The sequence below is a fragment of the Poecilia reticulata genome, linkage group LG13, assembly GCF_000633615.1.
Source record: "Poecilia reticulata strain Guanapo linkage group LG13, Guppy_female_1.0+MT, whole genome shotgun sequence".
Classification (NCBI taxonomy): Eukaryota; Metazoa; Chordata; class Actinopteri; order Cyprinodontiformes; family Poeciliidae; genus Poecilia; species Poecilia reticulata.
The window spans coordinates 17,587,326-17,642,446 of record NC_024343.1 but is presented as its reverse complement, the minus strand read 5'-3'; the positions used below and the strand labels follow the sequence as shown (position 1 = coordinate 17,642,446).

Below are 55,121 nucleotides of genomic sequence, written 5' to 3'. Positions count from 1 at the left end.
TATATACACTGCACATATAAATACAAGTCCATATAAGGACCAAAACGTTCAAGTTAAAAATACTTGCAAGCCAAAACATATAATAAAGCTACACCAACAAAAGCCTCAACAACACCCTATATGCCATGATTTAACTGAACAAATAAAGTACTCAGATTTTTTGTAGGAAGGATAAGTCATTGCAGACAGGATAAGTAGGATAAGTCATCTGCTTTTGAATCAGTCACTGGATAGACACTATAGTTATTGTGCCGACAGACCTAGTATATTTAGTTGTAGCCTGGAGCTGCAGAAAAACAGCCTGACTCAGTCATTCTGATGCAACTCGACTTTCAGTGAGAAGTCACTGAAAGCGACCTTTGTATTTGGCAGAAAACCCCCCAATTCTTATCTAGTTTGTAAATCAACCTGAGATTTTTATCTGTGTTCTACGTGAGGAGGTTCAGTGCTTAAAACTGAACCTTCTGGTTTAGTTTTAATCAAAATATTACTTATCACATTTTTATGCTGGATTGTTTATGTTCATGAGGAACTAAGTGGTTTAGCTTATCTTTTTAAAACTTTGAGTGATTGAGCAACATCCAGATTGTTACATTGGTGATCATCTTGAGGCCTTGAGAAAATGATAAAAACCTGTTTCGGCAGTGAAATATGAAAGTATTTTGTTGCCCTGTCACCAAAGTCGGCATTCAATCTCTTCTCACTTTCCATGCTGTCATACCAGCATTTCAGGCTCTAAACAAAGAGATTGAGTAGATCAGTAACAGTTAAAATGAAATATGAAAAGTTAGCTTGTTCTTCTTGTGTACACAATCTTTCCATTTGTAATAATTTTACCTTTCAGTTAAAAAGCATGGATGTTGCAGTGTCTTAAGTTTACACAACTTGACAATTACATGGCATTGTGTCACACTGCAGGGGCGACTGCGGCTCTGTGGGCAGAGTTGTCATCTTGTGACCGGAAGGTTGTAGGTTGGATTTCAGTTTCCTCCTGCCACATGTCGATGTGCCCCTGAGGGCACTTAAGCCCAAGTTGTCTACCCATCTGAGCATCAGTGTATAAATGTTTGAGTTTGAATAAAGTGTGAGTGTAAAGTGTTTTGAGTGGCCAGAATGATTGGAAAAGTGCAATGTTAAGTTCAGTCCATTTTCTGTAAACTTTAGCATAAACTGCAAGTTCTTAACCCTTCTATTATGTTGCGGGTCAAATTGACCCGTTTTAAAGTTTAAAAATATTTTTAAAATAGTTGCAAGTATTTTTATTGCATCAAACTTTTTCTATTTGTCTTAATAGGTGAACTCTACATAGAAATTGAAAATGTATTCATTTTACACATTTGCAGCCCCCCCTGCGTCTACTTGTTACATCGATACTGTTCGGGTCAATTTGACCCGGCAGTCAAGTTAAAGTGCAAAGAAAGATTAAAAATGTCCAATGCCTGATCCAGGATTGCCACCCTTTTTCTCCACCATTACTTCCCTGCGAGTCGTGATCCCAGCATTGCGGAGTCTTTTAACATGTCGACAGAGTTGGAAATTTTCAGGACACAATCACTTTTGAAAATATATTGCAATTACAGTGTATTTTGACTAAGGATGGTACTGTAACAACTTAAAAAAAAAAAAAAAAAAAAGAAGAGTACTACACCACAGACCTACCAAAATATTTGCAGACATTTCTAGGCTCATTATGTGGATGAATTGCACAAAACATCATTAGAAGAAACCCCTTTTTCTTGATTGTTTAATTTTTTTATTAATATATACGGTAACCTCAAAACTATGCCATAAAAACATTTTTGCAAACATAAGTTTGCAAAAACTTTGAGTGTGTCTCAGGCAGAACATTTCTAAAATGTCCTACTTACAATGCACCGCCTATTTCCCAAAGCTCTGCCTTGGAGGTTTAGTCCCCAAACGGCTCCACCAGACTAGCGGCAGCAGTAGTTGTAGACCTGGTGAAACTTTGAGTCTGATGAGCTTACAATGCAAAATACGATGCTCATGAGAGAAACTCTAAACAGCTTCAGAATGATTGTTGCGATGATGTGCTGAAGAGGATGAAAGTGGATGAGGTTCTTAAAAAGACAAAGGCCAATTTCAAGACGTCAGATAAATCCATAATGCAAAGTCAAATTTGCAGCATTTAAATATCAACTGGAGATAAAATACATTATGGAGCTCATTTAAAAGAAGGATGAAAAGGTATGAAAACTTATGAAAGGCACAAAAGATTAGATCGAGACTATCTTCAGATGTGAATGTGCTGATTGTCCTGTGTGTTTCTTGTGTCAACCCCGAGATGAAGTGTGGGGTTTTCCCATACTTGGAAGCTGGACAGTCCATGACCCTGCTTTGTGCTTTGTCAAAGCCAAATATTATTTACAAAACGAAACAAAAAAAGAGGGCTCAAGAGATTCACTAGTGTTGCATCTCTGATAAGCATAATTAAGAAAACACTTTAATAGTTTCTTTGGACACATTATTATCAACAGGTCAAATGTTTCCCCACTTTTTCCTTTTGTGAAGGCTTAGCAGGCTCTTAACCCAAACCCTTTGATATCTCCATTATCTCATGAACTCCGGTGTAACGAAGAGGTTTTTGACTACCTTCCCGGGCTACTGTCAAGGTTGAAGGATATTGGCTTCACAGCATATGGATTTCAACCACACTAAAATAGAACAGAGTTGTACCGGATACGTCTTGAAGCGCACGTATCTGAGTGATTCAACATGTTGAGGTTGGACTTCTTCCCAGGGAACTTGTGTTTGGCTGCTGAGTCACACCAGCATGGAAAGAAGGAGTCCCTCCCTTGGCAGGGTTAGCGGTGAGAAATACTTGGAATAACTTCAGCTGGAGGCACATGCAGGCCATGTTTTCTCTTTTGAAATGCAGCTGTTGAACGAGGGTGTGTGTGAAACACTTGGGATTAGAGGCATTTTTGTCAGAAAAATGTCTTAAAAAAATATTTTTTTTTTCAGCAGTGGTCATGGCTTACTGCTGTGCTGTTTCATTCCACTGGAAATAATGGATGAGTTGGTATTATGTCTGCCATGTGTAACCCTTTACGACAGATGGATTCAGGTTCATTGCATTTATTCTTAAGAAAAGAGAAAAATCAAGTTGGTGGTTATCGTCAGTCGGGCAGCTTCTGCCCAAACAGTTACAGACAGAAACAGAAAAAAGGGGACGAGCTGTCAGTTACCGGTTGCTATGGTAACCACCCACCGTCAAGAGCAACACAACAGAACTCAAATCACCAATAAATGTCTGAAAAAACATACAAAAAAATAAATTCAAAGGAAAAAAAAAAACTTTCCAAACTTCAGATTTGTTTGTGTTTGTAGTTCACCACGAGCCAGAGATGCTCAAAATTATACTAATTGGACTCGACAGACAAACTAAAACTGCACATGACCACAAACACGTCAGCTGGAGAAGCACGGTGGTGGCAGCATGTAACCATGACGATTCTTTTCTTCAACAGGGGCAGGTAGAAGCCCAAAATAATTGATGGGAAACTGGATGGAGCAACACACAAGGGGGATCTTGTAAGAAAATTAAGGATGCAAAATAAGTGAGACTGACTGACTCTATACAGTCAGAGTTACAGTGAAATGACTTAAATCAAAGCATGCTTCTGTGTTAGAATGACTTGGTCAAAGTTCAGTCAAGAAGAATGTGGGGAAAAACTTAAAAAAATATATGCTTGCATATGTTCTTCATCTCATCTGATTGAGCTGAAGTTATTTTGTAAATATCACCAGGCATAAATTACAGTCTCTGAAAGCTGGAGAATGGAACTTTTCTTAAAAAAAAAAAAAAAGGTTTTTTTTTCAAAAATAAGCTAAATTGTCATTATGTTGTGAAAGTGTAAAATGGAACAGATAATCTGTGGAAAAAATTGAGCACCTCTGCCTTTCCTCAGTGCTCCTGCTGACATCTGCAGCTCACAACTTGGTCAAAACTACCAGAGCCAGGAGGATGGTCTCAGCGCTGTAAATCAAAATTGTGTATATGCTCCTCACACCTTGCCCCTCTTTGCTACTCTATTGCTAATTCATCACAATGGAGCTTGCCATGAATGCTAAGGCTAGTTAGCATGGCCACAGGAAACTGTTTTTCCTGTAACTTTTCTGAATCTCCAAATTGTGTCTTAGTCTGGGTCAGTTAACACCACTATGACCTGCCAAACCCAGGGAGACCAGGAGGAATGCAGGACTGAAATTACAGCTTCTGCCACGTGGTCCCACAAATGCACCTCACTGAAATCAAGTAGGGAAGAGACGACAGTTGTTGGAACGAGTAGTTGAAGCGATGATGTTTATCAGAAAGACTGAGCTGCAGAGGACAGCAATCTGAGGCAGCATGAAAGACCACAACATTGACCACTTTCTAGAACTTATCATTCTCCAGTATGAGTGCATAAAAACAAGAAAAAAAGATGCATGAGTCACAGGCTAACGGTCATGATACTGGTGTAACATTTTAGTCCGAATTAACTGTGAAAATTTGGGTTTCAGCAGTGCAATAGGTAATTCAGCCTACCGTACAAATAGATACAGCCCAAGGCATTACATAACCACAACCAGCGCTTTGTAATAGCAAAGAGAAATGTTACAAATGCAAGTCAGCAAAGGCTGACTGTAGTGGTCATCAACCAGCAGTTTCTTTTTTTAGATGCTGACAGATCTTAGCAGCTGTGTCATCAATGCTACAGATGGCGCAGCAGAGGCTTTCTCATATTCCTGTCATTCAAAACCCCAAACCAGATACAAGTTTTAAGGTAAAAAAAAAAAAAAAATCACAACCAATGTCCCTAAATGTTATTTATTGTTCTAATCAAAATGTATGCCCATAATATGGTGGTGAACCTATACTGTCAGATACAACCAAAGGGGCTAAATCCAGCAGGTCCCTCTTCTCTCTCATGAACAATATTTGCTGTTGTCTTTCATGAATCATATCAAAGGATGACAGCGTGGGAGCAAAGAAGCCACAGCAGATATTTCTCTTCTGTCAGAAAGAAAAGGTGTCTGGCAAGAGATGTGGCCTTGAAGAGGATCCTTGAGTCGTTTATTCATCGATGTACTCATGATACTTTCACCTTTCAAGATCGGGTCAATTTAGAAACATCAGTGCATGTCAAAGCTAGAAGATTCTTAAGGGCGTTGGTAAGTTACGACACAGTGTTGGCATCTCAACACTGTGTCGCTTTTCCTGCGGATTTGTGAGGTCACGGCCTCACTGACAAAATATCTATAGTCACGTAGACTATACATTTTATCTGCACAGAGGACGGTAATGGCTTCTCAAAATTACATAAATAACATGGCACTGTCTTCTGTTTTCCAGTAAGCTCTATGATGATTTCTGCAGTACTTGGCACCTACCACCACTGCTAGAGGCATCAAAAGCTGCTTTAAGGACCGTGGTGTTAATGTGCGCGACTGACCATCAAATCTCAGAGTACATATGGAGTTCCTTCTAGAGGAAGAAGCGAAACAGCAGACCCAACGAAGCAGATGACCTGAATCTTGCCGTCAATCAACCTGGTTTTCTCTTACACGTCAGCGGTGCCACAGGCTGATTGCCTCCATGTCAGCCGCAGGAACACAGTTACTCATTCAAACGGAGGCTCAACAAGCGCATAGAAATAAACTTACTTTTTAGAAATCCACCATTTCTAAATTTCTGTTTAAAATTGCTGCTGCAGGATCCCACTGGAAGTAAGATTTTGTCTGTTTTTTTCTCTCTTTAATCACATTTTCATTTTTCAACTATAACATTAGAATTACACACAGCAAATTTTCATTACAGATATATTCACAGTGACAATGCAAATGTAATTTATATGTTTGTGTAATGGTCGTAATCTGTTTGGTTAAGATGAAATACAAAGAGGACAGGGGCAACAGGAAATAAGGTCATTTTGAGTGTCCCAAACTATGTCCCTGGTGGTTGGCCTGGAGACAAGATGTCATATGTCAGGGGTATTTGTGGTTAGGGAGCTTCAAATGTACTTAAGGAAGCCACAAGTCTTAAAACATAATCAACCAAAATGAGCATACTTTTTCCATTACACAGATGTGAAATGCTAATTTGCTAAGGAAACTCCAGACATTACACCCACACAGTGCCTTCATCTCAGGAATGTCTTTTTTGTCATAATTGTTTCAGATGGTATCAAGCACGTTGTTTGGATATGCTGTAAAATTAGCATCCTCTCCATTTCCATAACTGGAAGACAACACAATCCAGGGGAAGGAAACAAGTCCGACATACAAAAATAAATCTATACCGATGTTGCTAAACGTCATTCACTGATCTAATCAAAACGTGTGCCCATAATTTTGTCATGGGAAAAACAGCTGTCCACGGACAAATATAATTAGCCCTGCCTGAATTTGTCCCCTCTGCAGCAGAGCGGTTCACTTCCACTCTACCAGAAAACCCCCCTCAATAAATTAAGACTCCACTTTCACTCAGCTGGTTTTCAGTGAAACCATAACATCTTTGTTGCAATCTAGCTGCACGTTTACAGGCCTCCAATGATCGGTGTCTGACACTAGCCCATTTTGAAACGAGTTCACAGGTGTGAAGTACCCCGCAGGTGTGCAAGTTCACATGCGCAGGATGCACGGCTGCAGGGTATGTTGTGCACCTGCATGGGCATGTAACAACAAAAACAATCGCACTGTGTTGTGCTGTTTAGCTTAAGTTTAACACAAAGTCTGATGTGTTACATGAGCACTTGCATTATAGGAGACAGATTACTGTTTGCTAAATGAAATGAAACTAGTGAGGCAGAAGCTAAGAGTCAAAAGCCCATGCGTGTTTGGACGATACGCTAAAATCACAACCCTGAAAAGAGCCCTGGTGTGATAACAACTGATTCAGTGTGTCCTGGTGGCACTTTTCCCCCAATCAACATCTGAAAATCAGCAGTTTCATGTTAACATGGCCTAAATCATTTTTTAAGAAACTGCTTGTTTTATTCACCAAGACCATCTTTGTCATCTGTGATCGAGACAAAAGCAAAATAAATGGATCTGATTTAAAAGTGAACAAAGTCTTTAAGCACAGCTTGACATCTTCACTAAACAGCAGACGTCTTGTGCAGCTCCTTTGATATTCTCTTCCTTTTGTGGGTGGATTAGATGGATGATTTTTGAAGCCTCAGAAAGATAAAAATGCGTAGAATTTTTTTCCCTACTGTGCGGTTCCTTTTCCTGAGTTTTAGAAACATTGCCCAGATACTTGGCAGCTTCCTGTAGTTTCACCCACTCCATCCTCTCTGAAGGATCCTGTGAGAAATCCTGAAGGCCTCTTTGTATTTGCTTTTCCAAGCTGTAGCCCTCGTGTCGGAAGTTGAACATCTGCTGAGTGTTTAATTTTAGTCAGTTGCGTAGTTGGCTGGAAAAGGTCTTTTCCTTCCGTTTCTTTCTGGCTTCACCACATGCTTGAAGTTTTACATAAAAATGATCATAAGTCATTATTTTTAATGTTGCTTCCCTTCCCAAGGGAAATTAGATTTTGAATTATTTGTCACATTTAGGAGTTCCATCCATTTTCTTTACACCTTTGTGTAAGCCTGGTGCTGGTGCCTATCTCCAGCTAACATTCCGGGCGAGAGGCAGGGTCACGCTGGACAGGTAACCAGTCTGTCACAGGGCAACACAGAGACACACAGGACAAACAACCATGCACACACACACTCATACCTAGGGACAATTTCAACCATGCACACACACACTCACACCTAGGGACAATTTGGAGAGGCTAATTAACCTGACAGTCATGTTTGACAGTCTGTGGGAGGAAACCAGAGTACCCAGAGAAAACCCACGCATGCACAGGGAGAACATGCAAACTCCATGCAGAAAGACCGGGACCGAGAATCGAACCCAGAACCTTCTTGCTGCAAGGCAACAGCTCTACCTACTGCGCCACTGTGCAGCCCACATTTAGGAGTTATGTTTGTTAATTTTTCTCGTAAGCATTAAACACTCATCTCTAAACACTATTGTGGTGGTTGAACAATATAAATAAAACAAAACAGATGTCCAGGATATTATTTTAGTTATTCCCGACAAGAGGGCAGGAAGGCTCCCATAGAGTACATGTGGGAAACGTTGATTCCCACGCGGTTCATGTGACGTGCAATCCCCAAAAAGGCTTTGACATGACACCACGTCAGTCCAGTGGGCTTGTCAGCAACCGACCAATCGGCGATCGCAATTTGTCCCGAAGCAAACACCCCTTCCAGGGAGGAACTGTATTTTTGACAGTGTTGAGGTTTATCATAACCAGATCATTTAGACGGAGAAATAGAGTTTGTTCCAATTACTAAAACCCAAAAGGAGTTTAGAAAATTGTAAAAGATGGGAAAATGCCTGCAGCTGACCTCATGAACAGCTCCATCTGACAGTGGTAGACAGAATAACATATTCTCACGAAAGTTTTTGTCATCATTAATGATTAAATCAAAGATAAATCTGTGGAAACAATTAAAGTGTGCTGTGGCTACACATTTTTTGCCTGGCACCCCGTGTTTATTTGTTGTAGATTTGCTCTACTTTTGCATGGGGAGCAAATCTTGCTTTGGCGTCACGTCATTCACCTGGGGCAACGCAATGTTTCACGCACAAGTCAAAATGTAATGAACTTGGTTTCAAAGTTTGCACAAATATACCTTTTATCTGTCCTGAGAATGTGAGGCAGTTGTGCAAACTTTTGCAGCCAGTTACTTAACTCAACAAATCCATCCTTATTCATGATTTTGTCTACACTTAAACAGAATCACATTTAGCCTCATACCTCACCTAACACAGAAGAGGGGATGGGGCAGCTGCACTCTGTTTCATGCATATTGTGATGTGTGAGAGAACAGCATGAAGCCACACGTGTGAGTGTGGCTTAATACGTTCAAGTTTTTGTGTGTGCTGCTTTTTTTATTTGTTTCTGTGCAAAGTTTTTGTGTGAAAGCCAGGTACTCTTTCGTGTATGACGGCACTGAAGATTTTCTACTCAGTTGACATGGCAGATGTCAAAACAACCCCATGGATGGTTTAACTCCTATAATGCTTGTCTAACAGATAGTTTGTAACCTAATATCACATTTATTTAGTTTATTTAGTTGATTTAACGCGGAAGGGGTCATAGGGTGTTACGTGATCGGCTGCACAGACAGGGATGAAAACCAAACTTGTCATTTTATCATAAATCTTTTGATGAAAGACGGACGCTCATTTACTACATAAGTGAATGAACTCAACCCCTCCGGGTTAGCCCAGCGCACCCAGCTGAGTCTACGAGTGCAGCACGGGTTTTCAGGAAGGATGCCTCTCAAGTAAATGCGGTCACTTTATCACAGATCTTAAGGTTTTATAATCAGTGTTATCACTGCAGAGCCGTTCCGGAGCAATCCTAATTTCCATGCAACAAGCTGCACATGCGGGAAATGAGAGATCCCATGATATGATGTGGTGTCATATGTAGTTCTCAACTTCCAAAATTATTTTCCCCTCTATTGTTCTCCCACTTTGTCTGCCTTAACATGTGCTCCTGGTATAACTTGAGTGAGAAATTTGACTCATTAGGTTTCAGGATTAAATGCGCATGTTTTGTGTGTTTGCATGATCACTACTGAGACATCCTGACAGCGTACATGTATATATGCCAATATTTCCATACAGCTGGTATTTCAAGCAATTATAGTCTGCCTGGGTGAATTATTTAAAAAATATGTTTTGCTGTACTCATCTCATGCATTTTCCTGTTTGAGCGCTCAATCTCAAACAGATCTTTGAATCTTTGAAGACTGACCACACACTTACTGTGGTATTTTGGGCGATAACACTGTGGAAGAATTGTGGTAAACGCTGTCTTTGACTGTGGGTGTATATTTACCGACATACAGTTTAAATTAGTGAGACACTCTCTGTTCCTGTTCCAGACATTTTCTGAAATGTTTCCTCAGGCTGTAATGTTCAAAGGATCCAACATTTCAGTCAAAAGTAGTAATTCAAATAACCCAGGACTCTGAGGACAAGAGGCTGAGGAAGGGTTAGAACCAGGGAGGCAGAAGCAGACAAACTTATCTGGGGGTCAGACAGGAATCAGGTGTCAGGGCACAGAAACAGGTCAGGCACGTGAGGGCAATCTCAGGTAGACAAATCCAGGGAAGAGGCAGAAAGCGAGGGGCAGAAACAGGATTGTGTCCAGAAAACAGTAGCCAGTGACGTGAGCAAGGCAGGGAAATCCAAGAGAGAGAGAGAGAAAAAAAAACGTGGTCATGATGGTGGGCAGGCAAAGGAGGAATCACTGGATATCTACTCACAGTAAAGGCTTTAAAAAACCTGGCACCGTCTGCCTGCCTGCCTGAGAGCTGAATATAATTACTGGTATTTGAGTATTGGATTGAGTATTGAATTACTGGTGGATGACATGATCCTGATTGTACTGCAGCGCAGCAGCATGCAGGTAGACCTGATGAACTTGAGAGAGCTGAGGAGGAAAACAGAGCAGGCAGACGGGTCAGAATCATATCATAAGCTTTGTATTTATTGTCTGTTCTAACCCATTTCATGAATCAATGCGATAATGTAAGTGATTATTTTCTCACACTATCCACTTAAATCTAATCTGTTTTTTGCAGCATGCAGTATGAATTGTTATTGCTGGAAACTTCCTTTACTAAAGTTCCCAACATCAACATTGATGGGTATGCCAGGACAGCTGTCGCTGACAGCTGAGAGGAAATGGAATATTATTATATCACTAGTGGGTGTGAAGAAGTTTTTCTAGATGAAGTGGAGGATGAACACCAGAGGGAGGTAGAGGGATTTGAGGTGGATGGTTCATGTGGACGGTTGGAGAAGAACAGCGACTGTGTTGCTGTGATGGAGGCAGCGACAAGGGTTGGACGAACAGGTTGCACAGGGGAGGAGAGATCTGAGGAGCAAGAAGGTTACCGCTCATGGGAAGTAGATACAGGATCTAATATTTCAGTCACTGGTTGTAGTTTTGAATCCTGAGAAGGAAACTTTGAATCAGCTCCAGGTGTGTTACGCCTAAATAAATGTTTAGTTAGTCGGCTCAAGGTCAAAACAAATACAGGAGAAAATGAAAGGTGAAGAAAATTAATATTAACAAAAAATACAATGTATTGTAAAAGACAGTGTCATTGGCATTATGTTGTATGAGAAGTGCATGAGGAGGGGAGGCCTGACAGCAGAGCACCACAAGCGCCAAGAGGCAGAGAGGACGCAGAAAACGACCCTGCAGGTGGAGACAGAAAGGTTTAAATATTCTGTGCTCCAAATTAAAAGATCAGCAACACCTGTAAAGGGGAGGAGCACAGAGGCAGACAACAAAAACACCTGCAACCCAGCTCATCAGAGTCCGAGACAAGACCAAGACTTTTAGGGTCCGATACCAAGTCAAGACCAAGACCAGCGCCCCGCGCAACATACATTATAAAATGTGAAATATGATCAAAATTGCTTCTCAAATTAATCTGAAATATTCACATTCCCATAAAAACACCTAAATATTAAATACTTGGAGCTGAAATAAATTTAACCAATATTAAAAGCAGAACAAACTCTTTGTTCTGCTTTGCTTCCACCTCTGTGCCACAATCCTTGGTGATCTCGTGCCATCCCTAAAAAGATAATGCCCTGGGCAGTTGCCCATATTGCTCATGTAAGAAACCACCACTGTCTGCACCATTAAACATAGCAATTGTGGCAATGACCTGACAGTAAATAAGCCAGGCAGCACAAAGTGCTGTAATGTCTGCTGATAGAGATTTTTTGGCGTTATCATTTTGTTGTTACTTTAGTTCATATTCAGTCTAATGTTAGTCAGTTTAAAGTGTTCTCTTCTTTAGTGTGTGTGGACTGACCTGGAGGTCACAACTGCCTGTTCATCTTCATGTGAAACAGTTTGACCGAGATTTGAACCGGGCTCAGACCGCAGATCAGATATCGCATCTGGAACTGGGTTGCTAGTTGTTTAGGTAAATTGTTTTACGACCTTTGCCGTGTTTGGGTACAATGTTTTCCTCTGCTGTCTATCTTGCCTATCCTCCCTCTTTGAAGTTTGATAATATAAGACAAGCTGTACCCAAAGATCTTCAGAATGCTCTGTGAACGGCTCGGAGGAGCAGTTGACAGAGTTTTTCTCCTTTTGCAAAAGCTTGGTCATAAAATTCATATACGTTGTCTGTGGTTCTTTTATGTAGGTTCTAGGAAAATACCTATCATCTGCCATGATGGCAGACATTACAGCACTGTGCTGCTACTTTGAACAAAAACAATCATTCTCTGCGTTCTCTTTTGTTCTTGTGATTTATTTGCTAATTAAATAAATATCAATGTGTAATTAAATAAAAATAATGATAGATATTGCAGTGTACGCAGAGCATTACAAGAACAAAGAACAGCTCTCAGTGAGGCTACAGTTTTCATCTTAGTAAAGAGCCATTCAGAAGAAACATATCACTATTTTGCAGACTTGCTAACATCACGTCAACGGAGCTTACCTTTCTTAGAGCTTCTTTTCTAACTGACTAAAAAAGTTAGATGTAGTCCCCACGGTCTGTGAAAGCGAAGCGCTGCTGAATTAGCTGTCGCCATTGGATTTCTTATGATTTATGCAGCACTATTCTATTACTGACAATTAGACAGACATCTTCTGTCACTGAGAGAAAACCACTGCGCATGTCTCAGAGCGCCGCGTGCAAGTGAAAAGTGTGGAGGGAGAGAGGAGAAGCAACAGAAACACGTAATTGCTTGGATTTTAATCGGTGTGTTTTGCATCCAGTGACAACAAACATGTTAACAAATAAACTGGACAGTATGCTGTACGTTTAGTAATATTTCCACAAATCCCGAGTCCTCAGCGCCCGAGACCAAGACAAGACCGAGATAGGGATGCCACTCGTCCCTTAAAATACGGAATCGTCCCGTATTCGAATGTTAAATGTGGAGGCCTGTATTGAACCGATATGAGACGCGCTTTGTTCCGTATTTCTATAAATGTCCGATAGACACGCCTATCACACACACATAAACACTAATTATAACAATAATGACCAAAATAAAACACAGGAAATGTTAAGGTCAGCTAAATTGTGGTGGCGGGAGCGAAAGGACCCCAGAACGCTACGGACCGACCAGGGTTGTCTAGAGACGGATACTACGCAGCCGCGGTGATGCTGCTATCAAGCCGCGTCTTTTTAAAAGGTCTCCAAGATTTCTCTTTCTTGAGATAAAAAATCCCCAACCTCATCCACGGTTATAAAAATAGACAAGCGACGATTTAATGCACAATTAAAACTCCAAAAAAACAACCACCTGCAGTGTGTTCCCTCTAACAGCCTAGCCAAACTCAACCCTAGTCGTCGTGAGGCTTAACGTTTTTTTTTGTTTGTAAACCAGTGGCACGATAAAGGCGACCAGCAAACCACGGGATGCTCCAGAGCCGATGAAGGGAAAAGGAAAACTCCACCTGCCGCACCTCCAGGAAAACAACAAAAAAATCTATTTTTCATCTGTTGACCCTGAACAGTGGATAATTTGACGAGCCAAAAACGGTTTCATAAAAGAATGTTGAAAGGTGATAAATATGGTGAAAACAAAACCAACTACAACACAATCATAAAAAAATATGTATAAGAATTAATTAATACAGATCTTTTAAATGATTACCACAAGCAAGGATTTCCTTGCAAAGGAATATTTCCTTGCAAAGGATTTCCAGCAAATCCTTTGCTGGAAATATTCTACGTAAGGTAAATATTACCAGGTAAATATTCTACGTAAATTTTGCCTTAAGCCTAAGTGGAAATAATGTTAACTTAAATAAAATGGTGACTTCTCTTTATTCGCTTTTATGCTGACTGGCCTGGCAGAAGATCATTTAAAAAACATCAAGCACATCAAAGTTGTTTTTTGGTTTAATTGCAAGAGAGTTTGTCTAAGTATTTTGGATTTGCTTTGTTTTGTTTTTTTCCAGTAGTATATTAGGCAGTATGTCTGGTATTTGATCACTTGACACTTCTCCGGTGCAACACACCCACATTTGAAGCTTGGAATGCATGACTTACTGGAAAGGACACGACTCAAAAACATTTAAAGTGCGTGTAAATAAAAGAAATTCAATGGGGTATGGAAGTGCTGCAGTAAAATTCTAATGTGTGATTTAGGAATGAAGCAAAATTGATGCACAGGTTTTAAAATGTGTTGCAAATTTAAAAAAACTGAAAAGTGCAGCTTACATTTTTTGTTTTGCAAGATTTTGGAATCATGCTGTCATTACTGAAGCAAGCTTCTGGCCAAAGAGAGAGAAACTATCGGGAGACAATAGCATTTCCAAAACCTTGTCGATACACCGCCGATATCAAAAAGTCCCCATAATTTTATAATTGCCGTGTTTTCATTAAATAAGAAGCATAAATCATGAATAAGTTTGTTCACATGACATTAAAAAAAAACATTTCCGCACCATCATCCTTCTGCCAATTCCTGTCATCGTCTTCGTTTTTTTTCTGCCAGTAGTAACAGCCGAAAAACCAACTCATTCTAGCTCACAAAACTTTTTTTTTATCAAAAAACGTGAGTTTTTCAAAATTGGTGTGTTTTCCATTAAGTGAATTTATTTTTGTAATTCCAATTTGTGCCATTATATGGACAATGGAAACGGAGCTACAGATCAAAGTTCAACAGATTTATTGTAATACAATGTTCCACGCAGTGAAGGTTTTACTTCCAGGAAAGGGTGAGAGAAGAGTGAAACCCATAAGCGATAGATTATTGGGAAGTGAGAATCTGTTAGTCTGAGGTCAATGATCGAAGCAGGAAGGTATGAGGAGGGTTTGGGGTCTTGGTTTGTATGGTGAGCTGGATGGAGTTAACAGTGGAAGGTGGACAGGGAAAATGTTCCTTGAAGAAGGAAGGAGGTAGTCTCGGAGGTTACAGCTCAAGAATGTTTGAGCAGAGAATACAGGAGGAGCAGATCTATGCAAGGTGTACAGTTAGGTGCTCACATTCAGTACTCCCCAATTCCAGGCCTCTGCATGTTTTAGATGTGCCTCTTTTGAGCTGTGGGCTGCTGACATCCCGTCTGCTCTCGGGGAGCTGCTCAGTGCGGAGAAGCACGTATGAGTTTAATCAAGAGCGGAGCCAGGAACACGTGTTAAGTTTTGCAGTGTAATGACTGTGGCTTAGCAGTGCTGCTAGGCGCTCGTCGCTCTGAAGAAGGGACAACAATAACAAAAGAGAGAAACGGTGAAGCTGTGGTCAGCTTTCTCACGCAGCTGCTGGTTTATGGAGTGAAAATAGTCTCAAAATATATGTGCGTGTGTGTGTGTGCGCGTGCGTGCGCATGTGTGTACCAGGTGACTTGTGTGCACTTTTTCAACATTTATAGGTGTAGGAGAAGATTTATTTTTAAGGTTTACAAATCCAGTATTATACACGTACAGATATTTTTACACACGCACAGATATTTTGAGACTATTTTCACTCCATAGACTGGAAACTTGGCCGCTGCTGCTGTGAGCTCCTGCGCCAATAATGCGAAAGAACAAGTAACAGAGCGTATAAGGGAAAAGCTCACCACCAAACCACACAATAACTGGTTGGGTCCAGTGCGCGACTGGCAAGCGTCAAAATTGTAAAGCTCACAATTTGCCCTGTGTGAGCATATTGTGAGCTTTACAATTTCGTAAAGCTCACAATTTTTTTTTGACAAAAAAATATGATTTTCAGAATATCTGAAAGGTGAAGTCTTAGCAAGCTTTGGGGGACGAGGACTGGAAAAAACTGCTTTTAACCAGTTTTGATGTGTGAATAAAACACCAGACTAGACTAAAAAGCGTGAAAGTCTGGCGTTGCTGTACAGCAGACCCATTCAGACAGAGTGCTGGGAATGCAGTTCTCGCTGTGTGTGGGTGGACAAGAGGAACTTGGCAAGTGAACAGTAAAGTGCTCCAAAAGCCATTAAACAGGGATCTGCTACAGGTCAAATACTCTAAGCATCCTGTGTAACATGAAAAGTATCAGCATGATTGAGAAAAAAAAATCTATTGAGTCATGCTGTATATGTTTGGCCTGTTTCCACATCCTGCAACCACATTTTTCCATCGGCATTTACAAGCCCTGGTTCTCAAGGCACACAGCTTTTTTTAGACAACTCCTTCCTTTGACGCAGCTGATTCAAATAATTGCAATTCAGCAAACCCCTGTTCGTCTGCCATCAATTAACGTCAGCTGGCCTGAAGGAAGGAACACATACGGGGTGTGTTAGGAAATGAGCACGATAAAACATTGTTTTCCTTAATGAAGATGTGGTCTATGCTGCTTCTCACGGCCCTCCGTCCTCCGTGGTCAGACTTTGTTTCAATCAAACCATTTTTCTGCATAGAAAAAGAGCAGCCAGTGGAGACCTGCTGAGTACAATGCAGAGCTGCACAAATGCATTGAACATTGTAAGACTTCAGCATGACTGACGGTATTAGTCTTTCTGAAGCTACGTCCACACAGATGATGTGGATGTTCAATTCAGATTTTTTCTGAAAGCGGATGGTTTTTGTGCGTATAATTGTTAATACCAATTAAATGCAACCACAATCAAGAGTTCTGTGTGCATGATTTAAGAGCCCAAGGTTACCCACATGCACAGAAGAAAAATGTAGAAGTCACCCAATAGAGCAGTTTACAGAAGTAATAATCGATGTTGACATCTGTTATCGATTTGTTGAATAATGGGAGCTGACAGTGTTGCTACAAGATCATAACAAGATGAACCGCGTCCACAGTAGTTGTTAATTAGATCGCATGTTGCGGTTTAATTCTGCACCTTTATTTCCTCAAGATAAACTGCCGCCTCCTCTGTTTCGGCTAAATGGTTAAGCACTGCATTCTCTTTAATTCTGACTGCTGTTTGTAATGGAAGCTGGAATAAAACGTGACATTTTAACCGAAGTCTGAAATGCGCTTCTGAACCAGGCGGGCTCCAAAGCGTCCTGTCCATAACTCTTCAACACGCTATCAACTCCCGGTCAGATAGACGCATTTAGTTCAGTGTCCATGAGTTGATGTTCAGATTGGATCTGTTAACGTGGCCCCTGGCGCTCATGCACATTCACAAGCATTTCCACTGAGCTGTGGAGAGACGGCGTGCTGTGGACTCCTACAGTTTCACTCAGAGTAGTTCAAACCTTGTTCGTCTAAAGTTTCCAGGTTAGTTTTGTGGTCCCCCTTTTGTCTAGTGTCTAGACTAGTTCTTAGTAATCATGACTCCCTTGGGTTCTGGTCTGTGGTTGGGTTGTGTGGTCTCCCTCTTGCTCTCTGGGGGCTTTAACTTTCACTCAAAAAATAGTTATAATGAAATGGAAACAGTAAAAAGGTTTGGAGAGTTGGAGCCAATCACCCAAGATAAATGGTCAGTTTTCCTCCCCATCTATCAAAATTAAAGCTTTTGGTTCATTAATAACTGATGAATAAGATTAAATCTAAATCTGCCAGGCGGTATAAATAACTTTTGACTCCACATTGTGCCTACAGGACACACAAGAGCTGTGCTAAATGTAAATGAGATGCCAAAGCAGGTTTACAATCCTTTCCCTTGTTTTACTGCGCCTACTCTCTCACACAGCATGTCACTGTCTTTGCTCCAAAGCAGGACAGCTTTAAAACATATGAATACAGTTCTTCTACGAGCTTATAAAGATCTGGCTCATCTATAAGTGTAACAGGTTCAAACTCAGAAAAACACAGACGGGAGAGAATATGTTAAACGTGAGCCAAAAAAGTAACATTTTTATTCCCTAAATAATTATCAAAATGTTCTGATGTCTTCTTTTTTTACACGACCAAATATTTTCCCTAAGCTTTCAGCCAAGAGTAAGAACTTTTGGACAGAGATGACAACCACAGAAAATCGACAGGCAGGCAGACAGATTTGACCGAGGAAATAATTACAAGCTGCAATGCAGCTGCAAACTCAGACATAAAAAAAAAAAAAAAAAAAAAAATTGGGACAGAGTCTGGATGCAATTTCAACACAGACAGCACAGACACAGTGCAGCTACTGGAATGTCTGCATGCTTTTTTGTATCCTGCAAAGATCCTCACCATCCTGTCTGGGTTTTTAATTGTATTCACTCAAAGTAACAAGCAAACATCAGCGAGATATAGGCCACCCAGACTACATCTCTGTGGTATGCATACTTATTCAAAGACATACTGAACTGAACAATGTCAATCCACATCAGGAATTTTTCTCTTAAAACAGAGTGCTCAAGAAGTATTATGTCATTGTAGTCTCTTGAAAGGGATTGAAAGGCATTCCAACACTTCTCTTCATTTCCCCTTACCCAGTTTAAAGGGTTTTTACAGCACAAGGCCTGATGCAATGCCAAACCAAACAACGTGTCTTTACACCACTTACTGAGAGAAAAAAGAAATAGGATTATACAAAGACAGGGAAGTAGGGAAAGGATTTGATTTGTCACCTACTGTATCTGCATCAATCATTGTACAATGGGGTGCATACAGGACAGTTCACCTGGTTATCACAAGGCAACACAGAGGCACACAAGACGAACAACCATGCATGCACACCCATACCTATGGACAATTCAGAGAGAGACCAATTTATCTGACAGTCAAGTTTTTGGAAGCCAGAGTAAGCAAAAAGAACCCAAAACAAAAACACTATGAATAAATACCCCAGTACCCTCTTGCTGCAAAGCAACAATTGTTACCAAGTGCTCCAACATTCAGCATCTTACCACAGCATAGTCATATCGATCTTTTCAAAATATGGCTTGTATCAATAAAAGACATGAGTTTGATTTGATGGGTAGACGCGTGACGAAAATTGCATCATTTTGTTTGCAGAGAGACATCCGCCTGAGGAACTCGACACCGGACCTGGGCTGAACTGTTTTGGCAGAGCTCTGTGTGAAGTGTGGCCTGATTGGTTAGAAGTTTGCTGACGTGCTTATATGGAAATTTTCTGCATTGGTGATACTTGTCTTCAACTAGTCCGCCTTCGCTATCTGGTTTTTGGATCTTAAGGAGACATGAACATTTTTGAGGAATATTTGTCTGACACGATGAGGAAATCAGAACATTTTAAAAATTCTTCACTGAGTAACTCCCATAAAAATAATACTGATGAATGGTTAATAACTCCTGGACGAAAATAGTAATGTCGTTGTTCACGGAGGGGGCTGTCCGCAGAAAAGTCTCTCTCTCTCTGACCATTTCGTAAAAGCAAAACAGACGATGCATGGAGAGGTGGGGAACTCTCATGTGTTGTATGTCAAAGCAGGAGGTGTGTCCTTGCCGTTGTATGAAAGGAGTGAGCTCTGAGTTCAAAATTGACTGCAGCAGAGCTGCAAAAAAGAAGGATGTGAAAGAAGTTGCCTGCGACAGACTGGCGACCTGTCCAGGGTGACCCTCGCCTCTCGCCCGGAACGTTAGCTGGAGATGGGCACCAGCAACCCTCCCGACCCCACTAAGGGACAAGGGTGCAAGAAAATGGATGCATTGTGAAAGAAGTTGTGCTGATAAATGGCCAGTTCGGAAATTTCTGCAATTATTTTCACACATTGAGTTGAATATTTAAGAGGCTTTTTTTGTTTGTCAGCACGGCTTGTTAGTGTTTTGTCTGGTTTAATAATTAACAAGCCACAGTCATCCCTACAGTGGATCATGGTGGTGTTGGCATCATGCTGTGGGAAAAATCCTTCAGCAACAGGAAGTAAGAGACTAGTCAAGATAGAGGGAAAGATGAAGGCAGCAACGAACAGAGACTTCCTGGATAAAAGCCTGCTCCAGAGCATCTTGACCTCAGACTGGAGCGCAGTTCATTTTTCAGCAGGACAACGACCCAAAGCACATGGCCAAGACATTCAAAGGCGTGACTTCAGAAACACTCTGTGAATATTGTGGAGGGGCCAAACCAAAGTCCAGACTGAAATCTGATTGAACATTTCAGGAGAGATCTAAATGGCTGCACAGATGCCGGTGGTTTTTCGCCAGCTCCATCAGGCTGGATGGCAAAGAACAATTGACCAAAGCTCCTAAAGATGAATGTGCAAAGCTTGTAGCATCATATTGAAAAATATTTGAGGCTCTAATCACTGCCAAAGGTGGATTAACAAAGTATGGTGATCCACCAAAATCTGTGAATACTTGAGTATATGTGATTTCTTAGTTTTTGATTTTTTTATATATTTAGAAAAATCTCAAAAATTTTGTGTGTGTGTGTGTGTGTGTGCGCGTGTGTGTGTGTGTGTGTGTGTGTGTGGGTGTGTGTGTGTGTGTGTGTGTGTGTGTGCGTGCGCGTGCGAGTGAAAGAGAGTGCTGTGAAACAGTAACAACAATATTTTGGTTTGTTTAGCCGGTTGGAAAGGGAAAAACATGGTTTGGGAAGGTGCCATTTATAAATGTACGAATAACATCGTGAAAATGTGACTTGAAAAATGAACATCATTTTTCCCCTCTATGGCAGGTTAAATAAACCCTAATGTTAATTTTGTACATAGTAAATTTCTCAGCGGTGCCCCATTGAGCAGGCTTAAAGGGGCAGTGTTAAGTGAAGTCGGAGTTTTTAAGTTTTACATCATGTAATACTGTTATTCTTTCATCAAAAACCTGCCTGGAGTGTCGCTTTGATTCTTTCATGGATGCCTGAGAAATCCTTTAATTTCCCGTGACAACCGTTCAGCTGTGCAAAATGCTTGGGGGGCTGAGCGCCGCCTCCGAGGATGAAGCTCCTCAAAGGCGGCAGTTTTTGAGCTTCTGCCCTCCAACATGGGGCATGCTGATAGATTGTCTCATGTTATGTCGTTCAAATTATTTATTGTGTACAGTTGTACAGTTGGTAGAACCCTAGGTACGTACAACTGGTACCATTTAGTTCAGATTGCTTTAAATACTGAAACCAAAGAAATCTTCCAATGCCCCCTCGAGGTAGCAGAACATCAATCGGGAAGAAAAATGAGGAAGAACTAAGTCAATAAGTAAGTGACCATGAAGTGTAACGGAAGAAGCTACTGGAGAACAATGAAGAAAGCGAGCTGTATTCACTGAGGAAGGTCTGCAGAGTGCCATTCGGTCCAGAGGGACTAATCAGGAGTGAATAGTACACAACTGAGGGAGAATGCAACACCTCTCCATACAAAGCAGGTGTTCAGAGTCAACAAACATGGCAGAGTGGGAGAGAACAACGATGGTAGTGAGTGGACTATGTTTAACAAGGAAAAAAGTAATAAAAAACCCCGTCTCTGACGTCCCAGACTTTCTGGTTCGTCTTGGCAGCTGTCTTGTCATCCTTATTTAAACTTTCTATCTGTACTTATGTCACCTCACTTTCTGAGTGGCTACAAGCCATATTCAACAAGTTTCGTTTTCATTTGTCCTTGGGGCAACACAACACAATCCAATCCAACATGTGGAATATCCCTGATTTTCCAAATCCCTCTTGGTCTGAAGCCCTCTTAAAGGAGCAGTGCGTAACTTTTATAAAATATATCGTTGATAAAGCTATCAACAGAGCTATCACTATAATGTGATAGTAACGGATAATCTGAGAAAAACTGATGATGGCAGCTATGTTAACCGGCGGATAAATGGTTTTCTAGGAACAGTGCACAGAATTATATCTTAAGGTTATTTTAATTGGGACATCGATAATTGGGACGTTATTGGAAGGGGAAATTCAGGACAAAAATCAGCATAAAAATCTCGCTCTGTGAGGCATTAAGATCATAACATATAGCTCCTGGTATCACTGCCTGCCTCAGTATACTAAATGTAGAAGACTAATAAAATCATAAATGTTATTTACTTTTGTCTTTACAGTTGTATGATACATATTTTAATGGCTAATTTCCATAATTGTCTATTCCTAGCTATTACAGAGAGCAGGTGCTCTTTGTGTTGGAACTAGAAGTGACCTTTCATTGTTACCTTCAATGCTAATCGTGCCAAGCTGTTTTTATTCAAGAGCCTATTGGTTAAAACACCAATTGAAATCATACTTTTTTTCACCAACTTGACAGTTTTAATTGAAATGTCCATAACATTAGCTACAAAACAATCAGTTATAACATTTGTTACTCTTATTTATGTTTTGCAGATCAACAACTACGGGATGTGGGTCTCACTTACATCTCTGCTGTAAAGGGAAAACTTATAATCCTCGAAACGACACTTGCTGTAAAACCGATGGAAACAGAGCAGGTAAGACCAGAAAAGTATGAAACATGAGAGCTCTTCAATTAAATGTTTCCAGTTCCCAATGGTGCTAAACCACAAAAAAATCTTGATATAAGCTTGATTAACACTGACACACCTTTAGGTTTCCTAATTTGTTCCAAAAACATAAAGAGAAAACCCGAGTCTGCAGCATAACCACAATGACCTGGTGCAGATATTTTCCACAGTTTCCTCAAAAATTAAGTTTTAACCTCTGATAAAAAGAGACCTGCTTTTTTTCCTTGCCCTCTTGTCCGGATTTTTGATAGATTTTGAAACTCCCCCCCCTCCACCTCTTTGTAACTATGCATTACTTTGTGTTGGACGATCACATGAGGTTTCAATGAAATGCATGGACGTTTCTGGTTGTAATGTGACAGACAGAGGGAAGGTTCAAGAGGTACAAAGGCTTGTTTTTAAGACAGTTTTCAATTTGTATTAAAAACATTTTAGCATAAATTTCAGTACAATAATTTCAGTTTGTTAATACTGTCATTAATGCATTGCGAGGTGATTTGAGGTGGGAAGTGTTTCTGGAAAACCTAGGGTTAGGAATGTGAGGTTTTACAATGTGTTGTAATATATAAATACAGGTGCTTCAATCCAATCATAAAGACAAGTTATACACTTTCAAAAGGAGAAATTGTAGAGTCAACATAGACAGACTAAATACAAACAAAGGAGGATTCTTTAGTTCTCCCCAAAACAGACACAGTCTTTTGTCATCATGTGACTCCATTGTCATTGAACCTTTGGTGTTTCAGGTAACCTGACAGTAGGACTGAGTGAAAGGATGTCTCAATGCTGTGGAGAGATGGCGTACAACCCACTTAATGAAATATGCTGTGGGCTAAAAGTGAAACCCAAACCTTCACATGATGCCAAATGCTGTGGAGAGGAGGCGTACAACCCAGTTCATGATTTATGCTGTAAACACGAAGTGAAACCCAAATCTTCACATGATCCCGAATGCTGCGGAGAAGGTAAGAAGTAAAGTTAGAGGTATTGCAAAGTTTTTCACGCTCAGAAAACATTCCATTTCGCCATATGTACATGCCTCTACATAGAGATTTTGTAGATGAAATGGGTAAAATCATTGGGGTGGCGGTGGTAGGAGTTTGTCCTGATTGGTGGGTTGCCAGTTTGAACCCTGTCTGTCTCCTTGAGTCCTTGAGTAAAACACTTCACCCACTTTGCCTGCTGGTGGTGGTCAGAGGGCCTGGTGACTACAGTACATGGCCTTTGTCAGTATGCCCCAGGGCAGCTGTGGCTACCATCCAGTAGCTGCATGGATGGGTGAATGACTGAATGTAGTGTGAAACGTTTTGTAGCCCTCTGGTCCATACAGATACAGATCATTTACCATTTAAGAGTTTCACATATTGATCTTTTCAACAGGACCTTATGATAAAAACAAGAAAATCTGCTGTACTGGAAAACTGCTGGATAAGCTTTCTCCTGACCATAAGTGTTGCTATGGGAAACTGTTTGACTCTTCAATTGAGAATTGTTGCCAGAATATGTGTCAGAAGATACAGATGAAAATCAATAATTCCAAAGTCTGTGGTAAGTGACCAGGCCCTGTTTCCAATTTTTTGTACAAATTTGCAAAAAAGATTCTTCTTGATTTTTTATTTTATTTTATTGATGGTAGGCAAGAAACGTTAAGTACATCTAATTGGAACAAGAACAAGACTTGAAACTTTTCAGTTCCCCATTTAGTATTGACATAAGATCACAGCAAAATTCACGTAAATTAATTAACACAAATAACAGATGAATAAACAAAATCACATTAAATACAGGCATAATATGTGGCAGTTAAAAATATTGCATTTTTAAAATTGACTACTGTAAGTCAAAATCTCAGTTTTTCAAAACTGAAAGTATTCATCCTCTTTATTTTTTTTCCCGCATTCCTAAAAGTGAAGCTGCTTTGGCTCCATTAAAATAGATGGCAAATGCACTCAGACCTCCAAGTGAAAATTATTTGGAATTAGTTTTATTCAATTTAAAAGTTATTTGAATTTTCTTCTATACAAAAAGCTAAACCTGAGCAAACTTAAAGAGTATCCTATCAGCTCAATAAGTATACTGTTTGACTGCTGAGGCCAGTCAAAATGTCTTCAGAAAAGCCAAACATGCAAAGATGCAACAATTAAAAAAAAAAAAAAAGATATTGCTACACAACGGTAGGCAATTTGTGCCGTGCAGGACAGTGTACATATGTTGGAATAATTTTTAATAGGCCAACACTGAAAATGGAAATGTTGGCTGATAATTATTGAGCACAAGGTGAAATTATATTTTATATTAAATATTTGCAAATTTACTTATGTTTACTTTTACAGTGAAGAACTTCACATGTGATCTCAGAGTTCCTGGAGAGCTTCAGTGGTATGTAGTAACTATGTTTTGTCAGCTTGTGTAGTAAATGCACCAAATGCACAACATTCACATTTGTTTATGTTCATATTTTGCTTTAATTTTTTTACACTTCTGTTTTGTCCATCCTACATGCAATCTTGTTCACTCTGCTCTTTGTTTTTTTAATAAGGACTATTTTTATAGTTGATGAAGCATTAGTCATTAAATTAACAAAAACAGTTTTGATAAATTTTTAATATGCATCAAATCAATAACTATTCCACAATGCATTATTTCAAATACAATTATTTTTATCTACTTCCCTAGCAGACTGCCACACATTTCTAAATAAAAATTAAAAATACATTTTCCAATTTGGTTTTGTAGTATTCTTAGTTCTTTTTCCATTTTATACTAATTAATTTCTTTTTTCCCCCACCTCCACCAGTAACTGCAGTGCTGACAACCATGTCAATGAGTCCAAAAAATCAGACAAGGTAAAGTTTAAATGGATTATTCTGACACTGAAATTTCATTACCCTTTGTGTTTGTAGATCCAGTTCAAGCCAAAGTAGAGATTAAGCTTTTTCAAACCACATTCCCATTTCCTGACTGACTGCTGTTCATTCATAATGTCCTTTAGGTGATTTTGTCAACATTTCCATAGAGGAGTAGGGAAATGTCCGCTTTTATAAGATGCGTGAGAAAGACACTAAACCTGAGCAAACTTAAGAGTTTCCACTCAGCTCAATCAGTACCGTGTTTCCCCGATAGTAAGACACCCCCGATTGTAAGACGTATTGGGGACTACAGGGGGGTCGGCTAATATAAGACGTAATATAAGTCCTCTCATCTAGCTGCGCGCCGCCTCCTGCCCACATCCGCACCGTCCCCCTCTCCATACGTCACCGCACCGTCCCCTGCGCTTCCTTTTATAAAACTGTTTTGTGGTGAATACAATACTGTTCAGGTTGTTAATAAATGTTAATTTTATGGTTAAAACAAACAATTCGACAATTTTTTTCCAATATAAGACATACCCCGAAAGTAAGACATAGTGGGGCTTTTGGGGATAAAAAGAAAGTAAGACACTGTCTTACTTTCGGGGAAACACGGTATGCTATTTGCCTCCTGAGGCAAATGAAAATGTCTTCAGAAAAGCCAAACATGTAGGTAGCACAATCCAAGAAGATAGGACCAGACTTTTATTAGCGAGGTAGTTGTAAAAAATACATATGGTATTGAGTTTTAGACATTATTTAGCATAAAACCAGACGATTTACAAACTAACATCACTATTGTGAAGTCTATCCTATGGCATCCTATCTTATCGCACACACGGAGTCGGTGTTGTGCTCCATCTTCCTTTTGGATCAGCTGCAGCTGTCTGACTTTTTATGGAGAGCTTTGAAGACACCGTTGCAGTGATCAATTTAACTTCATATTTCTGCTTTTGTTTTTTCTTTCATGAAAATGCTTCATCCACTCAGAAGGAAGTTTGTACGATCGGGAATGAAAAGGAGGTGTACAATAAGAAGAATGGTTTTCAATGCTGCGGCCTCTATTATTTCAACCCCACCCTCTGGTCTTGCAACAATGGAAAACTGCGTGCCAAAAATGACGGTAATTTAATTTGCTTTGAAATGCTTTGTTGTTTTAACCTTTTTTGTTTCTGCATTTTCATTATGAAATTTACTTAATTTATTACTTTTTTTTTTTTGCAGTCTTAACATAAGTGAGAGAATATTCAAGCAAGTAATAGGAAGATCTTTGCTTCTAATCACCATTTGTAAAAGCAAAGTCTTGTGTATATCCCATTTAATTTTATTGGCTATTCTGGATATCACAACTCTGAACATCAGTGTCCTAAAAATGAGTAAAAAAAAAAAAAAGGCTGCTGCTGCACTTCAACATCCCGTCGTCATGAGAACACCTATTCCACACGTTTCAGAAACTAAGCTGTGTAAAAATATACACTTCTTTAATGATGTTTTGATGTTTTGACTGACTCACCACGATTTCAGTTCTCCAGTCCACTTTGTTCATGTGTTCTCAGTAGGTTGGCAGTGGCTGGTCCTACATGCTTATTGCTACTGTGCTCCATCTCATTTTCGCAGTGCTAAACCAGAGTCATCACAACTTAGCTAAGAACCAGTCTGTCTTTCCACGTTTAAAGAACCAACTCTGCATCATGGCTTTAAACTTTGCTCAACACTTTTGTCTCAGGATTGCTTATGTACACACATGACTGTTTTTGTCTCTGATCCATGTGAAGAGCTTTACAATGCCAGCTGGATCTTTACGGTCGTCTTTGATTCGTCTCGTTCGGAGCTGGGAGTGGGTTGACGGTGCTGTTTTTGCAAGTCGGAATGCAGTGGGATTTGTTATGTGTTTTGGTGCTAACTGCTATCAGGAATACAATCATATAACTATATTCAAAGACAAGAATATGTTTACAAATAAGTATTTATAGCACTATTGGTGCTGCTGTTTAACCAGTCACACAATGTTAGAAGTGCTTATGGAAAACTGAAATGGCAACATTTACTCCCTAAAATTTCACTGCCTTTACCTTTTGAACACATTTCTTTCTTTCCTTTGTGTCAGCTGTGAATTGGTGCCACGAAGAGTCGACTCTTTGAGTGGTGCAAACAGACTAGGTCATAAGCAAGCATTAGCACAGGAAATGTATTCATGGGTTAAAATAAAAAAACCCTGAGCAAATACAGTAAATACTTAGAATCTTTAGGATTTTAATAGCTTTTTACTCTAGCAATAACATTTGATGCTGCATTTATACTACACATACAACTACTTAACTACTATGCACATTATACCGTGTAACCTGGAAAGTTTCTCTCTTTACTACATCAAAATTCTGATGCGATTTATTTTAAACCAAAATTACTTCCACTAAATATGTAGAAATGTATTCACATCTGCGCGCCATGTTTATCTTAAAGCGGGGAAGTATTATGTAAAATCGACCTTTTCCAGCTTTACGTCATGAACGGAGCACCGTCCTCGACAACAAAGCTCAGTCTTTATAACGTCTGAGCTTCCGCATTATAGAGCAGCCGCTAGTCTGAGCTCCTTCAGACTAGCCAGAAGTAAATACTAGAGGAACTCTGCATTTGATTCTGCCAAAAGGCAGGAGTGTCAGAAAGAGTTCTTAAAGAGACAGAGGCACAATTTTAGGAAATGTTATTTTGAAATCATAATATATCTTTACAATGTTGCTGTCTACAGTGGTAAAAGTGAAGCTCAATCAGTGAAAAAAAGCTATCCCACCATTCCACTATATATTTTCTGCTTGCCTTGCGGGCAGATCCATTGTCCTAGCAGGGTCTTTGCAGGCTGCTGGAGTTTATTTCCAGCAGATTTTTGCCCAGGGAACTATTGTTTATGACAACAGTAACACTGTTCATATATAAGCTTAATGGATGTGGCTTTTAATAATATATATACATACACATTTATATGCTACTTTTACTTTTTTATATTTGCAGACTTTTCTTGCTCCAAAACAAATATTTTTGCATATAAAGGATTTAGATTAACCCTGACTTGATGAGTGAGCTAAAACTGAACATCTAACCATTTCAGGGACATGAATGTAAACATGGTAATCCTGTATTGTTAAAGCGTCAGTTGTCAAAAAAAAAAGAAGCTTTTTGTGACTTATGTTTATTTGTAACAACTTCAGTTTGTGGCAGTTCATATTAATGTGAATTCTGTACTGTAACACATGCAGTAGTTATGGAAAACATGGTGACTCTGAACCTTTCCTTATTACTGCGTGTATTTGAGTATATTTTTCTGAATAAAAATTATACTCAATGTTTATTCACAATATTTTTTTTTATCAATATACTGTATGTTTATATTGACTGTTTTTTTTTCAAATAAAGATTTCGAACATTCACAGTTGACTGGGTTGGTTCTTAATATATAATTTATGATCAAGTTGAGCTTTTGTGTAGCTTGACAGCCTAAAATATTTAATGCATTGTCAGGATGGGATGGCTTTTTTAAAATTCTACAGTTCTTGCAAAAATATTACACACCCATTGATCCTCAGTGCAGTTTAATGAAGTGTGTGCAGAGCACAGCTGTACAACACAGAGTCAGACCCAGAAGCAGAGGGAGTGGAGCCTCCTGCACCACGACGCTGGGCTCCAGCAGATTCAGGAAGCTGCAACTTCGAAAAAGAGAAAGACAACAATTAACAAAACACACAGATCACTTCATTTAAAGCTGAGAGGCTGACAACAGATTTTTAGTTTGGATCCTCATTTATTTACATCATAGAATTCTCCCATCGCACCACGGTTGTGTGGATTTTTACCCGGCCGGAACGACAGCCTGATAACAAGCCATTCATTTTCTGCAGAGTTGCAGTGTTTACGGTTTTTAGAGAAGCTGGCTGACACAAGTGTCTCTGTGTTTTTTGTAACCGCAGTAACCAGGCTTTTCAACCTAATCCTTTAAATCTAAAAAAACAACATGGAAAAGTTGACTCATCCACCTGTGATTACTTCTTCAAGTTTCTTGATAAGTCGTGAAAGTACACACGCTCTTGTTTGGTGTCAAACACAAATCTCTCTGCCTCTCCATGGTAGTCCTGAAGTGGAAACCACTTCAACAAACCACTAAATACAACTGCAAATTGAAGAACACAAGAACATATGCAAAAACACACAGTGACATTAACTAAGCACAACTACAAATAAAGAAAACACAATATTAAAACAAAAGTAGTAAGGCTCAGTGGGAATCCTAAGACATCGCCGATTGGACATCACTTTTGACTTCAGAACCATAAAACAGTGGTGTCCAAAGTCGGTCTTCGAGGGCCGGCATCCTGCAGATTTTAGTTCTCTCCCTGCTTGTAGTAACAACCTTTTCAGCTTGTCAATGTTCCTCTTTGACCTTCTATTGAGCCTTCATTTTATCCAGGTTTGCTAAACCAGGGCGAGAACTAAATCATGCAGGATGCCGGCCCTCCAGGACCGACTTTGGGCACCACTGCCATAAACAGAGGTGAGATAGACATGATTTGTGTGAGTTGTTGAGTTTATGTAGCAGAATTTTTTTGACATGTCCAAAAAATAAGAGAGTACACATTAATAATTTGTGTTACATGTGTTGGACCAAAATAATGGAAATTTTGGAATCAGGTCCCCCAAGGGTGAAGACCTTTCACTGCCTGTGTTAAAACTTCTGACTGCTGTGTTGAAGACTGACCCACTCACCCACTCTCATTCTGAGACCCACTCTCACAGAATGTCTCTGCTGCAAGATAACCAATTGTTCCCTCTGCCCTTGGGAGAAATCACTCGCAAGGGATTGTCTGTGTAGACAAAATTTGCCTTCTGTCTCTTCTTTTTATCTCTCCCTTCTCTGAAAATAAAAGATGAGCTCTAACTGGAAGTTATCAGACCGCGCTGTGGGCAGCTTGCTGGAGCGATCTGCTGCGTCTTCTCCTTTCATGAAAGCTTGGTAAAAACTCACATAAGTTGTCTGTGGTTCTTTTCACGTAGGTTGTCGAAAAATACTTATCATCAGCAAGTCAGTCGAGATTGATAAAATGACCCTAAGGATACAGCCAGAGTTAAATATTAACACTAAACGGAAATTATTTGTTTTTGAAAGAGCTAAGGAATTTCCTGATGTAGAATTGCCAATGACATAAAACGTGCCGGTTTCAATTTGGTAATTTCCCAAACTGGAAAAAAATATATATTTTCCGTTTGTTTGAAAGGAACAAGCACTTCATTGTTTGTTTTCAGTCATGCGGCATGCAAGTGATGACATCTACGTTGAAATGTGGAAAGGATGTTGAATAAATGCCTCAGTGATTCCCAGTTATGTGAGATTAAGTAAAAGTTCAACAGATGTTGCCAAACTAACAGATAATTATAGGGTGTATCATTCAGGTTTCCTTTGAGGATTACAAAACATTTTGTTATCCAGGGTCAGGTCGCGGGGGCAGCAGCTTCAGAATGKAGGCCCAGACTTCCCTCTCCCCAGAGAAGTCTGGGCCTTCCTGCCGGACAAATTCCTACAAATACAGATCAGTGCAGTAATTTTAAATTGACATAAAGCCTGGTACACAAAGTGGGTGAGAACTTCTGCATCCTCTTAGATCAAAGCGCAGATTTTAAGAATAAAACACTTCTAGAATATACTTGAGCATTTTCAATATGAACTCATTCATTCTAGACATTTTCTAATTAATGTTATACTAGTTTTGACTAATTTGGATAATTTAGTGTTACAAATTTAGCCTGATTTAGACACTACCAGTGCTGTTAATATAAAACTACAAATTAGACTAGTTCAAGTCATGTTAATTTTAACTCAATTGTATTCTACTAATTAAATTGCAATTGTGTTGTCATTTTGTTTGTCCTTAAGTTTTAGTGTTTCTCTGAGGGAGATGACTTGAGATGTCTCCTCGCTGCCTGTGTGCCAGTTAATTTATGACGTGGTTCCTCCCTGATAACAGACCTTCTTTTCTGCAGGGCTAACTTAAAGTCCTCTAAGATGTTATCTAAAGGAACCTTGCAAAAACCACTATTTTCACATGTCGTAAGATTTAACTGTATTAAACAATAAGAATATTTATTTTCCTCAACAAAGGTAAAATATATTGTTTTTACACCCTAGCGTGGTTGTTCTCAGAGGGCTAATGTTGTTAGCAGCTAGCTCAGTGCCGAGTCACGGACAGAAAATATAATGTTTATTCAGCTAAAAAAAAAAAAACTACGAACTATATATAGTTAACGAATATATTCGTGGCCAGACATGAACATGGGGTTTCTGCAGATTCCTGTGAATGGTGACCTACACTGAATCTGAATCCAGCGTCCTGCAACAACTCAACATTAACATACAACTCCAGCATGAATTTGGGTTTAGAGAAGCTAAATAAATTATTTACCAGAGATCGAAGCTTATAGAAATAACTAGGGCTGTGTAATAATATTGGTTTTGCGATATATATCAATATTTTCTTTCCTAGAAAAAAAAAACTGATATTCATCCGCAAGTATCGTAACATCCGACTGTCACCTTGTTCACTCACTGCTTGCTTCGCCAGGAGAGTGATTAGGTCATCAAGCGAATGATTCCTTCAGATGTTAAGTGTCAAGGTTAAAAAAGTATCAAACTATTCAGAGCAGGTACTTGGTGCACTTTATTTACTTTACAAATGCATGTAAGCTACAGTTTGTACTGTTTCAATTAAAAGAAACATGTTTTCTCACCACTTCTTTGATTCATTTTGTCCAGCTGTGGACTTTAAGTCTGTGTCCATGTCCAACCAGAGCCAGGTATTGTGCAGTTGGTGCTTTTAATCCGTTTTCAGTTAAATTAATTCAATCCAACTCTATAACTGTCACAAAATGTCACCAAAATCACTCTGTCCCTCTAAAATCTTTCAGAAAATCGTAAAAGTGTATTGAATTGTATCGTTTGCTGAATAGCGCAATATATATCGTATTGTGAGCAGAATATTGTGTATCATATTGTATCGTGAGATTATTGTATCACTACAGCCCTAGAAATAACATAGGTTAGTTTGTTGTTAGCGGTAGCATTGTTTTCATAGACTAATTACTTAAAATAGCACAATTCGTCAACCGGCAGAAACAAGTCGACAGCCATTTAATGCTTCTTTTGATCCTAAATGGTTGACCCAACATGAAACTAAAAGATTGTATTATCCAGGCTTTTGAAAACTTTCTTCTGGCTCGTCGGGTGATAATATGACGTCTGCAGTTCCAGATAGTTAGATATGTGGATCGCCTCGACATCGGGTAAATCCTCAAAATTATATAACAAGTTTTACTTTTACAGAGATAAAACGGATAATATCCTAAATATATGCAAATTTTTCCAAGATACTTCGTCAGGTCAAAGCCGGGAAAAGGAAGAGAGAGTGGAGAAGAGTGCCTTAGAGCAGTTTTTTTCAACCCATTTTGAGCCAAGGTACAGTTTTTTCATTGGAAAAATCCAGAGGCACACCACCAACCAAAATTGTAAACAAAGATACTCTGTATCCGCCTACATTAAATACATAGTCATTCTTATCAAAGTAAATGCAAACATGTATTTTTATCATATTTTATATATCTTATTTCAAATTGCACTTAACATGTCCACTTCAAAAATAAACCTGAACAGTGCCACAACAATGTGGTCTTAAATTTAAAGAGGGTGTAGAAAACTTCAAAGTGTTTTACAAACTAATTCTGTTAGCCATTCTCTACTACGTTGTACTCACTGATGAACCTGTGCATGTTTGGATAAACACAAAGCTGATATTCTGGCAGGAACTGAAGAAAGACACACACGAAGCTCTTCCTCAACAGCTCTCAGTCTCTCTCTGTTTATGTTTAAGAAAGCTGTTTTGCAAGTCAGTTTTTGAGCTTTGTATTTGAGAAAAGTCTGTTTTTAAAACGGCAACCAGATGTGCTTTCTATCTTCTCCGTTCACGTTGTACTTCACAGCAGCTGCCAACAAAATTGTCAAAAACACAAATGTTGAGAGAGAAAAACCCCCTCAAAATGTCTATTATCTTTCTCTTACATGTGTTGTGAAACAAAGCAATTGCCAACTTGAGCAGGACAGTTGAACTACATGCAATCATGTTCAAAGAGGTGTGCAGCTGAAGCAAGCAAGAAATCTGGGCAGAGAGCCACGCTCTGAGTACGTTGACACTCATTTCCTGTCCTGCATCTTCTGGTTGCAGCAGTAGTGAGTGTTGGTCATCAATGTCCTCCTCTGGTTCGAGGACATCACTGTGGGTCAGGCACACATTACAGTGTGTAAGAAAAACCACAAACAGTCACTACTTCAGTGCAAAATCCTACTTTGATCTCTAATGCCTTAAACATGGTTGTGCTTTCATCAAGCTCGTTCTATAATGGAACGAGCACTTACAGTTGTTAAATAAATCTTTCTTCAGCCTGGTCCTGAAGTTTGTACGGTGTGATGATGGCGATGGGCCACTGAATGAAGGGATATCCATCATCACCCAGAGTAAAATAGCCAGGTGGAGGATATTCAGCATTCAAAAAGACAGGGCTCTCTTTAAGAACACGATTAACATGAACAGAGCCAGGGAAGAAAAATGTTTAGAAATCGGTCGCTGGAGTCACAAATTCCCTGCATGCAAATGGCATAGAACTGCTTATTGCTAAAAAAGTCCTCTTTGTTCTCTTTTAGGGGCTTTATTGGAATGAGGCGGCCATCCACTGCACCAACAGCTTGGTTAAAAGCTTTGTGGTGGGCTAAATGTCCAAATCCCATCAAATATGTCACTTAATTCCTCCTGTTTTGGATAACAGATGACTTTGCTTTTGCACTTTTGTGTGCAATCCGGCAGACGGTTGACTTCGGCACAGAGATTGCTCGGCTTGCAAGTGTTAAGGAAGAATTTTTATATTACAATTAAATTTAGCAAAACTCTGGCTCCGATTCTTCCTTTTGATCGCGGGTTCTCTCGCGTGGCCACGTGTGGGGACAAAAACACAACAATGCGTGTTGACATCACAGAATTATATAATTTAATCCAATCAGAAGAAAGTATAAGATAGTACAGGAAACTGAAGAAACACAGATACAAACATTGTTACCTGAGACAAGAAGACAAAAAAATATCAAGGACGTCCTTGGAGAAAGAGCTGGTGCAGAAGTAAAATAAATCAGCTTTTTCTAAATTGTTTCCCTTGTGCACACACTTTTATACCTGTAGGTGTGTTTTCCTCTTTAATGTATTCAAATAAGGCGTATCTCTACTTGACCAATTGGAAGGCATCTCTGGCCCTTTTAAATTTAGAAAAAATCCCTGCAATTTGTTCACAAGATCAAACACCTTTTGTTAAATAAGGTAGAAGCAGACTCTCCGAATTCATGGTGGTTTATGGCTTTCACAGATCAGTGTGAAAAGCTAGAACTTCCTACTGATTGTTTCCCAACAGACAAAGAGCAGATCAGAGATCTTGGCAAACAATCTGCTTTAACTACAGTAAAATAAAGATCAATAGGTCAGAATATGTTATAAATTTTAAAACTATAATTATGGTATTTCAATCAAGTCATGATAAATTCTAAAACTAACTTATTTTAAATTTATTTTCTTAACGCTATCCGGCTCTACAGCCATCTGGGCAAAGAGAAACAAATGCAGGAACCTCACAGGTAGCTGTGAAATTCTGGTTTCTTTTCTGCTCTGCTAGGAACAAACCTTTAATACTGTATTTTTAATTCAATGAAAAGTTATCTCCAAAAACCCAATTTGTTCTTCTGCACTCAGCATCTCCAAAGTTTAGTCCTGATATCAAACCAAAAGCAATAGATAATATCAACAGAAAATAATGGAGTACAATTCCTGTTTCTAATTAGGAATTAGAAACAAATAAGAATTAAGACATTCATTCACCATAAACCTAAGTATTTTCTAATACTAAACAAAACATTTTCATTTGATTCTAATATAGTCAGAAATAATACAACTTCAAATACATTCATCATTGACTAAATTAATTCTAAAAGAGGATAATAGAATTTTCAGTCAAAACATGTTATTACTAACTAAGAAAAGTATCTTACCAATTAAATGTTAGTGATTTAAAACATTTTATGTTATATTCAGTTTTTGCACCATGTCAGATGTTAGTTCTGGAAGACTTCTCATCCTGGTTACGTGAACCGACCAAAATTCTCTTTCTCACAGTAATTCAAGTGATACTGTCCTCCACCTTCCTGCATATGTTAATTTATGACCTGCTGTCTTTAATGATAAGACCCCAGGGGTCTGAGCCGAAATTCTCCTGCAGATCTCTATTCTCCTTTGTACTTTAAATGCTTAACCCAGCAATAGTTCTTCGGGTTTTAAATCATTAACACAAACCTGTTCAAACTTAAGAAATTTGTTCTAAAAGGTTTAAGCTGTGTTAAACACTAAAAATAGTCATTTTTCCTCAACACAAGCAAATAGATAAAATAGATCCTTTGGTTGATGCACTTTCTTCTCTTAAAAACTATTGCTTGTTGGAGTTGTTCCATCATTTTTAGAAGTAAAAATGCCAAAACAGCGACCGGTACCACCACGATGGATGTCACAGTTCCGACGCAGAGGCGCAAGTTCACGATGTAATCCATAGTGTCCCAATTCTCAATTTTTTGCATAAGTTAATTTTTGCTGCGCACTTGAACCCTTATGTGGACTTCAACTAAATCACACTTTGTAGAAGGGCGTAGAGCACACCCTGAGTTTTGGGACCAGGCCCAGAAAATGTATCTAACTGTACTCTAAAATGAGCTTAGTTTTATCACAAAGAATAAAACTAAGAGCAAAACATGACAAGACTGATCAGATGAAAATAACTGAACTAACAGAGGAAACAAACAGGAAAATAAAGTAAACAATATAGTATAATATAAAAAATATAGTATTTTTTTTTTATTCAGAGACAACACTACAATAATAAATAAAAACACTACCAACACTTACAAGAAGAGTCTGCGATACAGCCTTTGATCTGAAGACCTTTTGGATCAGCTGATTCAGCTGTTGACCATCTTGCAGTTTTGGAGAGATCAATTTATTCCCACAGCCCATGAGGATCTGAAAGCTAAAAAGATGTTTTGGAATTCCTTATTTTTAATGCTTAGAATAAGTACTTGAAATAGAGTAACATAATAAAACACAAGCTGGATCAATTAATCAGGTCATTTGCAGGACTCTGGAGAGCTTGACCGCTTATTGTGGAAGTGATTCAGCCAATTGAATAAGTTGTGTTGGACCAGGGAAGGATGAGAGCTGAAACTGAGCATCCCTGCTTTAGGCATTATGTATGTGTAATGTGGTGCCAATTGTCAAGATAAGGTCCACTACATTCCCTATTTAGGAACAAAGAATAAAAAGCATCTTCTGTGTTGACAACCTAAATGAAGACAAAGACACGTTATCTTTTCCTATTAGTGGACCAAGGTCTGAAGCACTGTTGGACTTGTAAACGTGGGGGTCTATGAACCCCCGAGCTTGGTTTCTCTGTATGAGGAGCATCAGAGCAATGCTACTTATCTGTGTTTATGTTTAAACAACAAGGGTGTCTGGACCCAAAGGGTGCTTGCAGGTTAATAAAATATACAGAATTTATTTAGAAAACAAAATCTTTATTGTTTGAAAAAAAATACATATATAAATAATAAAAGGAATGTAGTTTACCTTTATGTCCTGATGGCGCTGCCTAACGTCAGCTCCGAAACGAAAGTCTGTCTCCGCAGACCACTGCGTGCAGTCATAGAATCTGTTTCATTTAATCTGTTGGTCAAACTGCTTGTTGCATCTGGCGGGGACAGAATACTGTTCAACATTGCAGCTGTCTCGGTAGCCATGTTTAGCATTTCTTAACAATGCCAAACAAACATGGCTACAATTGGCTTAACAATTTGGAGCTAATTATTACTGGTAATTTCCTGCAATGCTGCCACCATCTGGAAGTTCCTGGAAAGGATTTTTTCTTACGTTTCTATAACGTCAGTGACTAGTTGATGTCGACTTTAAAAATTGCTCATTTTCTGCCAAAAGTTAACACCCAGAAACTTTTGGCTCAGTAGCCAAAAGGAAACTGTAGCTCTTTCCATCTGATTCAACCAGATGGAAAAAACTACAGTTTCAAATCCAGTTTCAAAACAATTTAATGAAATCTGTAGCGTTTAGTGAAATGCTACCTTTTGTGTGCAGCTGTCAAATGGCTTGTGTCCATCTTAGATTACAGTGTCAAAGAGGAAAGTTAGTGTCCGCACTGCAAACTATACTGAACAAAAACATTAACGCCCCATGTCAAATAGTTGCCATGTGGAGTTAACTACTTTAAATGAGCATTTGCAGACATTTTATTGTGCAAAAGTAATATTTCTCTTGATTTGTGTAATCCTTCTTATTGTCAGTGAGCATTACTCAGTGTTTAGTTTTTTTTACTCAGTCCATGGGTGGGAGATGTCCAATGGGTGATGAGACAAAATGAGCAACAGCTGGACAATCCTTGGACGGGGACAGTAAAAGGCCACCCAAAATGTCCAATTTGGCAAGTTATGCTGCATAATTTCAGATGTCGCAAGTTATGCAGGGTCGTAGCTTCACGGCTCAGTGTCTATCATCAGACCATCGGCCATTTAAGAGTTTGTTTCCAACAAACTGTCACTACTGCAAATCGACCTCATCCTCAACGGCCACAAGTGACCACGGCAGCACAATATCGCCACATCCGGCTCGTCCAACATTGATTAAGACCAGCAACACACAGCTGAGGAGACTATTGGTCTGCATAAGAGACGCCTCACACCTCAGACTGTCCGTAACCGCCTACAAGAAGTCCACTTGGTCAAAATCATATTCCTCAACCCAACCCCCATCATGTTCAAAGGACGGTCAATCTGCTACAAATGGCCATGACCACGATGTCATCAATGCCGATATGAAGATCAGTAATTACTGAAAATATATTTTGAGTTTCTCTATATATTGCATAACCCAAATGTTCATGAAACTCTTATATTTGACAGGAGGCGTTCATGTTTTTGTTCAGTGTATGTTGCATCTTTTTCAAATACATATGCATCCTATGCATGCAAAATGTAAACAGTATTAAAAGAAACATATTTAAAGGGTAACAATTTCTCTCAGGTGCACATTTAGTCACAGCATAAGCCAAGTTTTTATCTAAACTAAACCATGAATGGCTCGCCAAAGTGACAGCTGTTATGACTGCTGCCCTACTCACAATAACGTCACACTGCGGTCCCTCAAAAAAAAGAAAAAAATATTTTCTTTAGATCTGTTGAGGCAGACAACTTCTGTTCATTGAAGTGTGACTTGCTACATCAGATAAAGGTGACTGTATCAAAGCAGATGTCTCTGAGTATATTACAAAAACACTAGAAGGGCCAGACAACTTCCCAAAACCAGTACAACTCACCTGACAGGTCTTAAGCAGGCTCTGTACATTGTACAAAAGATTAAAGAGTTTTAAGTTGGATGAATGACTGAACAATAAAACTTTTCAAACTGTTTAGAGCACAGGTGCCTCTGCTGCACCACACCTGAATAGAATAATTAGGTCATTAGCAAGGCTCTTGAGAACTTATCTACACAAGAAGGTAATAAAGCCGTTTCATTCCAGGGTGTGCTGGTTCCTATCTCCAGCTAACATTCCTGGCGAGAGGCGGGGTCACCCTGGACAGGTCGCCAGTCTGCAACACATGTTTTGCTGTAACTCCAGCTGCAAGCGTTTCAGGGTTTCTCTCTAAAATATTTGAACATCTAGTGACTGAAATGTTTGCTCATTCTTTTTTTGAAAACAGCTCAAACTCAAGACAGATCAGATGGAGGATGTTTGTGAGCAGCAGTTTTCAGATCTTGCCACAGATTCTTGATTGGGTTTAGGTCTGGACTTTGACTGGGCCATTCTAACAAATGAATGTTTTGTTTTAAACCATTCACTTGTAGCTCTGGCTTCATGTTTAGGGTTTTTGTCCTGCTGGAAGATGAACCCAGTCTGAAGTTTTTTTGATCTTGAGTCTGGCTTTGTCTGCAGACTCCAACAGGTTTTCTTCATACACTGCCCTCTATTTGGCTCCAGCCATCTTCCCATCGACTCTGACCAGCTTCCCTGTCCCTGCTGAAGAGAAGCTTCCCCACAGCATAAAGCTGCCACCACCATATTTGACAGTGGAGATGGTGTGTTCAGAGTGGTGCTGGTGGAGTTTCAGTTCTCCACCACACATAGCATTTTGCATTTTGTCCTTAAAGTAAAATGTTTGTTTCCTCTGACCAAATCACCTTCTTTGACATGTTTGCTTTGTCCCCAACATGGCTTCTGGCAAACTGCAAACGGCTTTGAGGGGGTTGTTTTTATTTTAAATCAATGACGTTCTTCTTGCCACTCTTCCATAAATACTACATTTATTGTGAGTGCGTAACTAATAGTTGTCCCGTGGACATACTCCCCCTGTGGACCTCTGCATTTGGTCCAGCGTCATCATGGGCCTCTTGGCTACATCTCTCCTCAGCGCTCTCCTTGCTCAACCTGTAAATTTAGCTGTAACACTTGTCTTGGAAGGTTTACTGATTTGACATCTTTCCATTTCTGGATGATGGCTAGCTTCTTTTCCAAGCTTCTGAAATGTTCGAAGCTTGGAAAATATCTTTACAGCCTAAGCCTGCTTTAAACTTCTCCACAACTTTAGGCCTAACCTGTCTGATGTGCTCCTTGGAACTCCTGATGCTGTTTTCTCCCCAATATTTTCTTTATCAAGATCTGAGGCCGACACAGAGCTGACTGTGTACTAAGATTAGATTACACACAGTTGGACTCTGTAACCCTAACCCATCAGCGGCCATCAGCCAACTTCTGAAAGCAGCTGGTTAAACTCAGAGAAAGGGGGGCTGAATACTTTTACATGTCACAGCTTAGAGTTTTTCATTTGCAAAAAATATTTTTGAACTCTGTTTAACAATTTTCTTCCGCCTTCATGATTGTATACCATTTTCTGTGGGTCTTTCACATACAATTTCCAATGTATGTGACAACATTCCAACATTTATGTTTGTGGTTGTAATGTGACAAAATATGGAAAAGTTCAAGGGGTATGAACACTTTCAAGTCACTGTATTTTCTAAGACAATTGAAGAGGTTTTTGCCAACCTGACAGTGTCAAGTGTGTATTGGCAGGGCACAGTTGGGAATCCTCTTCACACATTGTCAAGTGCACTGTTTACATTTGATATGAGAGATATGGTTGTTTTTTTTCCCATAACAAAATAGATGAGTTCGCACCACCAGGCAAAACAAAGCAAGCCAATACAAAGTGACTTCAGGTTTTCAGGTCTGTGACCTCAGTGCTTTCACTCGTTCTGCATCATTTACGTCAGTGGTGCCCAAAGTCAGTCCACGAGGGCCTCTCCCTGGTTTAGCACACCTGGATCAAATGATGGCTCATTAGAAGGCCTAAGAAGAACATGGAGATGCTGAAAAGGTTTATACTACCACTAGGGAGAGAACTAAAACACGCAGGATGCTGGCTCTCGAGGACCAACTTTGGGGACCACTGATCTACGTGGAACTCACTCTGTAGGCCTTCAAACTCACAGTTATGACGCAGCAACAAGTTGGTTAGCATTGGACCTTGCCTCTAGGAGTGGCATCAGCTTCCCAGTTTTGTTGCAAAGGATTGCCAAGAACTGCAATCCAAATTATACACGTTCCTATAAAATCACCGTCACCACATAAGTCAGCATTTCGTCTTGCTGTCAGACGGTAGAAATAAAGTGACGTTTTTAAACTCTTGACGCCCACAACTCAAGGTCCTAATTCTCAAAATACTGAAAAATAATCAAATGGTCAAAAAGGCTTGCATACTGCTGGGGCATTTCAAGCAAAATCTCTCCAAAAATTTCCCTTCAATCATGTTTTGTAACTGCAGAGTGAAAAGGATGAGAACTATGGGAGAATATTGACATACACATCAGGAGCCAGATGAAACCGTATCTATTGTCGCTAAGTTAAAGCGCTATTTCAGCATTTATTTCAGGATTCTAATCTGAATTTGATCATCTCTACACTGTAAAAACCGTCAAGTTGTTCAAAATTAAGTCAAGCTAACTTGAATAGTTCTTATTTAAACAACTTAGATCTCTACTGGAGTTGTGCAATCCAAATTACACAAAACTATTAACACAACAAACTTTTATAATTCAGTTTTTATTGACTCAAAACTGTAGCTTCAAACATAAATCCTTACTACAGAAGCCATTATCAAATATCAAAAATTGGTCTTTTAAAGCTGACACCTTAAAGGTACTTTCTTGTTTGTATTTCTATCCAAATTGCTAAATGCTTTTGAAACATTGATTTGGGTGTACAGCAATAAATTAGAATACTGTAAAATTATTTCTATATTTTCAAAGCAAATTATTTTAGACGCAATGGGAATGGCAATGCTAACAGAAGAGTATAAGTGTTTTTAAGTACCTGTTTCTCATAAAGCTGGTCCATCATTTCACCAACTCCTCCAGTTTTCTTCTTTGTGAAAAGTCCAATCAGCTGACGAGGGTAAACATCCATACTAATTAGTAATCCAGTGAATTTTGCAGTAGAGCTCATGAGAATTAGCGAAAAAAGGAGAACACAGAGAAAAAAACCTGATTGTGTCAAGTGCAGATGAAAATAACTTCTGTTGTGCTTTTACTCGAATTACTGCACCCAAAAATGCTAAAGTTGAACAGTAAATATTTTCAAAAACATAAAGATTAAACTTTGGTCTTAAAAAACATTAATTTAAACGTTCTTGCTCCATTCTAATTTTATTTGATAGGGATTAAGGATGTGGACTGCACAGCACCACCAAGCAGAGGCAGAGTAAACCTTTACTGTAGAGTTCATGCCAAGAGGGAGCGAAGATGCAAGCAGTGTAAACAGGCAGTTCCTCATAAAACAAATTACTACTTTGACACGTTCTGTTTATACAGTTGGACTAGAACAACTGTAGTTAAAAAGATTAAACTTCATTTTACCGAGAAGTTGTGTGCTGTGTAGATTTGAATTAGTAAGTTACTTAACTATTTCAACCAAATAATCCGTCAACCGCTACATTTTAAATTTATTCAAGTTGACTTAAAACAATGCCAGGCTGGCGATCTGCTAGCCAGCTCCATGAGCATAGTCTATTTTTTTTGCATATCAGCAAAATAGTTGCATAATTTCCCTTGCAAGTTCTGTATAAACACAACGATCAAAGACAAAGCAACCTGCAATTTTCACAGTGCAGCTTATAAAACTCTTCTGTGTTGAAACTTTCCTCTAATAGCCGGCAAGTCCGGGCAAAACTCCTCAGCATCGTGTGCCAAGCTCAGTGATGTCACCAGAAAGAGGTTTTATTCATTTTAATATTGTTTCTTTGAATTGTTTAAGTTGTGATCACTGACTCAGACCAAAATAAATGATTTATCTGTGCTTATTGTAAATGAGCTAGTACATCAAGCTGTTCGTTTTGGATCTACTCTGCTCAATTTATAAGTTATTTTTACAATTTAGTTGAAATGAGTACAAATAACTAACTTCTTGTCAGTACGAAGCACCATTGGGGTTTACATTTTCTGATTGCTGAGACTTTTTCTATTTATTTTTTCACTGAAATTAGAGTCTTGTAAGCACAGTCTTATTGTTAGTTTTTATTTTTTAATGGCTTGACTGGAAATGGGACATTCCTAGAATAACAAGTTATACAAGGTACTACTGGGCCTTTAAATTACAGTGTAGTAATAACAGGTAATTCAATGTCATAAAAATATTTAATTTCAATAAGAAACCCAGGACACAGTTTCTGCTCCAATGTTTCATTCTATTTGTAGGTATTTGTTTTTAGACTTGGTCAAATTGATTCCTTAAATTCCTGCTTGACTCAAATTTGAGCTTTATCTATTACCTCATTATGGATATTAAAAAAAGCATTTAAGTCATACCCCTATTTTGATTACGTCTACTTTATTTTGTAGTGTTTCACATACATATACCAGCATGACCTGCAGATGTGACGACAGACTAATGTCAAAACGGTAAGTTGCAGCAGCATGATTAATGCACTAATAACTATCTTCATCTTTCAGGATATATCTGAGTTCAAGGGCGTAGATCCCATCTCATTATTGGGGGGGACCATAAACAGAGACATTTTTTAAGATACATTTTGGGGGGATCGGCAAAGTTACAGCAAAATGTGGTTTAAATTTATTTTTGTGTGTTTCTTTGAAACTGACAAGTTAGTATAACAAAAGTGTTTTTCTCAGTAAACCTATTGAGACCTAAAGAAGTCAAACTAAGATTCAAATGTTGCTTAGATATGAGTTTGGTTCAGAGTCACAGATCTAATCTCTGCTATACCTCAACAACTTAAGGCTCTGACTACAAACAAGTTTTAATAAGTAACTCCACTTAATAAAATTCTTCATAAATATTGATTTATTGCAGTGGTTCTAGATAAAAATCATGTGTTATTTAAATTATAACTTAAATTGCTTTAAACTTTTATTTTTGAGGGTTTTTTTCATGTCCTGGATGGCTGAGTACCTATAAATATGTAGAAATTGAATATCTGGGAAGTATCTTAACTTAAACTTAAAGGTCAGCACCAGGGTTTGCTAGAAAAATATTCAGATTTTATTTTGTGGTTTTAAAGGCTCTACGTTGAAGATAAGAAATAAAGGCATACTTTCTTTTTTTTTTTGTTTTACTGTCAGATGCAATAGTTCCTCTGCTCTTCGCTCCCATACTGAGCTGTCGGCTAGCGCTAATGCTCAGCCGCTCCAGTTTCAAACTCTTATTAAAGTAAGAGTTAGAGCGCTAAATACTATAATTGAAATATTGGCTACCTTCAACAGAAAAAGGAGCTAAGTCTATGAAACCAATGTAGCAGTTTAGCTAGTTTTGATTACCAAGGCATAAGGTGGCAGTTTATCATGATTCAGCCAAAGTAATGAAATAACGAACTGTTTATTGTCAATGTGTTTCTTCTTATTGAGCAGTGAAAGTAAATAAAATGTGTTACATGTCTTTTGCTTTAAGTATTTACTTACTGGAGGATGTTTTACTAGTGCTGCAGAACCACAGCTAACAGCTAGCTCCTCACTTAGCGGCTCTAACGGATCCTGTGCCGTTCAGCTCCTCCTACACTTTGGACTGAACCATTGTTCTAATAATGGGAGGGGGAAACCTAAAAATGTATTCTTATTTTTTTCTTAGATGAATGGCAGATTTAGGATTGAGGATGAGGATGAAACATTGACACTATTGGGATGACTAAGAATAAACGACTCGGACTACGATTTCTTTTGAGACGGTTCCTATTTTTTGGAGCATTTCCTTTTTCCATTACAAGTGAGGATGGATATTACGTCACTCAAGGCCTGCGCAAGAGTAAAATATTGCTTGCGTCCAACTTTTTATTTTTTCCTAATGCACAGGATAGAACAATCCCTCTATGTGGAACCCTACCAAGCATTCAATAAAGACTTTCATTTTTGGAGACATCATTTGATTATTGATCTGCCTCCAAATAATTGCAGATCATTTGATGATGGCAGCCAAATGACAAAGGAAAAGGGGGGACAATAGCAAGCCTCCAAACACCATCAAAAGAACAACAAAGTCGATGTGTTGGCGTTGCCATCACAAAGCCCAGATTTCAGCCCAATGGAGAAGTTGTGGGAAGATCTGAAAATGTGCATGTGACAGTGACATTGCCTGCAAACATGACTGAGTTATGCCAGTTCTGGACGAATGGATCGAGAGGAATGTGTCAGAACTCCAGCAAACAATTGTGAAAAGCTTGAGGGAGGAAACCCAAAATGTTTGACCCACAGCTTAAACTCTACAATTATCCCTGATGCTAATCAAATGTATGTGAACTTCTGAATATGAAGTATGTTACAAAAAAGTGTCTGAAAAACGTTTTTGATATGTTTTCTGCCATTTAGCAAATATAAATAATTTAACTAACCTTAAATAAGTAAATAAATAATTTGTTTTAATGGCAATCACTGAAGTAAAAATGTGTATCTCTTCTACCATTAGACTTTATAGTAGGTTCTTTATAGGTTATTTATAGTAGACTTTGATTAGATGATAGAGGGATACGTTTTACTTGGATTTCAAAAACGATATGAAACCACCACAAATAGTAATAATTGGGATATGGTTGGAAGACAGAAACCTTCATTGCATAACCCTAGATGATTATCTTGGGACATTTTTATGGTGCTTTCAACAGTTGTAAAAACCCAGGAGTGGGCAAAGGAGTGGTGTTAACAAAATACAGGTTGATGAGGCGATACGGTTCAGGTGCGGAGGCCCACCGTTGCTTTGGAAACCACGTTTCTCTGCACTCATATACAGAGATTGAGACAGGCATGCTAAGATAAACACACACACAGTAGGATAGGGGTCCGGAATAAATAAAGCACAAGTCTGAAACAAGGTTCAACAAGTGTTTAGCTAATGCTGGTACAGCCACGGTGGAGGTACTCAACACGTCAGTAAACAAGATCCGTGATAAACAGACTTGTTTTTCCTCCAGCCTTCCCACTCGCACCTCGAGAAGCCACAGACGGAAAAAACTCGGAAATCTGTTAAGGTTTTATTAAAGTCTTTGTTAAAGTCGTTTATGGAAAGGGCGGCTAGACTGTAATTTAAAAACAATTATTTTGTACTTATTCCAGCTACTTATACTCTATGACTTGTACAGAAACAGTTGTGCATCAGACCTGCGCTGACATCGTCATCAAATGATGCACCACAAATGTTGCTCTGTTTAGAATATTTTCATAAGGAATTACTTCATCATTTAAGACTGAAGTTGTAATTTATGAACCACATCCCTATTAACGACTGTCTCTTTTTACTGCAGTGGGTTCTTCTTACTTTCACCATAAATTGACTCAAGATTACAAGACAATGTGATGGCCTGCATGCCCACAGTCATTGCATGCTTACTTAGAAGCAGCGATTGCTGCAGAGGCAGCCGCTGGACGCATTCAGCTTTGTCTCCTTAGATAGGAAACCTTGGCACATAAACTGAAATGACTGTCCTGTTTTATGAATACGATGAAACTGGAATAAGTGATGGACTTGAATTATTGTTTTCTAAATTATTAATTATTGTTTCAGATTTCATCTATTGGAAACTGGTGTAAAATAGCTCAACTGAATTTATCTAAAGTGAATTATATACATGAATAAAAGACACTTTAAGTCAAGTCAACTTTATTTTTGTTAGCACATTTCAGCAATAATCCAGTTTAAAGTGCTTTACATTGCAAAAACATGCTACAGTAACCAATTGTGAAATAAGAAATAAACATGGCATTTTTTGACAAATGCCATTATCCTTGATTTAAAGAAACTCAGTGTTTCAGTAGTTTTCCAGTTTCCTGGAAGTTTGCTTCAGATGAGAGTACCGTAAAACCTGCTGCTTCTCCATGTTTGGTTCTGGGGAATTAGAATAGACTTGGACCATTGAGAAGTCGAGCTGCAGAATTCTGATTGAATTTTTAGGCAGACCTTGAAGTCACTGTTGCAGTAACCAACAGTGACTTCGCATGGATGAGTTTCTCTAGATCTTGCCGAGACATAAGTCCTCTAAATCTGGAAATCTTCTTCAGGTGATAGAAGGCCGACTTTGCTAATTGTCTTTATGTGGCTCTGGATGTTCAGGTGAGAGTCCATCACTACTCAAAGATCTTGTGCCTCTAGTTTCCAGTTCTAATAACTGAAGATGTGCACCGACTCTAAATTGTTCCTCTTTAGGTCCAGAGATTATAACGTCAGATTTGTTTCTGTTCAAGCTGGACAAAGTTATTGCACATTCATGTGTTGATTTGTTCTAAGCAGATGGGTTCAGAGTCACCTGGAGACATCGTAACGTAGAGCTGTGCATCATCTGTGTATTTATGGTAGCTAATCTTACTACTTGTTTTAACGTGAGCTAACGGGGTCGGGTAGATATTTGTTTTTGAACTGATTGATTTCTTGTAAAAGTTTATTTTTTTCTCCCATTTTTCAAGCAGATATCATAAATTCAATGCATTTAAGTACCTGATTATGCTTGTCATTTTAAATGGTTTATTTTGCATTCACATTTTTACATGCAGCTCCTCTGCAAACAAGTTTTCCTGTGTTCAATGAAACTGTGTTCCTCAAAGCATGTATGTGCTAAAGTTTACACCATCTCCATTAAAAAAAAACAAACAAAACTATTTTCCTTCCATGGGGTTCATAAGTTGTTAAGAACATGCAGTTTTCCTGCTTTCTGGACATATTCCAAAGATTTCCTCTTGATTATGACTGACAGATTCTTATGATGATTATAAATGACTAATATATTGTCATATCAAGGGAAACTGAAGCACCCGGATTAAGAACGCTGAACCTCCTCCGCCTGGATTTCTGCTCCTAAGAGGAGCAGTGTTGCTTCACCTATCACACATGTGCAGACCAAAAGCACATGAGCTTGTCAAAAATATCTGTGGGTTTACAGACAATTGAAGAAAACAAAAAATCTTGACGGTAAAAAATAAAGAGGAACTGGAGCCGGTCTGAAATCCTGCCCTCTTCCAGTATATGATAACACCAAACTATTTTTGTGAAGGCTATGTTTCAGGAACTGTTTTTTTTTTTTTTCTTTAGCTTAGGATCTACATAAAGCTGAATATGTTTACAAAGAGAGACACTTTATATTCAAGATTTCAAATCAACACTTAAAAATGTCCAAGCACATTCACATAATGCACATCTGTAGGACGACGTAAAATGTGGACAATGTGGAGGCCCTCCAAATAATGTCTCTAAAAACATTTTATGAATGTAGAAATCTGCGACAAAAAATTAAACAAATCACATTTCAATGCCAACAATCTTGCAGTGAGACATAGATAGATCCTACTACAGATTCAAAGTCCAAAATTACATAAAAGATCAGACAAAACTAAATATTAGAACAAGAATAGATAAACATATAACGACTTCCAACCTTTTCAGAGCCAGTCAGTACCAAAACCAATGTTTTCAGAGAGCACTACATCCAGCGTTAGTATCAGGACGGCTGTTTAGACACATTTAGACAAATAAACTTAGACATCAGAGTTTTTAAGCCAACCAGCAAAACGATAAAATTAGCAGACACAAACAGATCACTGGAACTGGTCCATCTGGGTTTTTTGAAGTCCTCAGTCCTAATCTTAAACATGTACACAAAAATTGAGCTCTAGATTACTTGTGGAAAAAAAAAGTGTCTGGTTATTTATAGGGTGAATATGGGTGATTTACAAAGATTGTGCGCGCGATTAAATACTGGTGCAAAAATGGCACGGACCGCTTTATTTGTGCTGTGGCTGTTATCATGAAGAATGCAGCCGTATGTCGGACTCCAAATGAGGCTGAAGTACTTGTTCAACTTCCAGTATGTTGCGCTTTTTTGTTGGGTAGCATATTTTCTGTATGAAGGCAGACACAATAAATGGCTTCCCCCTGCTATTCTGTTAATTTTACTGATGCAATTCTGGTTGTTATCACTGGTTGTAATCGTTTTTACCCAAATAAACCTTTTAAAGATCATCCTCTTGATTTACCACTGTAAGCCACTAGTAACTTGACAGAGGAATGCATTCTCTGTTTGTGACCACCGTCTGATCCTCAGCAAACCAAACAGGAAGAGAAGGGAATGTCAGGTGACTTGCTCTAAAAATACTCTAGACATTATGTCACACTCCTGCACAGATATCGCAACAGGACAGCAAGCGATTGCAGCTCCCACAATCTGATCATCAAGTGAAAACTTGAGTGTAAAGAAACAAGAAGTGCCAAATTCCAAATACTTTAGAAATTGTTTTATTGCTGCTTATCAACTGGACAAGAACACAAAATAAAAAGACAGAGGAAATGGTAATGAATCCCAGGTCAGTTGCTGACTGGACTCCTGTAGCCATACGTGGTCAAAGTATTAAGCAGATCGATTCACACAAGTAGCTCAGAGTTTTCATCTAGACAGTGACTGAAAGATTCCTTTGCGTCGTCACTAGACTTTCACTGTTTGGACGATCTCCGAAGGCGTCATGTTGATCATTCACAAAGCAGCAAAAGAAATCATTCTTCAATATGATATGACTAGTTAGTTCAACAATTTTTCTCACGAAACTGCTTTGCAAGCAGATAACATGACGCTGGATCCTGCATGTCTTAAACCCTGGGTACATTCTTTTTCAATTATGAAGATGGTTCAGCGGCCCACAATGTATACACTAATGATATAAAAATGAGATTATCCCATGGTCTGTTCACCACCGTAACGGGCCAAGACAACGAGGTGAGCTGGACGATGACAGCTCATCTTTGCAGGCTTAGAATGAGACTGATGTGAGGAATGTGTGGGAAAATGGTAAATGCCCCGGAGACAATTGTTTTATGATTTTTTTAATTCGTATTTACTACCTATTTACATAATCATTTCTTGTATAAACTGAATGATGTAATTGTTGTAGCATTTTTCTTTCTACCAGAGACAAATAGAGATTCTTGACATACTTTTTGTACATAGTAACTTGAAACTCTTACTATATTTCCAAAAAAAAAAAAAACAGCAAATGAACTCAGTTTGTCAGTTTGGATGCATCATCAGTTTTTCAGACTTGCTACAGAGTCTTGCTCAATCTTCGTCTGTGTGTTTGCTGTGTCCTCAAAATCAAAGTTAAATGCACTGACGTTTGCAGAGGAGTATGAAAAGACATGAAATGGTGTAAGAGGTGCAGATGTTGCAAGACAATGTTCAAAACTCATGCAATGACAAGGAGTATGAGCTTGCCTGTACCTTTTAGATTGGGTGGTTTAATTTTTTGTTAAGCTCAAAGGAACCACATGAAATCAAAAGGCAGCATGTCAAAATATTTAGTCTTGACAGTGGTTATCTTTTTGAGGGGGTAATGAAAAGTTTCCAAGCTCGCTTATTTGATTTTTTTTTTAAAGTTACCGTCAGATAAAAAGACACTTTTATAGACAAATGCAAAGACCATTTTTTTAACACATTGATTGATTTAAGAGTTTCTGTTTTGTATACCTTTCCCTCAGCAACATGTCAAAAAAACAAAAAAAATGATAAAGCGCAAAACAAAATTCACTAATCACGATGATCACACATACCGTAACCTCAAAAACATTTACTGGAAAGCCATTACCAGCGAGACAGCAAGTGATTTGACTAGCATTTTCTTTTGCGAGAAAATGTTGTGGGAGAGACACCTCCAGCAATGGGAAGTGGCTCACTTGTGGCTTCAAGGACTCATCGCTTGTTAATTTCTTCACATCGGGTGCAGTTGTTGGCAGGGTCCGACAACAAGTTGGAACAAGTTTCTTTCTTTATTTCTTTCGGTCAAATGAACAAGACAGGTACTGTTCTGTCTCGGGATCGGATTTCTTGCTCTGAGGAGCTAAATTGTCGTCTTTGCACAAGGATTATATCTCTAAATATAAGACTACAGGATTTAGGGCTAGACACATTGCACTGATTTTAATAAATGAATATTCTTTATTAATCCTCAAAGGGAGAAATTTACATTTCAGTACAGCCTAAAAAAATAGAAAAACAAGCAAACGCAAGCGGACATGAGTAGTCAGGTGCCTGAGGCTGCAGGGGATTACTGCCCTTTACATTAGATTAGATGAGGGGAAGAAAAATCATATCTCACACTGCGGGGTTGCAAAAAAAAAAACTCTGCACATAAAAGCAATATATATATATATTTACAACTCTATAAACCGGATGAAAGAACCTCAAGGCTCTCATCAAAGTATAGAGCTAGGACACATTGCATTTATGATGAACAAGTGATTATCACTATCAGAGTCAAGCTTGTTTGTGTGCACAAACAAAAAATTGGACTTTGTTTTATATTTCCATACCCTACAGACATCGATATATCAACTTCAGAGGCCATAAAAAAACGATTAAAATGGAAATATGTATGTGTTCATCCGGTATTGCTTTAAAAAATACAGGCAGGCTTTGTGCTGTGTGAGCTGATTTTTAGAGCATATGCAGAGGTTGCAGTCCTTCACGTGTTTGTCATGGGTTTGATTCCTGGTGTTGGTCGTTTGCTTTCCTGTCACCCTCTCCACCCCATTTCCCATAACTCTCCCCACCTCCTGTTTCTATGCTGTTTAGTAAAGACTACTAGCTCCAACCAAATCTTAAAAAACAAGGCAGGTTGCAACATCCCAATATCCTTATAGCTCAGGCTGTAACGTGTTTATTGAGCTCATCAGCCCGGGGGAAGGAACTGATTTTGTGGCGGCTTGAGTTTACAAAACACAAGCTTTGCAGCGTTGAACTGAAGGTGAAAGTCTTAACAGATTGTGTCCAGGATGTGTGAGGTTATCAGCCCTTCTCAGAACCATACGACTGTATATTTCCCGGACTGGGTAAAGGTCCAGGAAATATACCTTTCCTGGTATATTTGGCTCTCTCTGCAGACCTAGTTGTTCTTTTTTTTTGTTTCTCGCCAAGCCAGTGATCTGACAGCTTAACATTGTCTATTTAAATAGACTTCCTGAAAGCATGACAATGCCACCTCCATGGTGCCAGTGGTATGTTCAGGGTGAGGCGGTGTTCTTTTTCATCCACACATGGCATTTGACACAGGGGTCTTTCAAAGAAGCAGCAACTTTTAAAAGCATACCAGGTTTGACACATCTTGCTTAAGGCAGCAAGTCTTTACTAGGTCTCTTAGCCCTTAAAAGCCTGACTCATCAACAAATAGTCAGAAAATTCTAATTTTTTAGAACTAGGATCTTCATGAAGCCTTGAAGCAAAATCTTTTCTTTTTTTGCCATGTCATTTATTTTATGAGCTATTTTTTGTATCGTATTTGATACGGCAGTCTTTTCTTAGAACTTTTGCCTCACAACAATGTGTGAGTTTTACATGCAAAAACAAATGTTGTCTATAATATTTATAAAATATGGAACACTCTAGGAAGTTTGTCTCTTAGTTTTTTTTTTTTCCACCAACAACTTTTTACAGCCATTTATTTCACATCATGGTGGGCACCAAAAGAGCGTCTGTCCTTGTTCAGGCAAAGACGTATGTTACACTTTTTACAGTAGATGTATAAAAAGTGATTTCCAGAGCAGTGCTTGAGTCTCTGTCAGGCTTTCCATGTTGGAAAATGATCAATGCCATTATTTCTCACATCAAGAGGCACACTGCAGCTTGGTCTTCTGCAGGGGGCTGTTGAAGTCGCTTCAGAAGAGGAAAGTGGTCCACCATACTTGATTTTGACCTTTCCTGCACTTGTAGGAGAAGTGCTAACTAAAGCATTTTAAATTGTAGCTTCAGCTAATCTGTTCTGTAGAGGTTTCAAGCATCGATGATGGTTACTGTAACAGTGAGCCACTAGATGCACATGCACCATCTTCGGGATCTAAAGCCAAACTTAAAAAATGCTGATAATATATCAAGACGAGCAAAACCTCCCATGAACTCATGTGATTCAACAATGGCTGGCTTGAAAACCGTTATACGAGTTTTTTAGTGGATGGAAAATTGCTTCATGAGGAATGGAAAATAATTTAATAGTGGAAGAGGGTGAAAGGATTTCAGAGTGAACCAGGACAACAACATAATTGTGATCTAGTTTGACAGGTAGTGAACCTGTTTCTTCATTTGTTGGCATTGAGCCAGTGGAAAATGTTCTGCAATCCCCTGGAACATTTCATCGGTGACAAAGTGCTTGGATATATACAAGGAGTTCTATAACGACTGTTTGTTTGAACTTTCCTAAACCCTGGAAAGTTCAAACAGGGGTGTTTCAAAGAACATCAACGTATGGAACGTGACAGTATCAGTATCAGCGACAGAAACCATTTGCATTATTTGTTTTTCCAGATTAGTCTACACCGATTCATTTCTGGCTGTGTGCAGGGTAATTGTTTGGACCTCAATTGCCATATTGGTCTGGGTTACACTTTGATCATCATAGTCTTCATCATAGTTGGTATCTGAACATCCTTCATCATGCATGGCCGGGGGAATCCAGTCCTCATCATAATCCTCATCATCTTCTCCTTACTGCTCCATATAGCTGGTATGACATTGATTACTTTCTAAAAAATATTACATTACTGTTCAGTCATTAAGCACCTTAAATACCTGCAGTATCAAATATGATACACACATTTTAACACGATTTTTAAATGTAACATAACAAAAACATTTTAAAGTAATTTTGCATTATTTCAAAATGTAAAACATTACTTTAAAAAAGTGAATAACAATGTATATATTACTTTCATTGTAAGTTCTCTGAAATTGGCAAAACCTTTCTGGAAAAATGCATCTGACCAATCTCTTGCGAGACGACCTTTTGAAAAGAGAAAAAAAGCTGTTTCTCTGCCTGCAGTTCAATGATAAACCAGTAGATGGCAGAATACATGTCTCAAATTGTATATTATAGGTTGTTTGGGTAATTATTAATCACTGTGTAAAAAATAGAAACCACAGAAACTTATGTATCATTTATGAAACAAATGGCGATGCTGCTGGTGATGTAATTCAGTCACAGTGTTTGTTAGAGCAGGGAGGCATCCAAATGTTGGAGGACAGCAGCGCTGTAACGTTTCATTGAATGATTCGAGGACCTCAATCTTGAAAATCCCACGAGGCAAATTATCTGCCTCGAGGCTTCGTTAAATCATGTGTTACTTCTGTGTTCCAGCCAGATGGTTATTTATGTTGCGTAATGCTCTCATTCTTATTTTTCATTTCTCATTTAACAACCCATTATTGTACATTTAAAATGATTGAGAATATCATATATTTGAAGCTCTTTAATTTATTTCCAATCAGAGCATAAACATGTTAAAACTGAACCACTCCCCGTGGCTAATTGATGCAAAGAGTAAGAGTACAGTTATTTGCAGTCAAACAAATCTATTTTATTATGTACTTAGTGATGAAACAGTTCTTTTTACTATAATTGCGTTAGTAATTATATTACTTTAGGCTTGAAAATATTGGCATGAAGCCCTTTGAGTCACACTTATGGATTGCTTCACAGGTACAAAACAAAGAAGTCTTTCTCCTCAGAATGGTCAGAATAGAAAGGCAGGACTGGAATAAACATGAGGCAGCACACTGTCATGAACAGCCATGTTGGGGGCAAGTGGTGGAAAAAAGACACCACTTGCCCCCAACAGTTGCTGTTGGCAACAGCCAACAGCAACTGTTGGCTGTTGCTACAGCCAACAGTTGCTGTAGCAACTGTTGACTGTAGCAGCCAACAGTTGTTGGCTGCTACAACTGTTGTTGGCTGCTGTAGCAGCGTTAGGTTCAGTACAGCCACAGCTTGAACAACATGACCTGTTTAAAATAACAGCCATGTTCTTTCTGAGGCAGATGATTAATAATAATAATAATAATAATAATAATAATAATAATAATAATAATAATAATAATAATAATAATAATAATAATAATAATAATATAAAACAAGGATTTGCTTAAAATTGAATATTTTAAGGAGCTGGCAAGTTTACTTTGTAAAAGTTCAAATAACAATCTTCATAGTTGGATTGTTTTGTTACCATAGCAACAATCTGATGCTTTGAATTTAATCTTTGAATTTGAGCTCTGTTTGATCACAACTACAGTACAGACCAAACGTATGGACACACCTACTCATTCAATGAGTTTCCTTTATTTTCATGACTATTGACATTGTAAATTCACACTGAAGGCATCAAAACTATGAATTAACACATGTGGAAATATGTACTAAACAAAAAAGTGTAAAACAACTGAAAATACGCCTTATATTCTAGTTTCTTCAAAGTAGCAACCTTTTGCTGTGATTA

At 38.7% G+C, this 55,121-nt stretch overlaps 1 protein-coding gene and 1 long non-coding RNA gene across 2 annotated transcripts; one reads left to right on the top strand and one right to left on the bottom strand.

Moving 5' to 3' along the window:
• The first annotated feature begins 22,169 nt into the window (after nucleotides 1–22,169).
• LOC103474636 (galaxin-2-like) lies at nucleotides 22,170–28,508 on the top strand. The gene is made up of 7 exons (XM_008425751.1): nucleotides 22,170–22,269; nucleotides 23,049–23,267; nucleotides 23,683–23,850; nucleotides 24,636–24,681; nucleotides 25,100–25,148; nucleotides 26,142–26,274; nucleotides 26,376–28,508. The coding sequence occupies exons 2-7, from the start codon at nucleotides 23,078–23,080 to the stop codon at nucleotides 26,384–26,386; spliced, it is 597 nt and encodes a 198-aa protein (XP_008423973.1). The 5' UTR covers nucleotides 22,170–22,269; nucleotides 23,049–23,077; the 3' UTR covers nucleotides 26,387–28,508.
• Nucleotides 28,509–28,776: 268 nt separating this feature from the next.
• LOC103474635 (uncharacterized) lies at nucleotides 28,777–44,379 on the bottom strand. Its single transcript, XR_535209.1, has 3 exons — nucleotides 44,300–44,379; nucleotides 41,700–41,771; nucleotides 28,777–28,852 (listed from the first exon to the last, which is right to left on the bottom strand). It is a non-coding gene; the product is annotated as an uncharacterized LOC103474635 (long non-coding RNA).
• Nucleotides 44,380–55,121: the final 10,742 nt, after the last annotated feature.

Bases quoted from the DNA above. Each gene is read 5' to 3' on its own strand.
- LOC103474636 (XM_008425751.1), top strand. From the start codon at position 23,078: ATGTCTCAATGCTGTGGAGAGATGGCGTACAACCCACTTAATGAAATA. The intron at 24,682-25,099 runs GTATGTAGTAAC...CACCTCCACCAG, and splicing joins GTTCCTGGAGAGCTTCAGTG to TAACTGCAGTGCTGACAACC. The intron at 25,149-26,141 runs GTAAAGTTTAAA...TCATCCACTCAG, and splicing joins AGTCCAAAAAATCAGACAAG to AAGGAAGTTTGTACGATCGG.